The 72,089-nt window shown below is 45.3% G+C and overlaps 1 long non-coding RNA gene across 2 annotated transcripts; it reads right to left on the bottom strand.

Moving 5' to 3' along the window:
• Window positions 1-2,253: 2,253 nt before the first annotated feature.
• On the bottom strand, window positions 2,254-41,081 carry LOC134351289 (uncharacterized). Of its 2 annotated transcripts, none has more exons than XR_010019121.1 (4): window positions 40,965-41,081; window positions 40,189-40,277; window positions 31,815-32,007; window positions 2,254-2,307 (listed from the first exon to the last, which is right to left on the bottom strand). It is a non-coding gene; the product is annotated as an uncharacterized LOC134351289 (long non-coding RNA). The 2 variants fall into 2 exon arrangements; XR_010019120.1 differs by lacking the exon at window positions 2,254-2,307 and adding an exon at window positions 8,346-8,941.
• Between the last annotated feature and the right edge of the window lie 31,008 nt (window positions 41,082-72,089).

Here is a 72,089-nt window from a genome sequence, read left to right on the forward strand (position 1 = left end):
TGAAGATTAAGGAGCGGGTGTGGTTGGAAAGATTACTGAGGAATGTATGAGCACATGAATTTAAAATCAATAGTGGGAATTTTAAAATGAGTTAGTTTTATGCAGTACACCATAGAGCCATAGAGTTATAGAGTACTACAGCACAGAAACAGGCCATTCAGCCCATCTAGCCCATGCAAAATGCTATTCTGCTTAGTCCCATCTGCACCTGGAACAAAGCCGCTCATACTTCTCACATTCATTTACTTATCCCAACTTCTCTTCAATGATGAAATCGAACCCGCATCCACCACTTCAGCTGGCAGTTTGTTCCACACTCTCACCACCCTCTGACTAAAGAAGTTCTTCCTCAGGTTCCCTTTAAATATTTCTCCTTTCACCCTTAATTCATGACCTCTAGTTCTAGTCTCATCCAACCTCAGTGGAAATAACCTGCTTCTATTGACCCATATACACACCCCTCATAATCTTCTATACCTCTGTCAAATCTCCCCTTATTCTCCTTCTCTTCAGTGAATAAAGTCTTAACCTATTTAACCTTTCACTATAAATCAGATCCTCAGGTTCGGTAACATCTCTGTAAATTTTCTCTGAACTCTCATTCTTATCAATATGCTTCCTGTATGTAGGTGACCAGAACTGCACACAATACTCCATATTAGGCCTCATCGATGTCATATAAACTTCAACATATCATCCCAAATGCTGCACTCAAAACTTTGATTTATGTGCCAAAAGCTCTCTCTATGCGCTACCTGTGACGTCTATTTCAAGGAATTATGTATCTGTATTCCATGGTCCCTCCATACTCTACACTTGTAAGTACCAAAGGTCCAAAGATGTCAACAGTCAAATATAGAATAATTAATGTGGGTCAACACAGATGCCATCTCACTGTCCCCACAACCTAATAGAAACTCACAGACAGAGATAATTCTGAGTAAAGGTATTCACGAGGCAATTCAGAAAGGGAAACCTGCTGTTGGTTTATGAAGTCCAATGTGACCAAAGCTCTTTACCACCCTATATACCTGTGAAACCAGTACAGGTCAAGGGTCACAGGAATAAGGAGTGACTGATTTGGTACTCACTGTGATGTACAGCCCAGTCATATTTGCGATCTTTAGTTACTAATGAGGCAGGTGAAACACTCAGACAGTCCATTCCAATTTTTCTCTTTCTTCTTTGCTAGCAGAGCAGTTCCCTTCCATGAGAGTGGTGCAGATCTTAATAATGCAAGGTGGTTTCATAGATTTATTGCCATTGAAAGTGACTTCGATCACTAGAAGTGGAATGTATCGTAAAGAATTCCTTCAGATAAAGTTCAAGTTTATTGTCATTCAACAATACACAAGTGTACAACCAAACAAAACATTGTTCCTTTTGAGCTAAGGTGCAAAACACAGTACGTATAGTCACACACAGTAAATATACAGTAGTTATGATCCAGCGCATACAGTCACAGAATAATATTAGCACAAGTCTCTGAGTGACATGGCCTGAAGATTGACAGGTTGACAGAAAGTGTGACATGCAAGTGTAATGCCCTGGTTAAGATTTTTACTGCTATGCTGTGGGTATTTCATTTTAGTAGTTCTGTAAGAGCAGTCTGTTCTGTTTTCAGATTGTTTGGATTTGAGCTGAGGTAAGAGGCTTGTTGTTCAACTTAGGAATGTGGTGTCAGTCAACCAGGATGGTGGAACTGGGAGAAAGTTCTAGAGAAACCTGGGTGGAGAGGTTTTTGTAGGCGGGAGCTGGGAGAAGACAGGAGGGAAGATGGTGAAGGATGCCATCCCTGTTGCACAAGGTGCTTTGTAAAGATGAATGGCTTTGAGGAGGAAGGACCAATAATTCTGTGGGAAAGCCCATTTGTTCAAGATGGATTTTAAGCGACCTTCGGAAGGTGGTGTGTGCTTTCATGTAAATACTTTCATTTACAGACAAGTGCAAGATTTGAGTTCCACCATGCACATGTGACTGTTTACCTATAGAGGACCCTTTTTGTTCTTTTTTCTTACTTTCATTAATAACTGTCTGTTTAAGTTAACATTCTTAAATATACTTCTGATTAACTGTATGCAGTGTATGATCTGTTATTTCTTGCTGACGGGCGATTGCTGGGAGCAGTAAATCACACAGCATTCACACAAACCTGGGTTTGATGGGCGAGACATCCCAACTTCACAGATTTGGTGGGACCAAAGTAGTATACACCCCAGACATATGAAGCCGGTGAAAGGTGGGTTTCTCGCTGCAGGATCCAGTGGCTGTTAGCGAGGGCATAATGAGCTACATTTCCAGAGATGCCTGGTAAAAGGAAGTTTCACATGTTTATGTGAGACAATATAATGCTTGTGAGACTATTATAGTAAAACAAGCAGTCATTTAAGTATGCGAAACAGCAGCAATCAAAGATGAAATGTGCAGTGCAGTATGAGAGTGTGTTGGTGAGTTGGGAAGGTGTGCGGAGTGGCGAGGGGCTGCGGCAGGGTGTTCAGACAGAGTATACACATGTGCTAGTTGGCAGCAGGGTGTTAAGAAGTCCAGCAGCCTGGTGGCAGAAGCTGTTACCCAGCCTAACCGTTCTGGTTCTTCTGCTGTGGAACCTTCTGCCATCAGGCAGGAGGTCAAAGAGATGGTAGGAAGGATGGAAAGGGTCCTTGACAAGTCTGGAGGCACCGTGTATTCAGGGCTTCTGATATATGTCCTGAATTGCAGGGGGAGGGGGAGATACCCCAACGATGTTTTCTTCAGTCAAAAAGGATCTAGTGTTTTCCCGGTGTATATGATGAATAAACTCTTCTTGGACTTCCAGCCAGATACAGATATTGACTATAACTGATGTTTCGATGACACCCTTCGAGTTTGTCATCAAGTAGTTGGCTATAATCAATAGCTATACCTGGCTGGAGACCCAAGGAGAATTTATTCATTTTCAGCAGTCCTCGCTATCTGTTGTATTGTTTGCAATCTGATGCATTGCATTTCCTGTACCAAATGGTGTTGCAGCTGGAGATGCCATCATTTTCTTTTGCTCAAGCTTGAGATCAACACTTAAATCTAATTAGTTGCAGTTCAGACATTCACAAGTTTTAAAGCTTGCCTACCAGGATTTGAATTTGCTGAGGAGAGAATGAAGGACTTTCAAGCAGATTTCTTGCTAAATGTCTTTATTGATCACATTACAGATTGATCGCTCTAAGAAATAGGCTATCTTATGTGGAGAGACCGAGGTTACGTCCACACTAGACCAGATAATTTTGAAAACGCCGGTTTCGAATAAAAACGACAGGTGTCCACACTAGGTGTTTTTCAAAATATCTCTGTCCACATTAAAACAGGTGTTTCGGAGAATCTACTCCTACTGGGCATGCGCAGACACATCTACAGAAAACAAGCGAAGAGGAAACGGTATAATATTTACGTTTCTGCGGCGGCATTGTGCTATATCTATTGGTCAAAAACGAGAGTACCAACAACAACAGCGAAAGAAAGTTTTCAACAATATCTTCGAGGAATACAAAGAAAACCTCTGCTGGAAAAAGCAGACTGGACTTCTTCGTTTAGGCAGACAATGAAGTCGAGCTGTTTCTGCCAGTTACAAACAACTACAAAGTCAGCAAAGCAGTGGAGAACGTGGAGATGTTTAACTCCAAACAAGCTATTAACGTAGACAATAAAGTAAACAACACATGCATAAAGCCGTCTTCTACCCAAGATCAACAAGAGAGTGGAATCTTCTGCCGCCAAACCTGCGCAGTATTTCTGACATTAATATTTTTAAAGATAGACTCAATCAAATCAATTTAGGGGACCTAGTCAAAAAAGCTCACTTTGCAACTTAACTCTCACGCCGTTCACACCGACTGCGTGTTGTAACAGCTGTACGGGAGTGCTTGCACAGTACCAAGCAGAAGCAGAAAAAGCATTGTTGTTGTGGTGTTGTCATGACAGCATTTTTAAATATCTCCGTTTACCCCGTCCACACCACAACGTGCAACAGTTGTTTTCAAATTTACACACTCTGGAGAGTGTTTTAGAAAAGCTCCATTTTCAGGGGATGAAAATGCCGTTTCAATGTGGACGAAGGGGCAAAAGAAAGACAAAAAAATTTGTTTTCAAAATTATCCAGCGTAGTGTGGACGTAACCTGAGTAAAGTTGATGTATACTGTAGAAGTAGCTGTAGGAAGACTAACTAATAGTGCCTGACTATAACAGGATTGGATGGCTGGACCAATCCATAAATACTGGCATTGACCAAAAATGTAGTACCTAAGCATGCCCTGAGGGTGTCCAAAATATATAAAATGTGAGAGAGAATGAGAGAGAGAGAGAGAGAGAGAGAGATATGTGGGATGATAGATAAATAGAGAAAGAGAGAGAGATAAAGGTGGGTAGATAGATAAATAGACAGCAAGAGGGAGAAGGGGAGATGGAGAAAGAACAGAAGGGTTTCAGGAAAAGTGTCGTAAAGAAAGGGAGAAGGAGTGAAAGGAATGTGGGAAAATAGAGAGAGAGAGATAATATTAACAAGTTTTACCATGCCTTTTCTTCTTTGACAATATGTAAGTCATGACATTCAAAGTTCAAAGTCAACTCTATTATCAGAGTACAGACATGTCACCAGCTACAACCCTGAGATTCTTTTTCTGTGGGCATACAAATCTATAGAACGGTAACTAACAGGACTAATGGACAACAAACTGCAAATGCAAATATAAATAAATAGCAATAAATAATGAGAGTATGAAATAACAAAAATAACAGTCCTTTACAGAAATAGAACGAGTGTTCTTATCACCTTTTGTTCAAGAACCTAATGGTTGAGGGGTAGTTACTGTTCTTGAACCTAGTGGTGCAAGTCCTGAGGCTCCTGTACCTTCTACCTGAAGGCAGTAGTGAGAAAAGAACATGGCCTGGGTGGTGTACTTAGCCACACAGTCATAGGTGTAAAACAAGTAAAGCAGGTGGTTAATCACACATTCCTGGTGCTCCTGTGCTAATAAAGATTATGGAGGAGATGTTTTTGCCAATCTGAGCTGACTGGGATCTACAAGTGAGGAAATCCAGGATCCAATTGCACTCTGGAGTATTGAAGCTCAGCACTTGGAGTTTATTGATTATTTTTGAGAGAATGATGATATTAAATGCTGAGTAGTCATCGATAAAAAGCATCCAGTTGTATGCATCTTTGCCGTGTGAAGATGCCAATGAGATGGCTTCTGCTGTAGACCTGTTGCTTCAGTAGGCGAAATGGAGTGGATCATAGTCGCCACTCGGACTGGATACCAACCTCTCAGAACATTTCATCAATGTGGATGTAAGTGCACTGGGTGATAGTCATTGAGACAGGTTACCATGCTCTTCTTGGGCACCGGTATGATTGAAGCCACACACTGTGGGAGCTAGAGGTTGAAGATATCCCTGAATACGCCATTTATAGAGCTACAATGTTTAAATTACCATCATAAAACAAGCTCCAAGCAGTTGAAAACTATTCACTCAATGAATGCAGAAAATGTCACCTGAAAGAGCACATTCAGACATCAAGGCTATATGTATGCAGGGGCTGGTAAATTATTAAGAATTTTGTTCCACCATCTCACCCACTGATAATGTATAATTCAATTGAGATAGATTCTCTCACTAATATCTGCACTGATGTAAGAAAATGTAACCTTTTTGTAACCATTTGGAGTTTTGTTTGATGAAATGGAATGTAATTCAGAAATTGCAACCTTGCAAACAAAAGTGATATCAAACAACTCACACAGATACCAGCAAGGAAAGAAATAAACAAAATGTTCATTTGCTTATGGTAGCAGGGAAGTTCCACTGCAAAATTTTGTCTCAGATCAAATTATAATTATTTAGGCAGCAAGTTTTTATCCTAAAAATAAGAACTTCCTGATTGTGCTGCTGTTGTAGTGAGGTCAGTTAACATGATTTGTGCTTCAGTGGATCACTGATGGACTGAATCCTGGGATAATTATATGAATACACTGGACAATAATTCTTTTTGAAAGAGTTGATTCCTCAGATTGTTTTTTTATTATGATAGACCACTTGAAGCTGAACACAAATATAATTTCAGACTACTTGTATCACACGGGAATTTGGAGAAAATAGAAATTTAACTTTAATTGAATGTAATGCATTTAATTGCATAACAACGTTGATACTTTGCAATAGCTCAACTAAGTGTAAAATGTTTTGTTGATGATTTTCATTTGTACTCAGTTTATGAGGATTCTCCAGCAATAATCAGTCAGCAGTGATGGATACCAGTTGCCCTGATACCGTTACTCCATGACCGCAATGATCTGGTGAAACCTTTCACCATGCTTATCACTGACAGTGCCAAGATTTGCAGGAAAGAAGTCTAAATGGGAATGCAGAAAATGAATCTTTAGTGACATGTTGCACCTCATAGTTTTGCATGTTTGAAGCATGTTGTCAACCAGCTGCACGTAGTTTGGTGCTCTGTAGTTGCCAAGAAAATTTTCAACAACTTTCCTAAATGCCTTCCATGTGATTTTCTCTGGTCCCATTAGAAGTTCTTTGAATTGCCTGTTATTGATGACCTGTTTGATTTGTGAATCAGCAAAAATGCCTCCTTAATCTTGGCGTCAGTTATCCTGAGTTGAATTATGAAGGTGATTTCCAAAGAAATGGTATGTGATGGGGAAATTTCATGGCGATTTTCAAGATCAGCAGTCCAAAATCCATAAGATACACTTAAAGGTATTCAGGATGCAAAATATTTATCTAGTGATATAGGCAAGGTCACCTTCATGGTACAGACGGAGAGAAAGAAAAGGCTACCCTTGTGTCAGCTGTTAAATTTCAATTAGCACAATTATGATCCTTTATGAAATCTCCTGAGTCAGGAGGACAACATTACTCACCGTAAATTATTGGCTCACTGTAAATGTAGGTAGGCAGGTCAATATACTTTCTGTTTATTGACCTTTCTCACTGACTGGATGCTCAGGTTTTGAATTTAATCATTTGAAGATTAAAAAGAATAACAATAGCAGCTGGGAATGATGTTCTTTAAGTCTCCTCTGTCGCCATGAGGTGTTTGACAGCTATATGTAATTTAAAGGAAGCATTGTAAGTATAGAATTGTCCTGCTGTTACCTTTGATCTTTAGCATATAAAATGTCATGTAATATTGGGTTGAGCAGGCCTCTTCCTCCAAGATCAATGTATCTATCTAAGAGTCTCCTAAAAGACCCTATTTTATCTGCCTCCACCACCATCCCTGGCAGTGCATTCCATGCACCCACCACTCATGAATATTGTGTGCAGTTTTGGTCCCCTAATCTGAGGAAAGACATTCTTGCCATAGAGGGAGTATAAAGGAGGTTCACCAGATTGATTCCTGGGATGGCAGGACTTTCATATGATGAAAGACTGGATCGACTAGGCTTATACTCTCTGGAATTTAAAAGATTGAGGGGAGATCTTATTGAAACGTATAAAATTCTAAAGGGATTGGACAGACTAGATGCAGGAAGATTGTTCCCGATGTTGGGGAAGTCCAGAACGAGGGGTCACAGTATTGAGGATAAAGGGGAAGCCTTTTAGGACCGAGATGAGGAAAAACTTCTTCACACAGAGAGTGGTGAATCTGTGGAATTCTCTGCCACAAGAAACAGTTGAGGCCAGTTCATTGGCTATATTTAAGAGGGAGTTAGATATGGCTCTTGTGGCTAAAGGGACCAGGGGGTATGGAGAGAAGGCAGGTACAGGGTTCTGAGTTGGATGATCAGCCATGATCATACTGAATGGTGGTGCAGGTTCGAAGGACCGGATGGCCTACTCCTGCACCTATTTTCTATGTTTCTATGTATCTCTGTGTGAAAAACTTATCCCGACATTCCCTTTGTACCTACTTCCAAGCACCTTAAAACCACGTACCCTCATGTTAGCCATTTCAGCCCTTGGAAAAATCCTCTGGCTATCCACATAATCAGTGGCTCTCATCATCATATATACCTCTGTTGCACCAAGGAGAAATGGCCAAATTTACTCAAACTATTCTCATAAGTCACGCTCTCCAATCCAGGCAAACATCCTTATAAATCCCCTCTGCACTCTCTGTATTGTATTTACATCCTTCCTGCAGTGAGGTGACCAGAACTGAACACAGTCCTCCAAGTGGGGTCTGACCAAAGTCTTACTTAGTCATTGTCAATCCAATTCCTTTTGGAGGAGTTATTTCATTCGAGTGCTATCAATCATATAGATAATGAATTCTAATGCTGGATCACAGTTACTTTAAAATAAATACGAAGTAGCTTTATTAGCAAAGTACAGATATGTCACCATATGCAACCCTGAGTTTTGCTTTCTTGCAGGCATTCAGAACAAAACAAAGAAATAAAATAGAATTATTGAAAAACTACACACGAACGAAAACTAACAAGCAACAATGTGCAAAAGAAGACAAACTGTGTGAATATAAAACAAAGATGATATTAATAATAATAATATCTTGGTCCAAAACTGATCTGGAAAACTTACAAAGAAAAATAAGAACTCGAAGGACAGATTTTAGAAAACTCTGCGTACACTCGAACACATTCAGACTGAGACTACCTTGGACAAAAGGAGGAAGAGAAATAACAGACATAAAAAATTACACAAAAGTCAGATAAAACTTCTAAGAATACATTTTCATCAATGAAAACATGAATCAGCACTCCATGCGAGCATATGAAATTCTAATAGGAAATATATGCCACTAAATTTAAGTGACAGCACAATCCCAAAAAATGAAGTAATTATCACTACAGCAGAAAAGGTTAACCGATGGAAGAGCATAACCCTCTATGGAAGACATCCCCATGATCTGAGCAGACTAGATGTCAACAAGGAAGCATCGAACGCCTGGATCTGATAGGAGTCTTCTTCCCAGAAACAGAGGGGTTCCTTATTGTAATACAGAACCAGATGGTTAACACAAAAATAATCAAAAATACATAATAAAACACCAACAAATTCAAGATGATAAGTATAGAAAATGCTGCAAAAAAAACAGAAACAGTCATTTTGGTAGGTCAACTATGATGGCAGAATATAGCATTAATGGTAAGACTCCTGGCAGTGTGGAGAATCAGAGGGATCTTGGGGTCCGAGTCCACAGGACACTCAAAGCTGCTGCGCAGGTTGACTCTGTGGTTAAGAAGGCGTACGGTGTATTGGCCTTCATCAATCGTGGAATTGAATTTAGGAGCCGAGAGGTAATGTTGCAGCTATATAGGACCCTGGCCAGACCCCACTTGGAGTACTGTGCCCAGTTCTAGTCGCCTTAGTACAGGAAGGATGTGGAAGCCATAGAAAGAGTGCAGAGGAGGTTTACAAGGATGTTGCCTGGATTAGGGAGCATGCCTTATGAGAATAGGTTGAGTGAACTTGGCCTTTTCTCCTTGGAGTGAAGGAGGATGAGAGGTGACCTGATAGAGGTGTATAAGATGATGAGAGGCATTGATTGTGTGGATAGTCGGAGGCTTTTTCCCAGGGCTGAAATGGATGCCACAAGAGGGCACAGGTTTAAAGTGCTGGGGAGTAGGTACAGAGATGTTAGGAGTAATTTTTTCACTCAGAGAGTGGTGGGTGCATGCAACAGGCTGCTGGCAACGGTGGTGGAGGTGGATATGATAGGGTCGTTTAAGAGATTTTTGGATAGGTACATGGAACTTAGAAAAATAGAGGGCTATAGGTATGCCTAGTCATTTCTAAGGTAGGGACATGTTCGGCGCAACTTTGTGGGCCGCAGGGCCTGTATTGTGCTGTAGGTTTTCTATGTTTCTAATCCAACACTTTACAGGATCCTGCAGCAGTTTAACAATCAAGTGGTAAACAAAATTCACCAAAACCTTGATTTACAATACAAACTCAAAAAAGCACACCTTACTATAAATACAGTCCTGATCCAGTTTTAGAGTCAGAGTCCCACAAATTATATTAAGACCGATCCACAATTACATATAGGACAATCCGTAATAACTGTCTGGATATAATAATACAGGATTAACAAGCAACAGCAACTTACTTAATAGATATAGCTATTCCAAACACATATAATATACATAAATCAATAAGTCAATAAGCTGTATTAAAAGAGGAAATTGAAAGGGTATATATGAACAAGGTATACATTGTCCCAATAGTAATATCTGTAACAACTGATATCACCCCAAAGTTACTACACAATAGCAAAAAGCAATTAGGCCTACACAGCAATATCTATGTAAATCTCCAGAAAGCCACAATAAAAGATTTTTATGCAAGGAATGGTAAATGTCTGAAGCAAGCTGCAAGGGATAGTGGTGTTCATGAGGCTTTGGAATAGACATGAATGTGCAGAGAATGGAAGGATATGGATTATTTACAGGCAGAAGAGATGGAGTTTAATTTGACACCGTGTTCAGCACACAGTGTGGGCCAAAGGCCCTGATCCTGTACTCTACTGTTTAATGTTCTATGTTATCTGGTCAATCAGTGGGTGGGAACTGTTGAACACAACACCCAATCCAGCATAGCCGATCCCCAAGTGGGCTCAACAATAAGCTGTTCTAGAAAGTCTGGACTGATGAAAGCCAGTGTGCTAAATGCACTTTTCATCACCCTGTCTACCTACAATACTGCTTGTAATGTACTTTGCTCTAAAACGCCTAAATCCCTCTGTTCCATTACACTCCCTAGTGCCCTATCATTCTACGTTTAAGTTCTATAGTAGTCTGACCATCCAAAGTGTGTTCTCAGAGGCAGTTTGGTAGGAGATGGTGAAGATGAATTGCTTGAAGAAGGGTGTTTAGTGAGCCTGATGATAATTGAGTTGGTGGGCCACTTGAATGGATATGAAGATCTGGTGGTCAGTCCAGATCAGGAAGGGCTCGGTTTTCCCCATCAGTTGATGTCTCCATTCCTCCATGGCCCATTTAATGGTGAATAGCTCCCTGTCTCCTACTCCATAACAGCGCTATGTAGAATTGAACTTGCACCATAAGAGGGCACAAAGATACATTTTCCCATCCAGTTCTTGCTGGGAGAGCATGGCCCCAGAGTTCACATCAGATGCGTCCACAGAGAATGGGGGCGATGGTTAAGCATATTTTGAGTTCCTTGAAAGTGTGGTCCATAGCAGCAGACTAGGTTATCTGTGAGGTAGGTGACTTGGTAAGAGAATCTGGGGAGTGGAATTTTGGCTGTAGTTCCTGAGGAGCTGGCAGTAAAAGTTGGAAAAGCCCAAGAAGTGCTGTAGCTGTTTGAGGGAGTTCAGTTGGGGCCATTCAAAGATATCGCTCACTTACTCTGGGTCCATGGTTTTGCCTTGGGATGAAAAGACATAACCCAGGAAGGTAATGACTGACTCAGGTATGGAACTACAATTTCTCTAACTTGCAGCATGGTTGGTTTTCAAGGAGACACTGAAGGACTGAATAGAAGTGACAACCATGACCTTGTGGTCTGTGCAGCGGCAGGAAACTGACTTCATTTTTACTGAAGGTGATGTCTAAGTTGTGGTATTCTTGTGGGAGCTTGGTGAAGTTGAAGGTTTCCTCTGTCTCTGCGGATTTATGGGGTAAAGTCAGCTGAGGTTGCAGACAGATAGTCCGGCAGGTCGGTTCTTAGTTCATTAGTGTCCAGGCGAAGTGAAGGTTGTGAGTGGAGAGCCAGGTGTAATCTAAGATGAGAGAAGTGTTGGGTTAGTCAATAAGGAGGTATTGAATGGATTCATGGTGGTCTCTGATGCTCATGTGCATAGGACGTGTGCGCACTCTGAACATACCAGATCTCAAGGGAAGTCCATGAATGGTCATGGTGCAGAAAGAGTGTGAGATAGGATCAGCAGGGAGTCCAAGCTGCAGACTCAGAATCTGATCCAGAAAGTTGCCTGCTGCACCAAGGTCTACCCAGAGCTCCCTTGCTCATAGGGCTCTCGGGGTGTGGAGGAGGACAGAAAGAATGAGATGGGCTAAGGGGCTGGAATAAGGAACCACAGGGAGCTTAACAGATAGAAGGTCACTTGTCTCTGGTGGTGCTGTTTTCCTGGAAGCAATGGATATTTGATACATGGGTGATCAGATTCTCCACATTAAGTGCACAAGTTGTTTCCTTATCAAAATACATGCATTGCTCGAACTTCATGGGCTATGGAGGCATTGCTGATTCAGGTCCTGCAGCCTGAAATGGTTCTGGCTGAATTGGGGTTTTAGTTGCTGATCTGGAGAGTCTCTCCACAAAATGCTTGTCAACATGGAGGACCAGGATGATGAAGCTTTCAAGTTCATTGGGCAGATCTCAGTTAGAAAGCTCATCTTTTAAGTGCACCAAGAGGCCATGATGTTAATGGGCAAGCAGCACTTCTGAATTCCAGCCCAACTATGTTGCAAATGTCCTGAATTTAGGGTGTAATCCAGCACCAAGTACAAGCACTGACGCAGGTGATGTATCCAATCCGCTGCCCCGCTTCCACCTCCTGAATGGTCAAAACCCAGCACAACTCAGCAGTGAACCCCTCATATTTATGGCAAATGGCAATTTTGTTGCCCAGTTAGCAGCGGCAGCCCAGGTATGTGCTCAGCCAGTTAAGAGAGAGGTGAGAAAAGCACACTTGGCTTGGTCTGCAGAATACAGAGGTGGATGCAGCTCCAAGTGCAAGATGCAGTGGGACAGGAAGTTGTGGTACTGGGTTGGGGATCTGTCAAAGAATTTGGGCACCAGAGGAAAGGTGCTCGACAAAGCGATCCCTCAGCCTATATTGGATCTGAACGATGTAGAGATAGCCACATCAGGAGCACTGCATGCAGCAGACGATCCTGCATCACCATCATAAAGGCACTGCATTCTGTGGGGTTCACAAGGACTGCAGTTTCTTGCCTTGGCTACTCCAATGTCACCTACCGAACTCACTAGCGCTGCCACCTTGAATAACCAGGACATACACAGATTTCTCTCCAAGTCAGACACCATTGAGTTGTGAAGGATCAGCTGATAGCTGGTATGGAGTAAGGTATGGAGCAGTGTCCAGAGGTTTCTAGAATGGCACGCAAACTGTTAACCAGATGGTCTTACAAGGAATGGCATGGTCACCTATCGGTTAGTGCAATCACTTTACAGTGCCAGTGATCACTCTTTGGGGTACGATTTCCACTGTGGCCTCCAGGAAATTTGTATATTCTCTCAGTGACCACGTGGAAAGTACAATTTCCTCTGAGTGCTCCAGTTTCCTCGCACATTCCGAAGACATACAGGTTGAATTAGTAAATTATGGACATGCTATATGATGTCAGAAGCATGGCAACACTAGCGGGCTGCAGCCAGCATAACCGTAGACTGTGTTAGTTGTTGACTTAAAATGACACATTTTACTATATGCTTCGATATACATGTGACCAGCATCTGCAAGTAGAGATGCTGGACACCATTCAGAACTTTTCGCTGCCACATTTGTGAAGGCATCACTAAAGAACTTCACAGCAAACTATCTTCAACTTATTAACGTAAAATCCTTTTCCTGAAGACCTCAGGAAAAGAGTAGGCCAAGCAAACTTAAGAAAAAACTCATACAAATACACCATCCCTCAGAAAATGGATTGCTTTCAACCGGGTTTTCTTTCGAAGCATGCACATATGACTTACTTGCAGGCAATCACACTGGAGGTAATCTCCCGCTGAAAATGTGACAGCCACAAATTAGACCAAGCACTCATGGCCACCAATCCTGTTAGCAGACTAGATGCTTCCTCAGCATCAGCCATGCACTGGATAACATCCATAATATTCATACATAAAGAGGGTCCAGAGAAGGTTCAGAAGAATGATTCTGGGAATGAAATGGTTAACGTATAAGGAGCATTTGATGGCTCTGGGCATGTACTCGCTAGAATTTAGAAGAATGAGGAGTATCTCATTGAAACCTATCTAATATTAAAAATCTAGACAAAATAGACGTGGCGAGGATGTTTTCTATAGTCGGGGAGTCTAGGACCAGAGGGCATAGCCTCAGAATAGAGGGACATCCCTTTAGAACAGAGATGAGGAGGAATTATTTTAGTTAGATGATGGTGAATCTTTGAAATTCATTGCCATATATGGCTCTGGAGGCCAAGTCATTGGATATAGTTAAAGCACAGTTTGATAAGTTCTACATTAATATGTCCATCAAAGGTTATGGGGAGAAGGCAGGAGAATAGGGTTGAGAGGGACTACTAAGTCATCCAAGATGGAATAGTGGAGAAGACTCACTGGACTGACTGGCCTAAGTTTGCTCCTAGATCTTATAGTCTTATATAAAGCTAAACTGCCATTAGAAGATGAAACCTATCATCGGTGTGGTACAGTGCTATGAAGAGCACATTCCACATATTCGGTAACTGAAGAGAAAACGTGAGGCCTAGGGGATAGACTCAGATCTCACTGCAGACTATTCAGCCATCTTCTGAATCTGCTGGGGTAGTCATTCCTTATACCGCTGAAATCCTTTCAGTGCTTTTGGTGCGTTGATAATCACTGTGGTGCAGATAGGATGTGATGTCTCTGCAGTGTGTCCCCATTCTTGCAGCTGAATGGTGGAATGTGGAGTGAATAACCTGGAAATAGTATAGAAAAAGTGTAAGTGTGTGCTCACTGTTCAGAATGATTGAAGTGTTTGATGGCATAGTCTGTGACTCCATGACTCGACTAACGGATTTACTGTGTTCATCGAGGTCCATTCAGTTTGAGCTGGGAACTCAGAGGAGGAGGCAAGATCATGTTGAGCCGTGAAGACCCTACTAAGAGAGTTTGCTGACACACCACTTTGTACTTAAACCTTTCTGATGAAAAATGATCCACAGGCTATTTCAAAACTGTCTTCACGGAATCACAATAGAACATAGAACATAGAACATAGAACGGTACAGCACAGTAGAGGCCCTTTGGCCCACAATGTTATGCTGCCCCTTAAACCCTGCCTCCCATTTAACCCCCCACCTTAAATTCCTCCATATGCCTGTCTAGTAGTGTCTTAAATTCCACTAGTGTATCTGCCTCCACCATCTGACTCAGGCAGTGCATTCCACGCACCAACCACTCTCTGAGTAAAAAACCTTCCTCTAATATCCCCCTTGAACTTCCCACCCCTCACCTTAAAGCCATCTCCTCTTGCATTGAGCAGTGGTGCCCTGAGGAAGAGGTGTTGGCTGTCCACTCTATCTATTCCTCTTCATATCTTTTATACCTCTATCATGTCAATAGACAATAGACAATAGACAATAGGCGCAGGAGCACCGCCATTCACTGTGATCATGGCTGATCATCCACAATCAGTATCCAGTTCCTGCCTTATCCCCATAACTGATTCCGCTATCTTTAAGAACTCTATCTATCTCTTTCTTGAAAACATCCAGAGACTTGGCCTCCACTGCCTTCTGGGGCAGAGCATTCCACATATCCACCACCCTCTGGGTGAAAAAGTTTTTCCTCAACTCTGTTCTAAATGGTCTACCCCTTATTCTTAAACTGTGGCCTTTGGTTCTGGACTCATCCATCAGTGGAAACATGCTTCCTGCCTCCAGCGTGTCCAATCCCTAAATAATCTTATATGTTTCAATCAGATCCCCTCTCATCCTTCTAAATTCCAGTGTATGCAAGCCCAGTCACTCCAATCTTTCAACATATGACAGGCCCGCCATCCCGGGAATTAACCCTGTGAACCTCGGCTGCACTCCCTCAATAGCAAGAATGTCCTTCCTCAAATTTGGAGACTAAAACTGCACACAATACTCCAGGTGTGGTCTCACCAGGACCCTGTACAGCTGCAGAAGTACCTGTTTGCTCTTATACTCAATTCCCCTTGTTATGAAGGCCAACATGCCATTAGCTTTCTTCACTGCCTGCTGTACCTGAATGCTTGCTTTCAGTGACTGATGTACAAGAACACCTAAATCTCATTGTACTTTCCCCTTTTCCTAACTTGACTCTATTTAGATAATAATCTGCCTTCCTGTTCTTACCACCAAAGTGGATAACCTCTCATTTATCCACATTAAACTGCATCTTCCATGTATCCGCCCACTCACCCAGCCTGTCCAAGTCACCCTGCATTCTCATAACATCCTCCTCACATTTCACACTGCCACACAGCTTTGTGTCATCTGCACATTTGCTAATGTTACTTTTAATCTTTTCATCTAAATCATTAACGTATATTGTAAACAGCTGCGGTCCCAGCACTGAACTCTGCGATACCCCACTGGTCACCGCCTGCCATTCCGAAAGGGACCCGTTAATTGCTACTCTTTGTTTCCTGTCAGCCAGCCAATTTTCAGTCCATGTCAGTACTCTGCCCCCAATACCATGTGCCCTAATTTTGCCCACTAATCTCCTATGTGGGATTTTATCAAAGGCTTTCTGAAAGTCCAGCTACACTACATCCACTGGCTCTCCCTTGTTCATTTTCATTGTTACATCCTCAAAAAATTTCAGAAAATTAGTCAAGCACGATTTCCCCCTCGTAAATTCATGTTGACTCGGACCAATCCTGTTACTGCCATCCAAATGTGTCACAATTTCATCTTTTATAATTGACTCCAGCATCTTCCCACCACTGACGTCAGGCTAACCGGTCTATAATTCCCTGTTTTCTCTCTCACTCCTTTCTTGAAAAGTGGTACATTAGCCACCCTCCAATCCACAGGAACGGATCCTGAATCTATAGAACATTGGAAAATGATTACCAATGCATCCACAATTTCTAAAGCCACCTCCTTAAGTACCCTGGGATGCAGACCATCAGGTATCAGGGACTTATCAGCCTTCAGACCCAACAGTTTATCCAACACTATTTCCTGCCTAATATAAATTTCTTTCAGTTCATCCATTACCCTAGGTCCTTTGGCCACTATTCTATCTGGGAGATTATTTGCATCTTCCCTAGTGAAGACAGATCCAAAGTACCTGTTCAACTCCTCTGCCATTTCCTTGTTCCCCAGAATAAATTCACCCTTTTCTGTCTTCAAGGGCCCAATTTTGGTCTTAACTATTTTTTCCCTTTCACATACCTAAAGAAGCTTTTATTATCCTCCTTTATATTCTTGGCTAGTTTACCTTCGTACCTCATTTTATCTTCGCATATTACCTTTTTAGTTATCTTCTGCTGCTTTTTAAAAGTTTTGCAATCCTCTGGCTTCCCACTCATCTTTGCTATGTTATACTTCTACACAAGGAATTTTGCAGATGCTGGAAATTCAAGCAACACACATCAAAGTTGCTGGTGAATGCAGCAGGCCAGGCAGCATCTCTAGGAAGAGGTACAGTCGACGTTTCGGGCCGAGACCTTTCGTCAGGACTAACTGAAGGAAGAGCTAGTAAGAGATTTGAAAGTGGGAGCGGGAGGGGGAGATCCAAAATGATAGGAGAAGACAGGAGAGGGAGGGATGGAGCCAAGAGCTGGACAGGTGATTCGCAAAGGGGATATGAGAGGATCATGGGACAGGAAGCCCAGGGAGAAGGAAAAGGGGGAGGGGGAAAATACTGGTCTTAAGGTGTTATACTTAAATGCACGCAGCATAAGGAATAAGGTGGATGATCTTGTCATACAGCCACAGATTGGCAGGTATGATCTTGTGGCCATCACTGAGACGTGGCTAAAGGATGCATGTCTCTGGAAGCTGAACGTCCAAGGATACATGGTGTATTGGAAGGATAGGAAGGTAGGCAGAGGGGGAGGTGTGGCTTTATTAGTAAGAAATGATATTAAATCATTAGAAAGAGGTGAAATAGGATCGGAAGGTGTAGAATCTTTATGGGTTGAGCTAAGAAATCGCAGGGGTAAAAGGACCCTGATGGCAGTTATTTATAGGCCTCCAAACAGCTCCAGTGATGTGGACTATAAATTACAACAGGAAATAGAAAAGGCTTGTCAGAAGGGCAGTGTTATGATAATTGTGGGGGATTTTAACATGCGAGTGGATTGGGAAAATCAGGTCGGCACTGGATCTCAAGAGAGAGAATTTGTAGAATATCTGCGAGATGGCTTTTTAGAACAGCTTGTTGTTGAGCCCACTAGGGGATCGGCTGTACTGGATTGGGTATTGTGTAATGAACCAGAGGTGATTAGAGAGATTGAGGTGAAGGAACCCTTAGAGGGCAGTGATCATAACATGATTGAGTTCACTGTGAAATTTGAAAAAGAGAAGCTGAAATCTGATGTGTCGGTATTTCAGTGGAGTAAAGGAAATTACAGTGGCATGAGAGAGGAACTGGCCAAAGTTGACTGGAAAGGGACACTGGCGGGAAAGATGGCAGAGCAGCAGTGGCTGGAGTTTATGTGAGAAGTGAGGAAGGTGCAAGACAGGTACATTCCAAAAAAGAAGAAATTTTCGAATGGAAAAAAGATGTAACCGTGGTTGACAAGAGAAGTCAAAGCCAAAGTTAAAACAAAGGAGAGGGCAGACGAGCAAGCAAAAATTAGTGGGAAGACAGAGGATTGGGAAGTTTTTAAAAGCTTACAAAAGGAAACTAAGAAGGGCATTAAGAGGGAAAAGATTAACTATGAAAGGAAGCTAGCAAATAATATCAAAGAGGATACTAAAAACTTTTTCAAGAATATAAAGAGTAAAAGACAGGTGAGAGTAGATATAGTACCGGTAGAAAATGATGCTGGAGAAACTGTAATGGGAGATAAGGAGATGGTGGAGGAATTGAACGAGTATTTTGCACCAGTCTTCACTGAGGAATTCATCAGCAGTATACCGGACACTCAAGAGTGGCAGGGAAGAGAAGTGTGCACAGTCACAATTACGACAGAGAAAGTACTCAGGAAGCTGAATAGTCTAAAGGTAGATAAATCTCCCAGACCAGATGGAATGCACCCTCGTGTTCTGAATTAAGTAGCTGTGTAGATTGCGGAGGCATTAGCGATGATCTTTCAAAAGTCGATAGGTTCTGGCATGGTTCCGGAAGACTGGAAGAATGCAAATGTCTCTCCACTATTTAAGAAGGGGGCAAGGAAGCAAAAAGGAAATTATAGACCTGTTAGCTTGACATCGGTGGTTGGGAAGTTGTTGGAGTCAATTGTCAAAGATGGGGTTACAGAGTACCTAAAGGCATATGACAAGATAGGCAGAATTCAGCATGGATTCCTTAAAGGAAAATCCTGCCTGACAAATCTATTACAATTTTTTTGAGGAAATTACAACTAGGCTAGACAAGGGAGATGCAGTGGACGTTGTATATTTGGATTTTCTGAAGGCCTTTGACAAGGTGCCGCACATGAGGCTACTTAACAAGATTAAGAGCCCATGGAATTACAGGAAAGTTACATACGTGGATAGAGTGTTGGCTGATTGGCAGGAAACAGACAGTGGGAATAAAGGGATCCTATTCTGGTTGGCTGCCGGTTACCAGTGCTGTTCCACAGGCGTCCGTGTTGGGGCCGCTTCTTTTTACATTGTATATCAACGATTTGGATTATGGAATAGATGGCTTTGTGGCTAAGTTTGCTGATGATACAAAGATAAGTGGAGGGGCCGGTAGTGCTGAGGAAACGGAGAGTCTGCAGAGAGACTTGGATAGATTGGAAGAATGGGCAAATAAGTGGCAAATGAAATACAATGTTAGAAAGTGTACGGTTATGCACTTGGCAGAAGAAATAAGCAGGCCGACTATTATTTAAATGGGGAAAGAATTCAAAGTTCTGAGATGCAATGGGACTTGGGAGTCCTTGTACAGGATACCCTTAAGGTTAACCTCCAGGTTGAGTCGGTGCTGAAGGAGGTGAATGCAATGTTGGCATTCATTTCTAGAGGAATAGAGTATAGGAGCAGGGATGTGATGTTGAGGCTCTATAAGGCACTGGTGAGATCTCACTTGGAGTACTGTGGGCAGTTTTGGTCTCCTTATTTAAGAAAGGATGTGTGACGTTGGAGAGGGTACAGAGAAGATTCACTAGAATGATTCCGGGAATGAGAGGGTTAACATATGAGGAATGTTTGTCCGCTCTTGGACTGTGTTCCTTGGAGTTTAGAAGAATCGGGGGGGGGGGGGGGACCTCATGGAAACATTTCAAATGTTGAAAGGCATGGACAGAGTGGATGTGGCAAAGTTATTTCCCATGATGGGGGAGTCTAGTACAAGAGAGCATGACTTAAGGATTGAAGGGCGCCCATTCAGAACAGAAATACGAAGAAATTTTTTTAGCCAGAGGGTGGTGAATCTATGGAATTTGTTGCCACGGGCAGCAGTGGAGACCAAGTCATTGGGTGTATTTAAGGCAGAGATTGATAGGTATCTGAGTAGCCAGGGCATCAAAGGTTATGGTGAGAAGGCGGGGGAGTGGGACTAAATGGGAGAATGGATCAGCTCATGATAAAATGGCGGAGCAGACTCGATGGGCCGTATGGCCGAATTCTGCTCCTTTGTCTTATGGTCTTATGGTCTAAATACCTGCCATTGTTGTTCCACTGTCATCGCTGCTAGGGTATTGTTCTATTGAACTTTGGCCAGCTCCTCCCTCAGAGCTCCATAGTTCCCTTTGTTCAACTGTAATACTGATACTTCCGATTTTCCCTTCTCCCTCTCAATTTGTAGATTAAAACTTATCATATTATGGTCACTACCTCCTAATGGCTCCTTTACCTCGAAGTCCTTGATCAAATCCAGTTCATTGCATAACACTAAATCTAGAATTGCGTTCTCTCTGGTAGGCTCCAGTAAAAGCTGTTCAAGAATCCATCTCAGAGGCACACACAAACTCTCTTTCCTGGGGTCCAGTACCAACCTGATTCTTCCAGTCTACCTGCATGTTGAAATTCCCCATAACAACCGTTGCATTACCTTTGCTACATGCCAATTTTAACTCTTGATTCAACTTACACCCTACATCCAGACTACTGTTTGGGGGCCTGTAGATAACTCCCATTAGGGTTTTTCTACCCTTAGAATTTCTCAGTTCTATCCATACTGATTCTACGTCTCCTGATTCCATGTCCACCCTCGCAAGGGACTGAATATCATTCCTCACCAACAGAGCCAGCCCACCCCCTCTGCCCATCAGTCTGTCCTTTCAATATGACGTATACCTTTGAATATTCATTTTCCAGGCCCTGTCCACTTGAAGCCATGTCTCTGTTATTCCCACAACATCATACTTACCAATTTCCAACTGAGCCTCAAGCTCATCCACTTTATTTCTTATACTTCGTGCATTCATATATAATACTTTTAATTCATTACTCCCCTCACCTCCCATATCAATTCCTATTTCACTTGGCCATACTGTACGATCCCTTCTTGTCTCCTCTCATCCTCCTCCTCTCCAGAGAGTAAAACCCTAGCTCCCTTAATCTCTGATCATAATGCATACTCTCTAAACCAGCAGCATCCTGGTAAATCTCCTCTGTACCCTTTCCAATGCTTCCACATCCTTCCTATAGTGAGGTGACCAGAACTGGACACAGTACTCCAAGTATGGCCTAACCAAAGTTTTATAGAGCTGCATCATTACCTCGCGACTCTTAAACTCTGTCCCTCGACTTATGAAACCCATAAGCTTTCTTAACTACCCTATCTACCTGTGAGGCAACTTTCAGGGATCTGTGGACATGTACCCACAGATCATCAGGTTGATCAGCTTAATCAGGTTAATTATCAGTGACAGATATCATGAAGTTAGTTGTTTTGTGCAGCATTACAGCACAAAGACATAAAAAAATGACTAGAAGTGGCAATAAGAAATACTGTATATAAAAACATAAATTAGAGCAAAAAGAGAGCAAGATAGTGGGGCAAAGGTCATGGGTCATTGTCCATTCACAAATTGTATGTGTGGGGTAAAAGTTGTTCCAAAAATGTTGAGTGTGCATCTCGTCCCTGATGATAGTAATGAGAAGCAGGCATGTCCTGTGTACTGATGGTCCTTAATGATGGATGCCACCTTCTTGAGACATCACTTGTTGAAAATGTCCTCAATGCTAATTCCCATGATGGAGTTAGTTGAGTTTACAGTCTTCTGCATCTTTTTTCAATCATGTGCAGTGAAAGAGTTGATATGTCTTTGTGAGATCATACAATTCCTTTCCACTGTACTCCATTGTCTTAGAGTCTCAGCTCTGGTTACCTCCTGTCTGGGTTTTCCTAGAGTTGTCCTCTTTTGTCTCCTAAGCCCTCTTTCAGAGCACATTACCTTTCTTCGAGCGTGTATCTCTTTGATCAGGACTTGTATGTCCATTTGAGCGAATGTAAGAGTGACTCACTCTTCCCAGTGAACTCCAGTAGTGCGATCACTCAAGTTGAATATGATGTTCTCCTAAGGGGTTGTGTGTTGGTGGGTCTTCAGGTGCATGCAGAGGTTGATCTGGAATTCACCTAACACTGGGAGGTTACTGTGGATTCCCTTAATGGAGAACGCCTGCATGTGATTTTGTTTAATGTGAGCAGGCTGATGCATGGGCAGCTGTCACACTCTCCTTGACAGATCAGTGTCAGTGTCCAGTTACATGGAATGTAAGACAATTCAGGACCCTTCATTGATGAAGCTTTCCTCTGCCTTCACTGCCATTGTGACGTCGAATCATCTTCCGCTAGCTTTATCGTTGAGATTTTGGTTGGAGTGTTCTTTGTCTGGAAGCTCCCTCCTGATCATACAACCATGGGTGATGTTTAGGCTTTTATTTGGTAATTAATAGCCCTGCAGACATTGATTTTCAAATTCTGTTGGACCACAATAGGAAGGGGGCCATTTTTGTTTTTAGTTGAGTATTTTAGTCAGGCTGAAGTACGTGTACACAATCTTGTGTTGTTTCTCTTTTGTTTGTGCCATCAAAATCATCATCTGTAAGTGTTGTTTTAGTTCATAAGGGAGAAATCTGAGCAATAATTTGTAGAAGTTTATTCCTGATTATCAGTATAGTGCCTGACCAGCCTTGGTAACTTAAGGAATGCTTACATCTGTCACAATGGTGGGGCACTGGGAGCAAGGGTGGACGCAAATGCAAGACACATCTTGTGAGGTTACTTAGATTTAGTTTATTGTTTGATACCAGGAGAGCAAGGCAGGAGCAGGAGTAGCGACTGGACAAGGACTCAGGACTACGACTAGGCTGGGACCAAGGGTCTGGGCTAGGACTCGGAATCGGATCCCAAAACTAGAGGCGACATGAAGAGGCTACGGTATGGACTCCGAGCCATGGACTGTGCAAGGACCCAGTACCTGAGTCTTGCCCCGGGCTCGGACCCCAAAACCAGGCAAGAACATGACATGGGCTAGGGAGAGGAGGTGCATGGAAAAACAGAGCCTCGGTCTTGGGAGAGCAGGTACCTGAAACCATGGACATATACACAGAACATAGAGTCAGGACCCCTCCTTGGGTACAGGACATAGGGCCAGGACACACACACAGAACAGAGAGCCGGGACCCCTCCTTTGGTACAGGACATAGGGCCAGGACACACACACAGAACAGAGAGCCGGGACCCCTCCTTGGGTACAGGACATAGGGCTGAGACTCACACGCAGAACAGAGAGCTGGGACCCCTCCTTGGGTACAGGACATAGGGCTGAGACTCACACGCAGAACAGAGAGCTGGGACCCCTCCTTGGGTACAGGACATAGGGCCGGGACCCATGACCCCCTGCGGGGCAATGGCAAGATGGCCTGACTTACCCCACAGAGGCGAGGACAAGACAAGACACGACATGACCCCTCGCGGGGCAACGGCAAGACGGTCTGACTTACCCCATGGCGGGGAGGACAAGACAAGACATGACATGACCCCCCCGCGGGGCAACGGCAAGATGGCCTGACTTACCCCACGGAGGCAAGGACAGGACAAGACAAGACAAGACATGACACCCCGCGGGGCAACGGCAAGACGGCCTGACTTACCCCACAGAGGCGAGGACAAGACAAGACAAGACATGACCCCCCGCGGGGCAACGGCAAGACAGCCAGACCTACCCCACAGAGGTGAGGACAAGAAAAGATACGACATGACCCCCCGGTGGGGCAACGACAAGACAGCCAGACTTACCCCACGGAGGTGAGGACAAGACAAGACCAACACGAAAGAACACAGACAGTACCTATCTAGCTCCGGCGAAAGAACTAGACCGAGGTGCAGGCGAGGGCTGCAGACGAGGGCTAGAGGCGAGAGGGGCAGAGAAGGGATTCAGACAGGGGGGTAGGAGAGGAATTACAGACTACCAGGGCCAGGACTTGACTCAGAACTTGGATGCTGCCAGGGCCGGGACTTGGCTCGGAACTTGGATACCGTCTGGGCCGGGACTTGGCTCGGAACTTGGATGCCGTCTGGGCTGGGACTTGACTCAGTACTTGGATGCCGCCAGGGACAGGACTTGACTCGGAACTTGGATGCCCCAGAAGCCAGGACTTGACTTGGAGCCTCCGGGTAGTGGCGAGCTCTCGACTTGGCCCGGGAACAGTAGATAGCGGTTCTTGATTTCCTCCAGCGGGTTAACTGACGAACCCGCCTGGGTGAGGAAACTTTGCAGGCTCGCTTTGGTGGGGTAACTTGACAGGGTTGCTCCGGTGAGGAAAGGTGAATTACTGGCACTCACTTCGGGCGGAGACTAGGCTTGCTCCGGCCAGATGACATTGGCACGCTGTACCTTGGTGACTTTGCAAACGCTTTCGTGCCAGACAGCTGAAAGCCGGAGACTATAATCTATTGGTTCAGCCGAGAGTAAATTGCCTCTAATCACCAAGGCCGAGGGACACGGGAAAACAAGGAACCAAAGGGAAACGGGGAGTCAACGGTCCGGATCGTAACATAAACAAAGTAAATTTAAAGAGACCCCGATCCGGACCATGACAACATCATATTAATTTTCTTATATACTTTGAAACTTAGTTTACTCATGTTGTGTATAATTTTGAATAGTTTACATGTAAGTTTAGCTTCACATATTCCTTTTTATGAATGTGACAATTAAGTCATAAGTTTGTTGTATTAAGTACTTATGGCATTTTTCTATTTCTCCCTCAGATTGACTCTTATTCAATTGTAAAACCCTCACTAATTTTTATAGATGCACCGTAGAGGGTGCATCTATATATCTTCTAGGGTGCATCACAACCTGGTATGGAAGTTGTCCTGTCCAAGACTGGAAGAAGCTGCAGAAGATCGTGAACACAGCGCAGCACATCACACAAACCAATCTTCCGTCCTTGGACTCACTTTACACCGCACGCTGTCGGAGCAGTGCTGCCAGGATAATCAAGGGCATGATCCACCCAGCCAACACACTTTTCGTCCCTCTTCCCTCTGGGAGAAGGCTCAGGAGCTTGAAGACTCGCACAGCCAGATTTGGGAACAGCTTCTTTCCAACTGTGATAACACTGCTGAACGGATCCTGACCCGAATCTGGGCTGTACCCTCCAAATATCTGGACCTGCCTCTCGGTTTTTTTGCACTACCTTACTTTCCTTTTTCTATTTTCTATTTATGATTTATAATTTAAATTTTTATTATATTTATTATCAATTTGTACTCCAGGGAGTGCGAAGTGCAGAATCAAATATCACTGTGATGATTGTACGCTCTAGCATCAATTGTTTGGTGACAATAAAATAATAAAGTAAAGTAAAGTAAAGTAAATATGCCAGTGTTCCCTACTAAAGCATCCGGAGCTTGGACAAACAATTGACTCCCATGTTCAGCTGACTGGAGTCTAGCTTACTGCTGAATTGTGTACTTTCTACTTCGCACACAAGGAGAGCAGTGTGGGTGACCATACTTGGAGCAGATTGCCAGATGGATGTGCAGATAGTAAGTCAGAGAATGGGGTTGAGAGAGATAATAAATCAGCCATGATGGAATGGCAGCGCAAACTCGATGGGCCGAATAGACTATTTCTGTTCCTCTGTCTTATGGTCTTATGGCAAAACAGCAGATGACATTGCTCTTGGGATCAAAAGATCTCACAAGCTTCTCCACCATAACGCGATGATGAGTCTTGTGAGCTCCTGAGATCCCGAGGCCCGTGAGCTTCAGGTCCTTCCTGGCAGCCACAGAATGTGCTGTGTGGTTGAGGATGGGTCTGAGCTTTTCATGTGACTCTGCAGCAAATGATTCAGTCTGCATTAAACCATGTGAGGACCAACTATAAATTGTCCAGATCCCATTTCAGCACTTATTTCTGGGATAAGTGAACTAATGAGGTAACATTCCAAACCAGATTTTGGCAAAACTTGCAATTTTTTTCTGTTACACACAAAAATTACTGGAGGAACTCAGCAGGTCAGGCAGCATCTCTGGAGAGGAATAAAGGGTTAAATGTTTTGGGCTGAGACACTTCAATGGGACTAACCTCTTTTTTCAAAGGTTCCAAAGGTATCAAAGGTACATTTAATGTCAGAGAAATGTATACAATATACATCTTGAAATACATTTTCTTCGCAAACATCCATGAAAACAGAGGAGTGCCCAAAAGAATGAACGACGGTAAAATGTTATGACCCAAAAGGAAAGCAGCCAGTGAGTGAGTGGGCCAGTGAAGGAGTTGAGCTTGGAGGCTTTGACTCGAGGGGCTTCGACGCGAAGAGGCAGAGGACAAGCTTGCTCACAGTTAGTTTTTACAATGTCTCCTGAGACGGTGATGTGCCTTTCATGTGAGATGTGGCAGTCTTGGGGGAACTCCCCTCTCCTGCAGAGTCACATATGGAAGTGCATACGGCTGGGCGATCTGGAAGACCATGTAAGGAATCTGGAGCAGCAGCTGGATGAGCTTTGACTCATAAGGGAGAATGAGGCAGTTGTAGATGAGAGTTACAGAGATGTAGTCACACCTAGGCTGTTGGAAGCAGGTCGTTGGGTGACAGTCAGAGGAGGGAAAGCGAAGGTGAGCAGACAGGTAGTGCAGAGCACCCCTGTAGCCATTCCCCTGAATAATAAGTTTACCGTCCTGGATACTGTTGGTGGGGACGACCGAACAGGTGTGAGCCAAGGTGGCAGGGCCTCCGGCACTGAGTCTGACCCGGTGGTGCAGAAGAGTGGAACGGAGAAGAGGAGAGCTGTCGTCATTGGAGACTCTATAGTCAGGGTAGCAGACAGGAGATTTTGTGGATGTGAGAAGGACACCCACATGGTTTGTTGCTTCCTGGGTGCCAGGGATGTCTCTGACCAGGTGCACGACATCCTGGTAGGAGAGGGAAAGCAACCAGAAGTCGTGATACATGTTGCTACCAACGACATAGGCAGGAAGAGGGATAAGGACCTGAAGTGTGAGTTTCGGGAACTAGGCAGAAGGTTGAAGAACAAGACCTCAAGGGTGGCATTCTCAGGATTGCTGCCAGTGCTACGTGATAGTGATGGTAAGAATTGGAGGAGATGGCAGTTGAATCGTGGCTGAGGAGTTGGTGCAGGGAGCAGGGTTTTAGATTTTTGGATCATTGGGATCTCTTCTGGGGAAGGTGGGACCTGTACAGATTGGATGGCTTGCACCTGAACTTGAGGGGGAGCAATATCCTTGCAGGTAGGTTTGCTAGCATAGTTCGGGAGGGTTTAAACTAATTTACAGGGGGAATGGGATCCAGAGCGATAGAGCAGTGAAAGAAGTGCATGGAGTAAAGCCAGATCTAACATACAGAGAGGCTTTGAGGAAAAAGAAGCAGAATAAACGGTGTAAAGGTAGTAAGGTAGAAGGGCTGAAGTGTGTGTATCTCAATGCAAGAAGCATCAGGAACAAAGGTGATGAACTGAGAGCTTGGATACATACATGGAATTATGATGTAGTGGTCATTACAGAGACTTGGCTGGCACCAGGGCAGGAATGGATTCTCAATATTCCTGGATTTCAGTGCTTTAAAAGGGATAGAGAGGGCGGAAAAAGGGGAGGAAGGGTGGCATTACTGGTCAAGGATACTATTACAGCTACAGAAAGGGTGGGTAATGTAGCAGGATCCTCTTTTGAGTCAGAATGGGTAGAAGTCAGGAACAGGAAGGGAGCAGTTACTCTACTGGGGGTATTCTACAGGCCCCCTGGTAGCAGCAGAGATACAGAGGAGCAGATTGGGAGGCAGATTTTGGAAAGGTGCAAAAATAACAGGGTTGTTATCATGGGTGACTTTAACTTCCCTAATATTGATTGGCACCTGATTAGTTCCAAGGGTTTAGATGGGGCAGAGTTTGTAAAGTGTGTCCAGGACGGATTCCTGTCACAGTATGTGGACAGGCTAACTAGGGGGAATGTCATACTAGATCTAGTACTAGGTAATGAACTGGGTCAGGTCACAGATCTCTCAGTGGGTGAGCATCTGGGGGACAGTGACCACTGCTCCCTGACCTTTAGCATTATCATGGAAAATGAGAATCAGAGAGGACAAGAAAATTTTTAATTGGGGAAGGGCAAATTATGAGGCTATAAGGCTAGAACTTGCGGGTGTGAACTGGGATGATGTTTTTGCAGGGAAATGTACTATGGATATGTGGTCGATGTTTAGAGATCTCTTGCAGGATGTTAGGGATAAATTTGTCCCGGTGAGGAAGATAAAGAGTGGTAGGGTGAAGGAACCATGGGTGACATGTGAGGTGGAAAATCTAGTCAGGTGGAAGAAGGCAGCATACATGAGGTTTAGGAAGAAAGGATCAGATGGGTCTATTGAGGAATATAGGGAAGCAAGAAAGGAGCTTAAGAAGGGGCTGAGAAGAGCAAGAAGGGGGCATGAGAAGGCTTTGGTGAGTAGGGTAAAGGAAAACCCCAAGGCATTCTTCAATTATGTGAAGAAAAAAAAGATGACAGGAGTGAAGGTAAGACCAATTAGAGATAAAGGTGGGAAGATGTGCCTGGAGGCTGTGGAAGTCCTCAATAAATACTTCTCTTCGGTATTCACCAATGAGAAGGAACTTGATGATGGTGAGGACAATATGAGTGAGGTTGATGTTCTAAAGCATGTTGACATTAAGGGAGAGGAGGTGTTGGAGTTGTTAAAATACATTAGGACGGGTAAGTCCCCGGGGCCTAACGGAATATTCTCCAGGCTGCTCTGCAAGGCGAGGGAAGAGATTGCTGAGCCTTTGGCTAGGATCTCTATGTCCTTGTTGTCCAGGGGAATGGTACCAGAGGATTGGAGGGAAGCGAATGTTGTCCCCTTGTTCGAAAAAGGTAGTAGGGATAGTCCGGGTAATTATAGACCAGTGAGCCTTACATCTGTGGTGGGAAAGCTGTTGGAATAGCTTCTTAGAGAGAGGATGTATGGGCACTTAGAGAATCATGGTCTGATCAGGGACACTCAGCATGGCTTTGTGAAGGGCAGATCATGTCTAACAAGCCTGATAGAGTTCCTTGAGGAGGTGACCAGGCATATAGATGAGGGTAGTGCAGTGGATGTGATCTACATGGATTTTAGTAAATCATTTGACAAGGTTCCACACAGTAGGCTTATTCAGAAAGTCAGAAGGCATGGGATCCATGGAAGTTTGGCCAGGTGGATTCAGAATTGGCTTGCCTGCAGAAGGCAGAGGGTGGTGGTGGAGGGAGTACATTCAGATTGGAGGATTGTGACTTGTGGTGTCCCACAAGGATCTGTTCTGGGCCCTCTACTTTTTGTGAAGTTTATTAACGACTTGGATGTTGGGGTAGAAGGGTGGTTTGGCAAGTTTGCAGATGACACAAAGGTTGCTGGTGTTTTAGATAGTGTAGAGGATTGTCGAAGATTGCAGAGAGATATTGATAGGATACAGAAGTGGGCTGAGAAGTGGCAGATGGAGTTCAATCCGGAGAAGTGTGAGGAAGGATAAACTTTGGAAGGATAAACTCCAAGGCAGAGTACAAAGTAAATGGCAGGATACTTGGTAGTTTGGAGGAGCAGAGGGATCTGGGGGTACATGTCCACAGATCCCTGAAAGTTGCTTCACAGGTGAATAGGGTAGTTAAGAAAGCACAAGGGGTGTTAGCTTTCATAAGTCGAGGGATAGAGTTTAAGAGTTGTGATGTAATGATGCAGCTCTATAAAACTCTGGTTAGACCACACTTGGAGTACTGTGTCCATTTCTGGTCGCCTCACTATAGGAAGGTTGTGGAAGCATTGGAAAGGGACAGAGGAGATTTACCAGGATGCTGCCTGGTTTAGAGAGGATGCATTATGAACAGCGATTAAGGGAGCTAGGGCTTTACTCTTTGGAGAGAAGGAGGATGAGAGGAGACATGATAGAGGTGTCCAAGATAATAAGAGGAATAGATAGAGTGGATAGCCAGCACCCCTTCCCCAGGGCACCACAAGAGGACTTGGCTTTAAGGTAAGGGGTGGGAAGTTCAAGGGGGATATTTGAGGAATGTTTTTTACTCAGAGAGTGGTTGGTGCATGGAATGCACTGCCTGAGTCAGTGGTGGAGGCAAATACACTAGTGGAATTTAAGAGACTACTAGACAGGTATATGGAGGAATTTCATGTGGAGGCTTATATGGGAGGCAGGGTTTGAGGGTCGGCATAACATTGTGGGCCAAAGGGCATGTACTATTCTATGTTCTATGTTCAGGAGCTGTGTCTTTCTCCAGACCTGGCACTCGTCCAAAGAAGTTTTACTTCATTAATCCCTAGTTGCCAGGGATCCCTCACTCGCCTCGCTTCCTAGTCTTCCCAGGCGAACCCCAATGCTAGGAGATCATCCAAATACGCCAAAACTCCAAACAAGTCCACATCCTCCATGGTCTTCCCCATGCCCTGCGGGAAGGTTGCAAGGGCTCCGGATATGCCTTGTCGCAACTTTTCGGATCAGAAGAATCCTGGGGGACCTATAACGGCCATCTTCTCCTTGTCAGCCTCACTCATCGGGATCTGGCAACATCCACTCTTCAGATCCAGCACAGTAAACCACGTCACACTACATAAGCAGACCATCGCGTCTTCGGCCCTCAGGACCGTATTCTGGTCAATGACAGTGCGCCTGTTCAGAGTCCTATAATCCACACACACACTGCCTACGTCTTTCACGGCTGCAGGGGCCAGTCACCGCGACCTCTCTCTCACCGAGTCGTCTTCAGTGGTCAATTCCCCTCCGTCGTGGTATTTCGGAGCGTCTACTAAGAGGGTCTCACCCAGCTCCCCTCCCTCCCAGGCGTAAGCAGCAGTAAGCAACAATCCTCCCTCCTCCACTGGCAAAAAAAGCATCAGCACTCGCCACTGAGCACTCAAGCGTGAGCAAAGCAACAGCAAGGACACAGACTTGCAGTACTCCAAAGACCACATTGTTCACCCGGTATTTGACATACCATAGGCTCTCTCTCTCCCTAATAAGGGAGAAAGAGGTGTCTCCATTTTTACAGCGAGCGGGGAGCCTTAACAAACAACTTGCTTGTTTGCAATGTTAAAAGTCCGTTATGTCTCCTTTTTCAAGCTCTGTGCCCAAAGATCTGGGCACACAGCCATAGATATTCTGACCTCCCCGATGACCACAAGTCTCCTGTTGTGACACCAACCCTCAATCCGCCTGTCTCCAGAGCCCAGAAACTTTAGGCTTCCAAATCCAAGCCGGACACTTCGGCCAAGCCCTTGGCATGCCGAACAACAGCCAGTTATGGAACCCTGAGAGTGGGTCCCATTCCCACAAAGAACTGTAGTCAGCATTTAACTCCAGGTCAGGGTCTTCAAAAGAGCCCTGAAACGGAAAAATGAAGATATTGAAGATGAAAATAGAGCTGTTTCCAAAAATGCAAGCAAAGGAGTCATCATTTAATGCCATCATCACTCCATTCCACCTACATATTGAGCACTAATCCGAAATGTCAGCATACATTTGTGTGCTGGAGATGCTGAGATACATTCTAGGATGTGCTGGGACATGTCACCAGTGATGTTACCTGGGGGTCATTGGGTGGTTTAGGTCTTTCAACTTCAGACACTCTTGCCCAGGCGACCCAGCCAGGGTTGATCAGGTCCCGGCTTGTGTCCCAGAGGCATTGGTCCATGGGTCACACCTCTTGATCCATAGACATCTGGAGGCTTGCTCAGCAGCCTCTGCGATGGTCCTGATGGCTTGTTTCTTTGCAGCCCCTGTAATGTAAAAAGAGAAAGTAGGTTCTGCAGAATGAGTGGCCAGCAAAACCTCTACACCCCACCTGTATAGGCTCACATTATACCCTCCAACCCTGTCTCTGGCATTGCCCTACCGCTCCAGATATTTGGCTTTCAAATTTTTCTGTGCATAGACACAGATGAGTGATGCTTTTGTGTACCAAAAGGAGATACAATCCAACTTTGAAGCACTATAGTTTATACTGTTTATTTCACAACCATTCAAAATGATCCTTGTCAACATACTGGGAAGCGCTCTGGGCTGTAATTTAAATTACACACATTGAGGTCCTCGACAGCCTGGAAAAGATGGGGAATACGTTAATTTCATGTGCTGCATTTTAGGAGGGTGATCTACCGTGAGATACTTATACACTAAGATGTAATGGAAACTTGGCCAGCAAGTGTGGGAAGTAAATAGAATTGGGTATGTAGTAAATGTGGGATGAATTATCAAGCAGCATTTGAATGCCTGCTTGATTCATGGTGGTGTTGCATACTGTCAAGCTGCCAGCTTTTTCGCAAGATTTCCAAGAACTGCAGAAAATGCAAATACTACTGAGTTTGAGTGGTGTTGTGTTCTGCTTTAGGTAGGCCCCATTAAATATATAACGGATCAAGCCTCAGCTTTTAGGAACTGGAAGCCATCAAAGTGTGTCTTGATGCTCTCACTCTGTATCACTGCACACAGAGAAATATATAGTCTTTTCACATGGAGGGTTAAATTCCATCATGACCAATACACCACAGGCACATCCCTCTCCCAGCCACCTACAGCAGGTGCTGCCTCAGGTGTCCATTATCTGGGACATGCCATCTTCTCACAGCTACCATCAGGCAGCAGGTATAGAAGCCGGTGTCCCACACCACCAGGTTCAAGCACAGCTACTTCCCTTCAACTATTCTGTTCTTAAATGATCCTGCACAGCCCACAATATAGTAACACTTTGACCACTTGGCACGACAATGGTCTTTGTTTTTTCTTGTTATAATTGTGTCATGTCATGTAAATTTTTGCTATTATGCTTAATTTACACTTTTCTTGTGATTGCAGCTCATTTGATGCTCTGCTGCTACGTGCCTGTGTTGTTGCTGGACAACGTCAAAGTACACTTATTATCAAAGAACATATATGTCACCATATGCTACAATCAGACTCATTTTCTGGCAGGCATAAACAGGGAAAAAAAGAAATACAATAGAAATTATGAAAACATATACATACATAAAGACTAACAAACAACTAAAGAAGACAGAACGTACAAATTTAAAAACAATACTGAGAACAGGAGTTGTAGAGTCATTGAAAGTGAGTCCAGAGGTTGTGGAACCAGTTCATTGTTGAGGTGAGTGAAGTTATCCACACTGGTTCAGGAGCCTGATGGTTGAATGGTAAAAATAGTTGCTGAACCTGACGATGTGGAATATGAGGTTCCTGAAGTGCTGGTAGTGAAAAGAAAACATGGCCTCTCTTTCATTGCACCTGTGCACATATGTACTTGTGCATACGACAATGAAGTCAACTTTGACTTTAAATTTAAATTCATTCCATCTCCCAGCTTGAACACAAAAGTTAATTTTAAGACGTACCTTAAAATTCAGCTGACCAGATGTTGCAAATGACTATTTGTTCAAGGTATTATATGTGAAAAGTGACCCACCACCCCCACAGACAAAGAAATTCTCCATCCAGGTCCTTCCACATTTGATAGGTCTCAATCAGATCCCCCCAACAACCCTTCAAACTCCAGTGAGCACAGGCCAAGTGTCACCACATGACCCAAAAGCCCACACCACCCTGCCTGACTCTCAGGATCACTCCCACAAACCGCCGCCAATGCCAGCACATCTCCCCGGACAAAGAGCCCAAAACGGCCTGTAACACTCAATATGGACTATGACCAATCCCCTAAACTACCTGAACTCCACATCTTTGATTCACATTACAGTCTTCTCGAAATGAATGGTACCACTGCAGCTGCTCTCCACACCAACCCAACCTACTGTCTCGGTTCCAGACGGAGGATTCAGGAAACCAATCTTCCGCCAGATGAAAGCTCTAATGTAGGTAGTAGAAACTAAAGTACAACTCTATCCATAATAGATCTGAATCTGTTGTGTCTGAGTATAATAGCGAGAAGGTGTCACAAAAAGAGTAAATATCAAGGGAATTTACATTCAAAGGCCACTTTATTAGTTGCACCTATACATCTGCTCATTAATGCAAATATCTGATCAGCCAATCATGTGGCAGCAGCTCAATACGTAAAAGCATACAGACATGGTCAAGAGACTCAATTGAAGTGGTATCCCATTACCTTCTTCTAAGCAGTGTCATTACAAGACAGATGACAGATGAATATCAACAACATTCAGAAATTAGTGGTCAGATAACCAGGACGTGATATGCACCAGCTGCTCATATGACCATCCACCACCTGCTCCCATGGCTTCACCTGACCCTGCTCAGTGGCTAAGCAGGTGCTGCACCTTGCCCACGGGTGACCTCCAGGGTGGCGGAGGGAAGAAGCGGCTTACACCTCCTTTGGTAGAGATATATCTTCATTCCATCACCTTGCTCGAGAATGTTGGGGAGGGTTTAAAATAATTTGGCAGGAGGGTGGAAACTGGAGTGATGGGACTCAGGATAGGATGGACAGTAAAAAAGTAAAGATAGCGTGCAGTCAGACTGTCAGGAAGGGCAGGCAGGTGATGGGACATAGCTGCAGCCAACAGGCTGAGTATCAAATCATTAGGGATGCAGAATCAGAAAGAATAGCAAATATGATACTCAAAGTGTTGTATCTCAATGCACGGAGTAAAAGAAATAAGGTGGATGATCTTGTTGCACTATTACAGATTGTCAGGTATGATGTTGTGGCCATCTCTAAATCATGGCTGAAGGATAGTTATAGTTGGGAGCTGAATGTCCAAGGTTACATGTTGTAACAGAAGGATATAGGAAGGAAGGGAGAGGGGGTGGTGTGACTCTACTGGTAAAAAATTAGCATCAAATCAGTAGAAAGATGTGATATTGGATCGGAAGATGTTGAATCCTTGTGGGTTGAGTTAAGAAACTACAAGGGTAAAAGGACATTGATGGTAGTTATATACAGGCCTCTCAACATTGGCTGGGAGGTGGACCACAAGTTACAACAGGAAATAGAAAAGGTGAGTCAAAAAGGGAAATGCTATGCTAGTTATGGGAGATATGAACATGCAGGTCAATTGGGAAGATTAGGTTGGTGATGGATCTCAAGAGGGTGTGTTTGTTGAATGCCGAAGGGATGCCTTTTTAGAGCAGTTTATTGTTGAGCCTACTAGGGATCAGCTGTACTGGATTGGGTGTTATGTGATGAACCAGAGGCGATTAGGGAGCTTAAGGTAAAAGAACCCTTAGGAACCAGTGATCACAATATGATGGTGTTCAGCTTGAAATTTGATAGGGAGAAAGTAAAGTCTGACGTAGCAGTATTTCAGAGGAATAAGGGAAATTACAGTGGTATGAGAGAGGAGTTGGCCAAAGTAAATTGGAAGGAACAGTTGGCAAGGATGTCAGCAGAGCAGCAATGACATACATTTCTGGGAAAAATGAGGAAGGGGCAGGACATGTGTATTCCAAAAATGAAGAAATACTCAAATAGCAAAATAGTAACATAGAAAATAGAAACATAGAAAATAGGTACAAGTGTAGGCCATTCGGCCCTTCGTGAATGCACCGTCAGCGGAATCATGGCTGACAAGGGAAGTCAAAGCTAATGTAAAAACAAAAGAGAGGGCATGCAACAAAGCAAAAATTAGTGGGAAGATAGAGAATTGGGAAGTTTTAAAAAAAAAACTACAGAAAGGAACTAAAAGAATCATTAGAAGGGAAAAGATGAAATATGAAAGCAAGCTAGTAAATAATATCAAAGTAGATAATAAAAGCTTTCTCAAGCATGTAAAAAATAAAAGAGAGATGAAAGTGGATATAGGAGCACTAGAAAATGAGGCTGAAGAAATAATAACGGGGCTAAGGAGATGGCAAATAAACTAAATGAGTATTTTGCATCAGTTTTCACTGTGGAAGACAATAGCAGTATGCCTGATGCTGTAGTATGTGAAGGAGGAGAAGTGGATGCAGTTACTATTACATGGGAGAAGTTGCTCAAAAAACTGAAAGACCTAAAGGTACATAAGTCACCCAGACCTGATGAACTGCACCCAATGGTTCAGAAAAAGGTAAGATTAAAGGTTGTGACAGCATTAGGAATGATCCTTCAAAAATCATTAGACTCCGGTTTGGTGCCAGAGGTCTGGAAAATTGCAAATGTCACCTCACTCTTTTTTTTCATATAATTTTATTGAGTTTTCAAGGTGATACATGAGAAAATAATATCTACCCTCCCCCCTCCCCTTAACCCTCCCCCACCCCAGTATATACTCCTACCTAAAGAGAAAAGAAAAAAAGAAAAAAAGAAAAAAAAAGAACCACCTGAATATTAGAAGGTTTGCACATGCTCCATGGGATAAAAATAAATTTTATATATATTTGTTACTTTCCCCCAATGAACCAAGATCTTCATCATCGGAGCTATAAATAAGGGCTCCAAATATTCAAAAATGTTACATGTTTATCTCTTAAAATCTAAGACATTACTTAGCTTCTCAATTCTCATAGTTCCCTGGGAAATCTCTTTGAACTTCACCATGTTGCTATGTGTTTCCCTCCCAATCATCCAGGCAAAAAGAAAAAAAAGATAGATAAATTACAAAAAAAGAGAAAACAAAATACCCCCCCACTAATGTTGTGAATGAAAAGATACACAACACTACCCCCCTCCATTGTGCAGGTCATGGCTATTGCCACGCTTGCACACATGAATAACGTAGCGATTGGTCAGTGTTTCTTCCAGCTCCCCCGTAACAAAAAATTGTATATATATATATATAAAAAAAATGTCATTATTCCCAGCTAATATTCCTCAAATTTTAACCTTTCTTCTCTTCCCTCATATAATTAATAATATATTTATGTATTCATCTGCCTAAAAATCCAACAGGCCTAATCCTTGATCCAGTCTTCATCTTCAATCCATCTCGCTCCCCTAGGTTTGTTCTTGTATCTGGTGAATATTCAAAGAATCTCGCACAAACTCCTCCACTTTCTGGTAATCATCAAAAAATCTTTTTTCTCCACCAGGCAAAAAAATCTTCAAGGTTGCAGGATAACGCAATATAAATTGATAACCGTGATCCCATAGGGCTTTTTTCACTGGAATAAACTTCTTCCTTCTTTTCAAAAGTTCATAACTTATGTCAGGGTAGAAAAAAATTTTCTTCCCTTCTATCATCAATGGCCCTTTTCCATTCTTGGCAGCTTGGGCAGCCGCCGGTAGAATCCTTTCTTTGTCTTGAAATCTTAAGAATTTTATTAAAATTGATCGTGGATATTGGTCATCTTGTGGTTTTGGTCTTAGAGCTCTATGTACCCGCTCAATTTCAATTGATCGGTCTTCCTCTTTCATTTGCAAGGTTTTCAGGATCCATCTTTGAAAAAATTCTATTGGATTATCCCCTCTATACCTTCTTTAAGACCAATAATTTTAATGTTATTACGTCTACTAAAATTTTCCAACACATCCACTTTCTCCAAGAGTCGATTTCTTCCCGTGTTCCAGACAAGTACATCATTTTCTGTTTTTTCCACTCTATCGTTAATATGCTGCATTGTTCTTTCCTTCTTCTGAAGTTTCTTATCCATTTTATCCTGTCTTTTCATAGCTTTATCATAGCACATCTTTACATCTCTAAGCTCTGTTCTTAATTTTCTTAGTTCAGCCGTTAATTGCAATAAAGCCTCTCTTATGTCTTCATCGTCTCCTTTACTTCCAGTCTCTTCCAGTTCTTCCTCCTCCTCTTCATCTGTATTCTCTGCGATATCCAATTCTGACTCTGAGTCACTTGCAGTTGCAGTGGTCGTCGGTTCTTGTAGTTTAAATTGTGTCGATTTGCGCATGCGTACTTCTTTGCGCAAGCGCAATTCCGGCATCAATTTCCGAGAGACCGCTACCGCCACCATTGCTCCTTGTTTTTCTATGCCAGAGATAAAATGCATCTCCTCCGAAGGAGCTCCAACCTGAATCCGAGGCTCCATCACTGCAGTAGGCCCTTTTTTCTTCCCATCTCGCGGCGACTTCACAACAACAAACTTCTTCTGTTGCGGTTTACGAGGCATATCGTAGAGTAGTCTTACGAAGTTTATAAGTAGTTTTCGGAGAGTATTTATTAACTTTACTTTGTTTAAACGGTACTTTGCTGATTTTTTACGGGAGAGCTGGATTCACACGTCTCAATCCCACGTCATCACGTGACGCCCCACCTCACTCTTTAAGAAAGGAGGAAGGCAGCAGAAAGGAAATTATAGACCAGTTACCCTGACCCCTCAGTGGCTGGGAAGATGTTAGAGTCAATTGTTAAGGACAAGGTCATGGAGTACTTAGTGACACAGGACAAGGTAGAATAAAGTCAGCATGGTTTCATTCAGGGAAAATCCTGCCTGATGAACCTGTTGGAATTCTTTGAGGAGATTATGAGTAGGATAGATAAAGGGGATGCAGTGGATGTTGTACAACGTTTGTATATTTGGACTTTCAGAAGGCCTTTGGTAAGGTGCCAAATATGAGGCTGCTTACCAAGTTAAGAGACAATGATATTACAGGAAAGTTACCAATATGGTTAGAACATTGGCTAATTGGAAGAAGGCAGTGAAAAAAAGGATCTTTTCTGGTTGGTTGCCAGTGACTAGTGGTTTTTGCACAAGGATTTGTGTTGGGACCACTTCTTTTTATGTTGTATATAAATGATGGAATAGATGGCTTTGATGCCAAGCTTGCAGATGTTACGAGAATGGGCAAAGAGAGTGGCAAATAAAATTCAACGTTGGAAAATGCATGGTCGTGCACTTTGGTAGTAGAAATAAATGTGCAGATTATTTTCTAAACAGGGAGAAAATCCAAAAATCTGAGGTGCCATGGGACTTGGGGGTCCTTGTGCAGAACACCCTAAGAGTTAACTTGCAGGTTGACTTGGTGGTGAGGAAGGCAAATGCAATGTTGGCATTCATTTCAGGAGGTCTAGAATACAAGAGCAAGGATGTGATGCTGAGGCTTTATAAAGCACTGGTGAAGCCTCACCTTGAGTATTGTGAACAGTTTTCAGTCCTGCAACTTAGAAAAGATGTGCTGGCATTGGAGATGTCTAGACGAGGTCCACAAGGATGATTCCAGGAATGAAAGGGTTTATCATACGAGGAATATTTGATGGCTCTGGATCTATACTTGTTGGAATTCAGAAGGATGAGGGGGGGGATCTCATTGAAACCTTTCAAATATTGAAAGGGCTAGACAGAGTAGATTTGGAAAAGATGTTTCCCATGGTGAAAAAGTCTAGGAAAAGTGGGCACAGCCTCAGGATAGAGGGGCAATCTTTCAAAATAGAGATGCAGAGACATTTCTTTAGCCAAAGGGTGGTGAATTTGTGGAATTTGTTGCCACATGCAGCTGTGGAGGCCAGGTCATTGGGTGTATTTAAGGCAGAGATTGATAGGTTCTTGATTGGACATAGCATCAAAGGTTACAGGAAGAAGGCCAGAAAATGGTGTTCAGAAGAAGGGAAAAAGGATCAGCTGTGGTTAAATGGCGGAGCAGACTCAATGGGCCAAATGACCTAGTTCTGCTCCTATGTCATATGGTCTTTTGATCTAAGAAGGTATCTGATAGGAGAGGTGAGTGGACCATGGGAGAAAGGGGAGAGGGAGGGGCACAGGGGGGAGGTGATAGACAGGTGAGGAGAAGAGGTAAGAGGCCAGAGTGGGAAATAGGAAAAAAAAACTTACTGTAAGAAAACATCGATGTTCATATCATCAGACTGGAAGCTACCTGGACAGAGCATAAGGTGTTGTTCCTCCATCTTGGACCGACATATCGGAATAGGAATGGGACTAGGAGTTAAAATGGTTGGCCACTGGGAAATTTTGTTTTTTGCAAATAGAACGAAGGTGCTCAACAAAGCAGTCCCCACAACTTATGTCACTTCTCACCAACATAGAGCAGGCTGCATCGGGAGCAATGGATACAATAGACAACCCCCAACAGCTTCACAGGTGGGGTGTTTCCTCACCTGTAAGGACTTTTTCGGGCCATTCTTCTTACAAAGCATTCTTCAGTACAGAGCATAAAGGGGAAGGAGTGATTGCAACTCTGGATCTGCTGCAGTATAAAAACATAATAAGCATAAAGAACTCAATAAAAAACTTTAAAAACAGCTATTATAAATATAAAAGCAATCCTATAAAGCATGAACTGTGACGCTGGTGGTATGTATGTCGTGGTGGCGGGGTGTGCTGGTGTGGGTGAATGGATAGAGGTGTTGATCAGCCTGGAAGCTTGGGGGAACTAACTGTTTCTGAGTCCTTTGGACACACACAATAAAGTTTACTTCAAGGTTGTGATCCCTTTAATGATTGTGCATGTGACTTAGTATGCTGCAGAAATTTCTGAAGAAATTATGTGTCAAGTCCTGAAATAAATTGCACATACTTTGTTTGAGCTCCCCGGTCATTGCATGTATAAGCCAGTATAATCTGCAAAGGAGTTGATTTGAAGTTTGGAACTCAACAGGAATTACTACATGCAGTTGCTGTATTAACGTAACTTGCTGTTACTTTAAAACAAATATTTTTGCACTGGGATATTGACATATAACTGACACAACTGAAAATAATATACCTAGATGTGATTATTCATTACCACAAAAATACCAGTTTTTTCAACAGCTTTGGGATCATGCACAAATATAATTTATACTAATGTATTAACCTTCAAGAAGCAAGTTTCCTGCCATTGTAACTAAAGCTTCACTTTTTAAATTTTTCGACTGAATTCTATTTGTCTTACCTTTCTAAGCTTATGCTCAGAATTAGTTCCCTATTCCTTTTCATGTCATTCTGCCTGCCCGGTTGCATTTTAATTCTCCGTCCACCTTCGTTCTTTCTCTGTGCGTCTTACTTCAACAGCATGGTAATTTACAAGGGGTTCAAGATACAATCTCAGAATGTACTTCATCAGGGCTAAATAATTCTCTAACAGCATGAGAAACCATTAATGATTCTCCAATTTGATATTTAACTCAGCGTGATTTCTCCCTTGCATTGCCAAAATTGAATGCACATTCTCTCTATTTACATAGACATGTCAATATGCACTCAGTGGCCACTTTATTAGGTACAGGAGGTACCTAATAAAGCGGCCATTGGGTGTACATTTCTGGTCTTCTGCTGCTGCAGTCCATCCACTTCAAGGTTTGACGTGTTGTGCATTCAGAGATGCGTTTCTGCACACTACCTTTGTAATGTGTGGTTAGTTGATTTATTGTCATTTTTCTGACAGCTTGAACCAGCCTGGCCATTCTCCTCTGACCACTCTCATTAACAAGGCATTTTTTCCACAGAATTGCTGCTCACTGGATGATTTTGTTTGTCGCACTATTCTCTGTAAACTCTAGAGCAAGGGGTTCCCAACCTGGAGTTAATGGACGCCTTGGTTAACGGTAGAGGTCCATGACATTGAAAAGCTTGGGAACCCCTGCTCTAGAGAATGTTGTGCATGAAGATTCCAGGAGATCAGTATTTTCTGAGACACTCAAACTAACCCATCTGGCACCAACAAACTGTCACGCAGGTGAGAAATTGCTAGATTTTTCAGCAGTCTAATGAACAAGGAGGCAATTAAAAGAGAGAGAGAGTACGGTGCGAGCTGAGACACGAGCTGGGAAGTCACTATGGTAACAGCTCAGAGCAGTTGAGCTAACGAACGCTGGAATTTTGGATGGATTATAAAAAGTTGATCCTTCGGCCTGATAGTGGAAGAGGAGACACAACACGAGAGATCTGCAAAAGCTACCTGAGAAACCACTGGTGGAGTTTAAGACCACCACGAGGGTGGAGGCGACGGACCGATTAATTTCGATCCGTGATTACCAGTGTGGGTAAGAGCTTGCCTGTGGGGGTCTGCTGTTGGTGAACCCGTGCCGTGGGTTAGTAGACCATCTGTGTCTGTGTGGGAGTCACACCAAGTGACTCTGAAGACTTCAGAAGCAAGAACAACTAAAGCTGCCAACCTGAACATCAACTCAATTAACTCTCTCTCTCCCCATCAATTCAACTCAACGTATCACAAAGTGAACTGAACTGCTTAAACTTACCTGACACCGTAAGACTGATATCTACCTCCTGGACTATTATTTTTGTATCCACACACACATTTACAGATATATACATTTATAACAGTTTATAACCTGTATTGTATTATTCGGTTTAATGATATTAATTCATTGTAGTAATAAATATAGTCTTAATTTATAGTAAACCAGACTCCATGTGTGTTCCATTTCTGCTGGTCCTTTTCAACCTGTCGCGGGGTTCGTGACAACATTGGGGCCTGCATCCGGGATCTGAACAAATTTGGTTGGAGCCAATTTTCGAAATTGTGTGGGGCCTTGTCTTGTTTGGGGAAATCCTTTGTAATTAATCTGTGTGTGGAAAACAGCAAAAATGGAGGCTAGTGAATTTATAGAGAACCCTACTCCTCTGTTTTTGAGGAGTGCCAGAAGGAGGTTCTGTGTGACATTGCTAAGAAATGGAAACTTTACCGAATACAGAAGAGTATGACGAAGGCAGGAATTTGGAGGAAAATAGCTGAATATTGTGTTGGGAAAGAGTTGTTTGAGGAGGAGTCGTTACAGGAGTTTCCGATAGGTGATGAGAAGACCCTCTTACGACTAGAACAATTAAGAATGGAGAGACTTAAGTTCGAGTCTGCAGAGGCAGAGAGACAGAGGGAGTTTGAGAGGGAGATGCGGCATCAAGAGGGTCAAGTGTCAGGCCATGGTGGCGAGAGGGGTGTATCAATTAATGTCAGTCAGGAAATTAAGTTGGTACCTCTGTTTGCTGAAGAAGACGTTGATAGGTACTTCCTACATTTTGAGAAAGTGGCTCAGAACAGGAAGTGGCCAAGGGAGGACTGGGCAGTATTGCTGCAAAGTGTGTTAAAAGGGAAGGCGCAACAAGCATATTCTGCCTTATCTGCAACCAAGTCGACTAATTATGGAAATGTGAAGGAGGCTGTGCTTAAGGTCTATGAAATGGTGCCAGAAGCGTACCGACAGACGTTTCGGGGTTTGAGGAAGTCTAAGAACCAGACATATATAGAGTGTGCCCGTGAAAAGGAGAGGTACGTTGATCGGTGGTGTGCCTCAAAAGAGGTAGATGAGGACTACCACAGAGTGAGATAGTTGATACTGATTGAGGAATTTAAAGAGTGTGTCCCTAGTGAGATACGGACATACATAGAAGAGAAAGAGGTTGAGACTCTTTCCACGGCCGCTAGGTTAGCGGCTGAGTTTGCCCTGACTCACAAGATTAAGTTTTTCCCCAGCAAGGGTTATCAGAAGAGTTACCGGGATAATCCGCCGAGTAAAACAGAGAACAAGGCAGGGGCTAGTGACAGAGGTAAAGAGGAGGGGAAACCGACCAAAAAATAAGTTTTCCAGTTTTACCTGTTACTACAGCAGGAAGCCTGGCCATGTGGCGTCTAACTGGCTTATTCGGAAGAAAGAAATGGGAAAGGAGAAGGGGAAAACCCCTGACGCGTGAGCACCGGCGGCTGAGACCACACGAAGGAAGGTGGGGTCTGGCCGAGTTCAGGAAGGGATTGAGTGGTTTATTATATCAAGGGTTTTGTGTCTGTGAAGGAGGGGTCACCCCTAGTTCCAGTGAGAATCTGGCGTGATACTGGAGCCTTTCAGTCACTGATATTAAGTGATGTCTTAGAATTTGGTGACGAGACAAAAACGGACCAAGTGAATATTCTGGAAGGTATTGTCAAGGTAACAGAGGTCGTGCCTTTGCACAAAATAATTTTGAAATGTGACTTAGTGTCTGGACCAGTTGAGATAGGGATACGACCTAAATTACCGATAGCTAATGCAGACGTCTTGTTGGGAAACGACCTGGCAGGAAAAGATGTATACTCAGGGTTACAGCTAACAAGCCAGCCTGTTGTTAGTGAGACAAGCACAGACAGTGAACTTTATCCCGCATGAGTGGTCACAAGAAGTATGACAAGGAAGACTGCAGAAGTGAAGCGATCTAGACAGAAGGGGTCAGGTGCCCGCAATAGCAAAGACAGGGGTATGGATCCTACTGACTGATCTGAAACTTTTCTACCGTCTGTGTTTGACCAAGACCCAGGTAGTGAGGTGGATAAGAGGGGTTTGTCATTGTCCAGGCGGAAGCTTGTGGAAGAGCAGGATAAGGATTCTGAGATTGCAGTTTTAAAAGAGACAGCTCCTTCGGAGGATGAAATTCAGAGGGAGTCAATGGGGTACTATCTGAAGGATGGGGTATTAGTGAGGAAGTGGAGGCCACCGACAGTACTTGCCGATGAGGATTAGGCCGTGGTGCACCTGGTGGTGGTTCCGAAGGGTTACCGTACAGAAATTTTAAAAATGGCTCATACAATGCCTTTAGGGGGACATCTTGGAGTCAGAAAGACAGGGCACAAGGTTATGAAAGAATTTCATTGGCCGGGTGTAAGAAAGGATGTGGCAGTTTTTTGTAAAACTTGTCGCACATGTCAAGTGGTAGGGAAACCGAATCAGACTACCCCACAAGAGCCACTTCGCCCCATACCAGCTTTTGGTGGACCATTCTCCAGGGTCATTGTGGATTGTGTTGGCCCACTGCCAAAGACTGCAGGTGGCCACCAATACTTTTTAACCATGATGTGCGCTGCCTCTAGGTTCCCAGAAGCAATACCCCTTAGGAACCTAAAGGCTATAACAGTGGTGAAGGCACTTATTAAGTTCTTTATGTTAGTGGGTCTGCCCAAGGAGATACAATCAGATCAGGGCAGTAATTTCTCATTGGGTGTATTCCAACAGATAGTTACTGGGAACTAATAGGAACTGGGAGCAGAACAAATTTTGTCCACGGCACATCATCCCCAATCCCAGGGAGCGATAGAGAGGTTTCACTCTACCCTCAAAACCATGATTAAAATGTGCTGTATGGAAAACGAAAAACATTGGGATGAGAGTATCCTTTACTCCTATTTGCAATAAGAGATTTGATCCAGGAATCGTTGGGGTTCAGTCTGTTTGAGTTTGTTTTCGGTCATAGGCCTGGAGGACCTTTGACTTTACTGAGAGAGTAATGGTCTGATAAGGAAGTGCGAATTGGTGTATTGGATTATGTCTTAGAGTTTCGAGACAGGCTGAGCAGGGCTTGTGACCTTGCGAAACACAATCTCCAAGACTCCCAGGCTGATATGAAGCACGGGTATGACAGACAGGCAAGGGAGCGAAGCTATGAGGTTGGAGATAAGGACTTGGTTTTGTTTCCCTTGGAGAATAACCCTATCCAGGATCAATTTAGTGGACCCTACGAAATAATGAGGAAAATTGATGAGCTGGGCTATGTTATCAGGACACCTGGTAGAAGGAAGACCACTCAATTAGTGCATGTGAACCTAATCAAACCTTATTTTGATTCTAAATCCGTATCAGTTGGAGTCACGACCAAACAAGACCCAGCTGCAAAGACTAGCCCAGAGATAACAGGGGAGTGTAATGAGCAGTGTCTGGTTTCAGCTCGACTCAAGAATGCTAGTGTTTTGGAAAACATAGACAGTAAAATTAATCACCTGGAACCGAAACAACAGCAACAGATAAAGGAGCTAATTGGCAGACATTCTGATCTATTCCCCGATACACTGAGGCAGTGCAGTATAGCTACCCATGATGACATTGTGGGGCAGGCTGATCCAGTGAAACAGCACACATATAGGATGAATTTAGAACGTAGTAAAGTAGTGGAACAGGAAATCGAATATATGTTGGCCAATGGTATAATCAGGCCATCCACCTCTGCGTGGGCTTCCCCGTGCATGATAGTTCCCAAGCCCGATGGTACAATGAGATTTTGCACAGATTATAGAAAGGTCAACACAATAACTAAAACAGATGCTTACCTTATTCCCAGAATAGATGACTGCAACGATAGGGTGGGAAAGGCTAAGTACCTAACAAAAATTGACCTGCTAATAAGGTACTGGTGTGTTCCCTTAATCGATAGGGCTCGAGAGATATCGGCATTCATCACTCCCTCGGGGTTGTACGAGTATAATGTGATGCCTTTCGGGATGAAGAATGCCCCTGCGACATTCCAACATATGATAAACTCTGTGATTCAAGGCTTGAAGAATACTGGGGCATACATTAACAACTTATTAGTATGGAACGACACGTGGGAGGAACACATTGTAACAGTAGAGAAATTATTTGATTGGCTCTCTAAAGCTAATCTGACAGTGAACCTTGCCAAGAGTGAGTTTGGTTGCGCCAGGGTCACATATCTTGGTTACGTAGTGGACCGGGGTCAACTGGCTCCTGTGAAAGGGAAAGTTCAGGCTATCACTGATGTACCCATTCCAACGGGTAAGAGAGCATGAGAAGGTTTTTAGGTATGGTGGGGTATTATCAAAAATTTTGCAAGAACTTTGCGGATATTGCCCCTCCACTGACAAGACTGTGAGAAAGAGTGAACAATTTGTGTGGGATGAGCATTGCCAAGAGGCGTTCGAACAGTTAAAGGGTATTCTGTGTCACCATCCAGTGCTAAAGGCACCGGACTTCACTAAGCCGTTCTCCCTAGCGACGGACGCTAGTGATGAAGTTGCAGGGGCGGTGCTATTACAGAGAGGAGATGATGGTATTGAACATCCCGTGGCATACTTTTCCAAAAAGTTTAATGTACACCAGAAAAATTACTCAACAATAGAAAAGGAATTGAGGTTTACGTTAGTCCCGCACAAAAGCCGTTAGTGGTGTACACTGACCACAACCCTTTGGTGTTTTTATATAAGATTAAAGATCGAAATCAGCGTTTATTAAACTGGAGCCTGTGTTTACAGCAGTTTGATATTGACATAAGACACTTAAGGGGTACGGACAACGTCATTGCGGATTGTCTATCCCACTGTTAAAAATGCTGACGAACTGTGTAAATGGTTAATGCATACTCTGTGAAGTAGAGTGTAGTGCTTGGTGTGTAGAATCTGTGAGTGAGCAAAATTCTGCTCAAAGATCAAAATTTTCTCAAAAGGGGGAAGGTGTCACGCGGGTGAGAAACTGCTAGAAAGTTCAGCAGTCTAATGAACAAGGAGGCGATTAAAAGAAAGAGAGAGTATGGCGCGAGCTGAGACATGAGCTGAGAAGTCACCATGGTAACAGCTCAGAGCAGTTGAGCAAACGGATGCTGGAATTTTGGGTGGATTATAAAAAGTCGATCCTTCGGTCTGATAATGGCAGAGGAGACACGACATGAAAGAACTGTGGAAGCTACCCAAGAAACCACTGGTGGAGTTTAAGACCACCACAAAGGTGGAGGCGACAGACCGATTAATTTCAACCCGTGTTTACCAGTGTGGGTAAGAGCTTGCCTGTGGGGGTCTGCTGTTGGTGAATCCGTGTCGTGGGTTAGTAGACCATTCCCTAGAAGGGGCTCAGTCCATCTGTGTCTGTGTGGGGGTCACACGAAGTGACTCTGAAGACTTCGGAAGCAAGAACAACTAAAGCTGCCAACTTGAACATCAACTCAATTAACTCTCTCTCTCCATCAATTCAACTCGACACAACACAAAGTGAACTGAACTGAACTGGTCCTTTTCAACCCATCATGGGGTTCGTGACAAAACATTCATAGAAACATGAAAATCTACAGAACATTACAGGCCCTTTGACCCACAATATGGTGCTGGCCATGTAACCTACTCTAGAACCTGCCTATAATTTCTCTACCACTAAGCACTCTATTTTTCTAAGCTCCATGTACCTATCTAAGAGTCTCTTAAAAGACCCTATTAAATCTGCCTCTACCACTGTCGCTGGCAGTGCATTCCACACATCCATCACTTTCCATATGAAAAATTTACCTCTGACATCCCCGTTGTACCTATTTCCAAGCACCTTAAAATTATGCCCCCTCATATTAGCCATTACAGCCCTAGGAAAAGGCCTCTGCCTGTGCACACAATCGCTCCTGCAGTGAGGTAACCAGAACTGAATACAGTACTCCAAGTTGGATCTAACCAAGGTCTTATATAGCTGTAACATTACCTCATGGCTCTTGAGCTCAATCCCATGGTTGATGAAGGCCATCACAATATGCCTTGTTAAAAACACTGTCAACTTGCGCAGCAGCTTTGAGTGTTCTATGGATATGGACCCCAAGAGCTCTCTGATCCTCCACACTGCCAAGAGTCTTGCCATTAATATTATATTCTGCCTTCAAATTTGACATCTGGAAATGAACCAGATACACTTATCTGGGTTAAACTCCATCTGCCACTTCTCAGCTCAGTTCTGCATCCTATCAATGTCACGCTGTAACCTCTGACAAGCCTTCAGACTATCCACAACACCCCCAAACTTTGTGTCAACAGAAAACTTACTAACCTACCCTTCTACTTCCTCATCCAGGTCATTTATAAAAATCATCATAAAGAGAAGGGGTCCCAGAACAGATCCTTGTGGAACACCACTGGTCACCATCCTCCATGCAGAATATGAACCAATTAAAACCACCCTTTGCCTTCCGTGGGCAAGCCAATTCTGGATCCACAAAGCAAGGTAGCCTTGGATCCCATGATCTCCTACTTTCTGAATGAGCCTTGCATGGGGAATCTTATCAAATGCCTTGCTGAAATCTATATACACTACATCCACTGCTCTACCTTCATCAATATGTTTTGTTACCTCTTCAAAGAATTTAATCAGGCTCGTGAGGCCAACCTGCCCTTGACAAAGCTATGCTGACTATGCTTAATCAGATTATGTCTCTCCAAATGCTCATAAATCCTGCCTCTCAGGATCTTCTCCAACAACTTTACCATCACTGAAGTAAGTCTCACTGGTCTATAATTTCCTGGTTTTTCTCTACTCCCTTTCTTGAACAAGGGAGCAACATTAGCAACCTTCCAGTCCTCTGGTACTTCTCCCTTCCCTAACGATGATATAAAGATTATTGCCAGAGGCTCAGCAAAACCCTCCCTTGCTTCTTGCTTCCACGGTAGCCTGGGGTATATCTCGTCTGGTCCTGGCGACTTAACTAACTTAATACCTTTCAACAACTTGTCTATACACTCAAGCGTTTCAATCCGCTGTAAGTCATCCCAACAATTGCCAAGATCCTTTTCACTGGTGAATACTGAAGCAAAGTATTCATTAAGTTCCACTGTTACCTCCTCCAGTGTCCTGCATGTTTCCACTATTGCAACTGATTGGTCCTATTCCTATTCCTAAAAAACTCTTTTAAGGGTCTTTTAAGAGACTTTTGGATAGGTACATGGAGCTTAGAAAAATAGAGGGCTATGGGTAACCCTAGTAATTTCTAAGGTAGGGACATGTTTGACACAACTTTGTGGGCTGAAGGGCCTGTATTGTTCTGTAAGTTTTCTATGTTTTCTATGTTTTCTAAATTCTACCCCATCTAATCCTCTTGCCCAAAGGAGATGCCAGTCAATATTAGGAATGTTAAAATCACCTATCACAACAACCCTATTATTGCACCATTCCAGAATCTGCTTCCCTATCTGACCCTCGACGTCTCTGTTACTATTGGGGGGGATCTATAAAACATCCAGTAGAGTTATTGCCCCCTTCCTGTTTCTGACTTCCACCCACAATGACTCAGTAGACAATCCCTCCATGTCTTTCTCCTTTTCTGCAGCCATGATACTTTCCCTAATTAGCAGTGCCACTCCCCACCTCTTTTGCCTCCCTCCCCATCCTTTTTGAAACATCTAAAGCCTAGCATTTTTAGCAGCCATTCTTGCTCCTGACACATCCAAATAATGACTACAAGTGACTTCCATGGTCAAAGTCACTTAGGTCACATTTCTTCCCCATTCTGATGTCTGGTCTGAACATCAACTGAACCTCTGGTCTATTTCTGCATGTTTTTATGCATTGATTTACTGCTACACGAATGGCTGACTGGAACATTAATGAGCAGGTGTACAGGTGTACCTAATAAAGTGGCCACTAAGTTAAAGGTTGTGCACCTTCACTCTGTCCTGAACAGGATTCATTTACTGGTGGCCAACCCTATTAATTTCACTCCCCATTCCCGATCCAACATATTTTGACCATGGCCTCCTCTACTCAGATTGGAGGAGCAACACCTCATATTCTGTCTGGGTAGCATCCAAGCTGGTGGCATGAACATATATTTTGCTAACTTCCAGAAATTTCTCCCCTCCTCTCTTTTCTCATTCCTCATTCTGCCCCCCCCTCCCCCGTTGCCCCTTCTCTTCTCCTCACAAATCTATCTCCTCCCTCTGGTGCCCCTCCTCCTTCCTTTTTTCCCATGATCCACTCTCCTCTCGTAACAGATTCCTTCTTCTTCAGCCCTTTACCTCTTCCACCTATCACCTTCCAGCTTCTTAATTTATCCCACCTCCTCCATCCACCTACCTTCCCTCTCCCCTCACCTGGTTTCACCTATCACCTGACAGCTTGTGCTCCTTCCCTTCCCCCCATCTTCTTATTCTGGCTTCTGCCCCTTCTTTTCCAGTCTTGATGAAGTCTCAGCCTCAAATATCAACTATTTATTCCCCTCCATAGAAGCTGTTTGATTGGCTGAGTTGCTCCAGCGTTTTGTGTGTGTTTCTCAATAGAGAAGGGTTTCTTCACTGGACAGCATTGTAGAAAACACAACAGATTTTGATAAACCCCGGAATGTTTATTGACCAACCAACATCCAAGGTTCCACTTAAATACTTATTCTTTCACAGGATACTGATATTGTAAGCCTGGCCAGATTTTAATGTCCATCATAAATTGCTGTTTTATGGTTTATGATTTGTGTGGGCATGTGGCCAAGTGGTTAAGGCATTGGACTAGCATCCCGAAGGTCGTGAGTTCGAGCCCCAGCCGAGGCAACGTGTTGTGTCCTTGAGCAAGGCACTTAATCACACATTGCTTTGCGATGACACTGGTGCCAAGCTGTATGGGTCCTAATGCCCTTCCCTCGGACAACATTGGTGTTGTGGAGGGGGGAGACTTGCAGCATGGGCAACTGCTGGTCTTCCATACAACCTTGACCAGGCCTGCGCCCTGGAGAGTGAAGACTTTGCAGGCACAAGTCCATGGTCTCGCAAGACTAACGGATGCCTTTTTTTAAATATTTTATGATTTATAGTCATTTTGGTTCTATTTGGAACTGAATTGTTCTCTGGGCCATATCAAAGAGCAATTGGACAGCTGGTGGCCACATAGATCTGGTAAAACATAGACTCAATTTTCCTCCTCTTACGAATATTGGCAAAAAGGTTTTTAAGACAATCCAGCAAAATTGTACAAGGCATTGGTGAAGCCAAATTTGGAGTATTGTGTACAGTTCTGGTCACCGAATCATAGCAAAGATGTCAACAAAATAGAGAGAGTACAGAGGAGATTTACTAGGATGTTACCTGGGTTTCAGCACCTAAGTTACAGAGAAATGTTGAACAAGTTGGGTCTTTATTTTTTGGAGTGTAGAAAGTTGAGGAGGGACTTGATAGAGGTATTTAAAATCATGAGGGGGATAGATAGAGTTGATATAGATAGGCTTTTTCCATTGAACTTCTTTACTCAGAGAGTGGTAGCTGTGTGGAACGAGCTTCTGGTAGAAGTGGTAGAGGCAGGTTTGATTTTGTCATTTTAAAAAAATTGGATAGGTATATGGACAGGAAAGGAATGGATAGTTATGGATTGAGTGCAGGTAGATGGGACTAGGTGAGAGTAAGCGTTCGGCATGGACTAGAAGGGTTGAGATGGCCTGTTTCCATGCTGTAATTGTCATATGGTTATATGGTTATAAAAGTCTGTGGCTCTGAATGGCAATATGTTAGAACATTTTATTGTATTCAAGTGTTTGAGTGTTACAGAAAAAAAAATTCAATCAGGGACTTAGAAACTAGAATAATTTAATAGTGCATCATATCTCTACTAAAACTGACATCAAGCCTATAAAATGACTCACTTTATAGAAATGCAAGAGATTCTGCAAATGTGGAAATTCTAGAGCAACATACACTCAGAATACTGGAGGATCTTAGCAAGTGAGGCAATATCTATAAAATGGAATTAACAGTCAACATTTCGAGCCAAGGTCAGCCTGAAACGGCAACTGTTTATTCCCCTCCATAAATGCTACCTTACTCGCTGAGATCCTCCAGCATTTTGTGTGTTGATTTACAGAATCTTTCTTCTGAATGCTTTGCCAGTCTTTAATTCATAAATTTGTCATGTTTTATTACAGCAGTATTCCAGGGGTTGGTATCAATAGCAAATTGTATTTACCAGTGTATTGAGATGTATCTTAGATTAAGATGAGTAAGACTATCAGAAGGAGATGGAGAGCCTAGTGTCAAGGCAACACCTTTCCCTCAATGTCAGGAGAATCAAAAAGCTGGTCGTGACTCAGAATGGGGGGACAGGATATGCTGACATTGTAGAGGGTTCAAAGGAGGTTCACGAAAATGATTCCAGGATTGAAAGTCTTGTCATATGAGGAGCATTTGATTGCTTTGGGCCCTTACTCACTTGATTTCAGAAGAGTGAATGTTGAAAAGCCTCAATTAGAGTGGACATGGAGAGGATTTTTCCTGTGGCAGGGGAATCTAAGACCAGAGGACACAGCCTCAAAGTAGAGGGGTGCCCCTTTAGGATGCAGATGAGGAGGAATTTCGTTAGTCAGAGAGTGGTGAATCTGTGGAATTTGTTGCTACAGGCAGCTGTAGAGGCCAAGTCTTTATGTATATTTAAGGCAGAGGTTGATAGATTCTTGTTTAGTCAGAACTTGAAATGATAGCAGGAGATTGAAGAACTTGAAGAGAAGGCAGGAGATTATGGCTGAGAGAAAAATTGGTTCAGCCATAATGAAATGGCAGAGCAAATTCAGTGGGCCAAATGGCCTAATTCTGTTCCTATGTCACATACTCAGTGATCAGGACCAGCTTCTTCCCCTTTGCCATCCGATTACTAAATCGACATTGAACCTGTGAACACTACCTCACTTTTTTTATATATATAATTTCTGTTCTTTTGCATGATTTTTTATTTATTTAATATACATTAACTATAATTAATTAACTTTATTATTATTATTATTATTTTATTTTTTCCTCTTATTGCATGAACTGCTACTGGCTAAGTTAACAAATTTCACGACACATGCAGGTGATAATAAACCTGATTCTGATTATAGTCTTATGGACCTTCACCATTTTTTATTGATGCACCATAAAAGTATCCTATCAGGATGCATAATGACTTGGTATGACAATTGCTCTGCCCATGACTGCAGGAAACAGCTTGGCACAACATGGAAACCATCCTCCCCTCCATGGGCTCTATCTGCACGTCTCCAATCCGCAATAAAGCAGCCAGCATGGTCAAAGGCCCCACCAACCCCAGACATTCTCTCTTCTTCCCTCTACCACTGGCTGAAAGATAGAAAAGCCTGAAGTTACATATCACCAGGCTCAATGAAACTCGTATTCTGCCTATTCAGTGATTCGCAGTATGATTCTTGATCTCAATATCCACTTCCTTATGATCTTGTACCTTAATGTCTACCTGCGCTGCATTTTCTCTGCAACTATAAAACTTTATTTTGCATTCTGTGATTGTTTTACCTTGTGCTACCTGAATGCCTAGTAATAATGGTTTGATCTGTATGGACAGTAGCAATACCAGTGGGGTGACACAGTAGCATTGCATTTAGCACAATTCTCTTCCATTGTCAGTAATCATCAATCGGGGTTCATGTCCCATTACTGTTTGTAAGGAGATTGTACACTCTTCCCATGACTGCACAGGTTTCCAAAAATGTACGGATTAGAGTTAGTAAGCTTTGGGCACATTATAGCACAGGAAGAGTGGCAATACTTGTGGGCTGCCCCAGCACAATCCTTGCTGATTTGATTTGATTCAAATAACACATTTCACTGTATGTTTCGATGTACATGTAACAAATTAAGCTAATCTAAATGTCTCTATAGGGTTTTCACTGTACTTTGCTACATTATATAACAATAAACCATAATTTATCAGTCTACAAATTTATTTTCTTCCTCTACAATATGAGGGCATGAAAATTCCCTGTAGCCAAACATTTTAAGTACGATTCCCATTCCCATTCCAACATGTCTGTCTATGGCCTCTTTTTGTGTCAAGATGAGGCCACCCTCAGGATGAGGAGAAATACTTGGTAGCCTCCAACCTGATGGCATGAATATCGATTTCTCCTCCTGGTAAAACAAATCTTCCCTCTTACTCCACTCTTCTTCCCCTCTTCTTCTATTCCCCACTCTGACCATTTACCTCTTCTCACCTGCCTATCATCTCCCACTGCATCCCCTCTTCCTTCCCTTTCTCTTATGGTCCACCCTCCTCTCCTATCAGATTCCGGCCCGAAACGTCGACCGATCTTTTCCACGGATGCTGCCCGACCTGTTGAGTTCCTCCACTGTGTTGTGAGTGTTGCTTTGGCCCCAGCATCTGCAGATTATTTTGTGTTTAAGATTCCTTTCCCTCCAGCCCTTTACCTTTCCCACCTACCTGTCACCTTCTAGCTATCCTCCTTTCCCTCCCCCTACCTTTTCATTCTGGCATCTTCCCCCTTCCTTTTAAGTCCTGATGAAGAGTCTTAGTCCGAAATGTCGATTGTCTATACATCTCCATAGGATACTGCCTGGCCTGATGAGTTCCTCCAGCACTTTGTGTGTGTTGCTCTGGATTTAGTCATAGTCCTACTTTATTGATCCCAGGGGAAATTGTTTTTTATTACAGTTGCACCATAAATAATTAAATAGTAATAAAATCGTAAATAATTAAATAGTAATATGTAAATTACATCAGGAAATAAGACCAGCCAGGTCCAGCCTATTGGCTCAGGGTGTCTGACCCTCCAAGGGAGGAGTTGTAAAGTTTCATGGCCACAGGCAGGAATGACTTCCTATGACGCTCTGTGTTGCATCTCGGTGGAATGAGTCTCTGGCTGAATGTACTCCTGTGCCCAACCAGTACATTATGTAGTGGATGGGAGACATTGTCCAAGATGGCATGCAATTTGGACAGCATCCTCTTTTCAGACACCACCGTCAGAGAGTCCAGTTCCATCCCCACAACATCACTGGCCTTACGAATGAGTTTGTTGATTCTGTTGGTGTCTGCTACCTTCAGCCTGCTGCCCCAGCACACAACAGCAAACATGATTGCACTGGCCACCACAGACTCGTAGAACATCCTCAGCATCGTCCGACAGATGTTAAAGGACCTCAGTCTCCTCAGGAAATAGAGATGGCTCTGACCCTTCTTGTAGACAGCCTCAGTGTTCTTTGACCAGTCCAGTTTATTGTCAATTCGTATCCCCAGGTATTTGTAATCCTCCACCGTGTCCACACTGACCCCCTGGATGGAAACAGGGGTCACCGGTGCCTTAGCTCTCCTCAGGTCTACCACCAGCTCCTTAGTCTTTTTCACATTAAGCTGCTGATAATTCTGCTCACACCATGTGACAGAGTTTCCTACCGTAGCCCTGTACTCAGCCTCATCTCCCTTGCTGATGCATCCAACTATGGCACAGTCATCCGAAAACTTCTGAAGATGACAAGGCTCTGTGCAGTAGTTGAAGTCCGAGGTGTAAATGGTGAAGAGAAAGGGAGACAAGACTGTGGAGCCCCAGTGTTGCTGATCACTCTGTCAGACACACAGTGTTGCATTAAAAATTGCAGTGTAAGAATGAAAGATTTTAGAATATAAAGGTTATACTGTTAAATAATTAAACAGTGAGTGAGACACAAGATATGAACTGTATTTCTGTTCCTGTGAAGTTCCAATAACTTGGGCTTTAAGGATTTCATATCTACGTTAAAATGAAAACATTGTTCATATGGCTGCCCAAAATTAGCATTCCCTGCTTCTTACCTAGAGTCTTTGGCAAGTTACCAAATTAACAAAGAGGATCTGATACTGTCATAAGGGGGAAGTTGGGAGGTGGACCCAAATGCAAGACACAGACATTGACATACGAAGAACAGGACTAGGACTAGAGTTAAGCAAGCAAGGGAAGTGGGGAAGAAAGGACGCTGGACATGACACAGGCCCTGGACGAGACAAGGATACAGGGCCTGGGCTTAGGACTTGACTACGATAGCGGAACCAGGACTAGGAACTGGGAACTAGGAGCCTGGACTTGGACTCCGAGCCAGAAACTGGACAAGGACCCAGAACCTGGGTCTTGACTCGGGCTCAGACCCCGGACCTAGGCAAGGACATGACATGGCTACAGGAATGGATGTGGCTAGGGTTCTTCGAGGCTTGGATATGGACTCCGAGCCAGAGACTGGGCAAGGACCCAGGAACTGGGTCTTGACTCAGGCTCGGACTCCAGCACTAGAAGAGGACAAGATGTGGCTACAGGATGAGGAGAGGCAACAGGACTGGACGTGAGACTCCTGGACAGGACTAGGGAACCCCAGCACAGGACAAGGGAACTCCAGCACCGGGCTGGGCAAGGTACTCCTGCGCTGGGCAAGACACATGGACAAGACGAGAACACAAAGCCGTGGCTTGGACGGGACAAGGTTCTTGGATCATGGCTAGGACTGGACGAGACCCTGAAACCTTGACTTTGTCGAGGGAGAGACAGGAACACAGAGCCCCGGTTGAGGGAGGGACAGGAACGCAAAGCCCCGGTTGAGGGAGGGACAGGAATGCAGAGCCTTGGTCGAGGGAGAGACAGGAACATGGAACACAGAGCCAGGACCCCTCCTTGGGTACAGGACGTAGGGCCAGGACTCATTACACAGAATGCAGAATACGACAAGACAGTTCGCAACACAAGGTAGCAGCAGACAGCCGGATCTACCTAGCGAAGGCATGGATACAGACAGTTCCCAACACTAGGTAGCGGCAAACGGCCGGATCTACTTAGCAAAGGCGTGGATACTGACAGTTTCCAACACTAGGTAGTGGCAAATGGCCGGACCTACCTAGTGAAGATGTGGACACAGAGACAGTTCAAAACAATGATAGACAGTTCTTTATCTTGCTGCGGCGATTGAACTAGACAGTAGTGCAGGCGAGGTAATGCTTCAGATAAGGCAAGGCTTCAGGAGGAAGGGGCAGAGAAGGGATTCAAATCGGGAGTGAGAAGAGGACAATCCAGTAACCAGAGGCTCAGTCCTGAAGCTATTTATGAAGCCAGCACAAACGAGAATCAGCTGCCTCAACAGAAACTGTGGAAAACCGGAAAACCTGGAATAAGGAACATGGACCGGACCGTGAACCTGAATGCGGATTTCACAGACCGGACCATGACAGATACAGTCCTGTATAACTGCATACTGTAACTAGTAAAAGGTCTCAGAGACTTCTGTGTAACTACATACTGTAACTGGCAAACTCATTGGATGATTTAGAACGTGCTGGGATTTACTGGATAATGACTTCTTGAATTCCACCTATTAGACCTGCCGACACAACTGTGGCCCCATTCTTCTGAATAGCTATTTCCATCCTGTTGGTAAGACCAGCAAGAATGGATGTTGCATTTCTTAGAATTACATTTTTAATTTTTGAGGCATCTTTAGTTGATTCCATTTTTTAAATTTCTGAAGCAATATAGCAGTTTTTAAAGTTCTTGGATGTCCTGCTGAAGAGTTTCAGCCCAAAGTGTCAACTGGTTATTCCTTTTCATGGATGCTGCCTGACCTGCTGAGTTCCTCCAACATTTTGTGTGTTACTTCCAATTTCTGGCATCAGCATAACTTTATGTTGATTTATTTTCTTTATATTTCAAATTTAAGTGGTGACACAGGGACCCTATGCCTTACTGCCTTACGCCCATGGGACCAAGTTCAATATTGACTTAAGATGCTGTTTGGTGGACGTTGCATGCTCTCCTCATAACCACGTTGGATGCCACTCCCCATGGGTGCTCCAGTTTTGTCACATCCTAAAGATGTGCTGGCAGTTTAATGACACTTCTGCTGTGTGTGTTGGGGTGGGGTGGGGTGCTGAATTGGTATGAGAATCAGGGTGGAGTTGATTGGTATGACAATAAACTGCAGTAGAATACAAGGGGATGGGTGGGATAGATCTGAAAGTCCAGAAGTCAAGGCCCAATGTGCAGAACAGAGTATGCGTATCTGAGTCTGCTGGCAAGGTTGAGGCCCAGTGTCTACAAGCCCGAGTCTGCGTCTGCTGGAGGCTGTCCTGGAATTAAAGGATTTTGAACGTCTGTGGGTAAGAAGGAAGAATGAAACTTGATTTTGCCATGTTTGTTTGTTGCTTGTTGTGTTTTGTGTTGTTAAGACAAGCATGGTAGCCATGCCATATTGATGCCACACTGTGTGGCAACACGTGTAGGCTGCTCCCAGCACACTCTCAGGTGTGGTTGTCATTTACACAACAACACATTTCACCCAACACACATCAAAGTTGCTGGTGAACGCAGCCTGCTGCGTTCACCAGCAACTTTGATGTGTGTTGCTTGAATTTCCAGCATCTGCAGAATTCCTGTTGTTAACACATTTCACCCTATGTTTTGATGCACACATGAAAAATAATCTTAAATCTTGAATCTTGAGTCAGCATGATCTCAATGGACCAAATGGCCTCCTTCTCTGGAATTCTAGCCTACCCACTTCACTTGATAACATCAGCCGATGTCTTGGGGCTGTTTGGAGCTTTATTGTCCAGAGACACAGACCTGCAGTTCCTGAGAAGCTATGGAGTCATAGTGTTATAGGAAAGTACAGCACAGAAACAGGCCCTTTGGTCCATCCAGTCTATACCAAAACCATTTAAACTGCCTAGTTCCATTGAGCTGCACCTCCATACCACTACCATCCATGTAGCTATCCAAACACCACTTACACATTGAAATCAAGCTCACATGTACCACTTGTGCTGGCAGCTCATTCCACACCCTCATGACCCTCTGAGTGAAGAAGTTTCCCCTCATGTTCCCTTTAAACTTTCACCTTTCACACTTAACCCATGACCTCTGGTTGAAGTTCCACCCAACCTCAATGGAAAAAGCCTGCTTGCATTTACCCTATCCAGGCCCTCATAATTTTGAATACTTCTATCAAAACTTCTCTCAATCTTCTACACTCTAAGGAATAAAGTCCAAACCTATTCAATCTTTCCTTATAAATCAGATCCTCCAGACCCAGCACACCTCCGTGTAAATTTTCTTTCATGTAGGTAGGTGACCAAAACTGCACACAATACTCCAAATTAGGCCTTGCCTAGGTCTTATAACATTCCATCTCCTGTACTCAGTACTTTGATTTATGAAGCCCAAAGCTTTCCTGACAAGCCTGTTTACCTGTGATGCCTCTTTCAATGAATTATGGTCCTTTTATCCTAAATCCCTTTGTTCTACAACATTCCCTAGTGCCCTACAATTTGCTGTGCAAGTCCGACCCTGGTTGGTCCTACCTAAGTGCAACACATCACACTTGATGAACGTGGACACCCTTGCTGAAATCTGGAGGAAAACACACAGGTGATGCAGAAGTGGATCACAAATTCGAGGAAAGAGGACAGGGTTGAGACAAAAGAGACTTATGGAGAAGAGGAGTTTGGTGGATAATAAAATGGACGAGTTCACGGCACTAGCCAGGTGTCAGAGAACATTTCAGGAGTGCAGTGTTATGTGTTTCACTGGAATGGGGCTGCACAAGGACATACCCAATCAAAACTTATCCATGGACGGCTTCCAGATCGTTCCGGCTGACCGGAAGTGTACTGAGAGCGGTAAGCATAAAGGAGTGTGGTGCTTACTGTTCTGATTAACAACAGATGGTGCAATCCGGGTCATAATACGATCGAGGAATCTCCACTAAGATACAACACTGGAGGTCGTTCCTGCCTGTGGCCATCGAACTTGCAGCTGCTCCTGTGGAGAGTCAGACATCCTGAGCCAATAGACTGGTCCTGAACTTTTTTCCATCTGGCATAGTTTGCATTTTGTTGTTTGATTGTTAGTGGTTTTTGCACTGCTATATCTATGCTCTATTCTTCGTTGGCGCGGCTGTAACGAAACCCTATTTCCCTCGGGATCAATAAAGCATATCTATCTATCTATCTATCGTCTGTATTAAATACCATCTTCCATTTCTCAGCCTATTTTTCCAGATGACACAGATCCCGCTGCAAGCCATCCCTTCCTCACTGTCCACTACACTGACCCAGATCCCTCTGCAAACCATTCCTTCCCCACTATCCAGTACACTGACCCAGATCCCTGTGCAAGCCATCCCTTCCTCACTGACCCCAGATCCGTCTGCAAGCCATCCCTTCCTCACAGTCCACTACACTGACCCAGATCGCTCTGCAAGCCATCCCATCCCCACTGTCCAGTACACTGACCCAGATCCCTCTGCAAGCCATCCCTTCCTCACTGTCCACTACACTGACCCAGATTCCTCTGCAAGCCATCAATTCCTAACTGTCCAGTACACTGACCCAGATCCCACTGCAAGCCATCCCTTCCTCACTATTCAGTACACTGAACCAGATCCCTCTGCAAGCCATCCCTTCCTCACTGTCAGCCACGCTGACCCAGAACCCTCTGAAAGCCATCCCTTGCTCACAGTCCGCCACACTGACCCAGATCCCTCTGCAAGCCATCTCTTCCTCTCTGTCCACTACACTGACCCAGATCCCTCTGCAAGCCATCTCTTCTTCACTGACCACTACACTGACCCAGATCCCTCTGCAAGTCATCCCTACCTCACTGTCCGCCACACTGACCCAGATCCCTCTGCAAGCCATTTCTTCCTCACTGTCCACCACACTGACCCAGATTCCTCTGCTTGTCATCTCTTCCTCACTGTCCATTACACTGACACAGATCCCTCTGCAAGCCATCCGTTCCTCACTGTCCGCCACACTGACCCAGATCCCTCTGCAAGCCATCCCTTTCTTACTGTCCAGTACACTGACCCAGATCGCTCTGCAAGCCATCCTTTCCTCACTGTCCACTGCACTGACCCAGATCCCTCTGCAAGCCATCCCTTCCTCACTGTCCACTACACTGACCCAGAACCCTCTGCAAGCCATCCCTTTCTCACTGTCCAGTACATTGACCCAGATCCCTCTGCAAGCCATCCCTTCCTCACTGTCCGCCACACTGACCCAGATTCCTCTGCTAGCCATCCCTTCCACACTGTCCGCCACGCTGACCCAGATCCCTTTGCAAGCCATCCCTTTCTCACTGTCCATTATACTGACCCAGATCTCTCTGCTAGCCATCCCTTCCTCACTATCCACTACACTGACCCAGATCCCTCTTCAAGCCATCCCTTTCTCACTGTCCAGTACACTGACCCAGATCACTCTGCAAGCTATCCTTCCCTCACTGTCCACTACACTGACCCAGATTCCTCTGCAAACCATCCCTTCCTCACTGTCCGCCACACTGACCCAGATCCCTCTGCAAGCCATCCCTTCCTCACTGTCCACTACAACTGACCAAGATCCCTTTGCAAGCCATCTCTTCTTCACTGTCCACTACACTGACCCAGATCCCTCTGCAATCTATCCCTTCCTCATTGTCCGCCACACTGACCCAGATCCCTCTGCAAGCCATTTCTTCCTCACTGTCCACTACACTGACCCAGATTCCTCTGCTAGCCATCTCTTCCTCACTGTCCACTACACTGACCCAGATCCCTCTGCAAGCCATCCCTTCCTCACTGTCCGCCACACTGACGCAGATCCCTCTGCTAGCCATACCTTCCCCACTATCCAGTACACTGACCGTGTTTCCACTGTAAGCCATCCCTTTCTCACTGTCCACTACACTGACCCAGATCCCTCTGCAAGCCATCCCTTCCTCACTGTCCGCCACACTGACCCACATCCCTCTGCAAGCCATCCCTTCCTCACTGTCCACTACACTGACCCAGATCCCTCTGCAAGCCATCCCTTCCTCACTGTCCAGTACACTGACACAGATCCCTCTGCTAGCCATCCCTTCCTAACTGTCTGCCACACTGACCCAGATCCCTCTGCTAGCCATCCCTTCCTCACTGTCCACCACGCTGACCCAGATCCCTCTGCAAGCCATCCCTTTCTCACAGTCTAGTATACTGACCCAGATCTCTCTGCTAGCAATCCCTTCTTCACTATCCACTACACTGACCCAGATCCCTCTTCAAGCCATTCCTTTCTCACTGTCCAGTACACTGACCCACATCCCTCTGGAAGCCATCCCTTTCTCAGTGTCCAATACACTGACCCAGATCCCTCTGCAAGCTATCCTTTCCTCACTGTCCACTACACTGACCCAGATTCCGCTGCAAGCTATCCCTTCCTCTCTGTCCACTACACTGACCCAGATCCCTCTGCAAGCCATCTCTTCTTCACTGTCCAGTACACTGACCCAGATCCCTCTGCAAGCCATCCCTTCCTCACTGTCTGCCACACTGACCCAGATCCCTCTGCAAGCCATCCCTTTCTCACTGTCCAGTGCACTGACACAGATCCCTCTGCAAGCCATCCTTTCCTCACTGTCCACTGCACTGAACCAGATCCCTCTGCAAGCCATCCCTTCCTCACTGTCCACTACACTGACCCAGAACCCTCTGCAAGCCATCCCTTTCTCACTGTCCAGTACACTGACCCAGATCCCTCTGCAACCCATCCCTTCCTCACTGTCCAGTACACTGACCCAGATGCCTCTTGAAGCCATCCCTTCCTCACTGTCCAGCACACTGACCCAGATCCCTCTGCAATCCATCCCTTCCTCACTGTCTACTACACTGACCCAGATCCCTCTGCAAGCCATCTCTTCCTCACTGTCCAGTAGACTGTCCCAGATCCCTCTGCAAGCCATCCCTTCCTCACTGTCCAGCCACACTGACCAAAATCCCTCTGCTAGCCATCCCATCCTCACTGTCCGCCACACTGACCCAGATTCCTCTGCTAGCCATCCCTTCCTCACTGTCCGCCACGCTGACAGAGAACCCTCTGCAAGCGATCCCTTTCTCACTGTCCATTATACTGACCCAGATCTCTCTGCTAGCCATCCCTTCCTCACTATCCACTACACTGACCCAGATCCCTCTTCAAGCCATCCCTTTCTCACTGTCCAGTACACTGACCCAGATCACTCTGCAAGCTATCCTTTCCTCACTGTCCACTACACTGACCCAGATTCCTCTGCAAGCCATCCCTTCCTCACTGTCCACTACACTGACCCAGATCCCTCTGCTAGCCATCCCTTCCCCACTATCAAGTACACTGACCCAGATCCTTCTGCAAGCCAGCCCTTTCTCACTGTCCAGTACACTGACCCAGATCTCTCTGCAAGCCATCCTTTCCTCACTGTCCACTACACTGACCCAGATCCCTCTGCAAGCCATCCCTTCCTCACTGTCCGCCACACTGACCCAGATCCCTCTGCAAGCCATCCCTTCCTCACTGTCCACTACACTGACCCAGATCCCTCTGCAAGCCATCCCTTCCTCACTGTCCAGTACACTGACACAGATCCCTCTGCTAGCCATCCCTTCCTCACTGTCTGCCACACTGACCCAGATCCCTCTGCTAGCCATCCCTTCCTCACTGTCCGCCACGCTGACCCAGATCCCTCTGCAAGCCATCCCTTTCTCACAGTCTAGTATACTGACAAAGATCTCTCTGCTAGCAATCCCTTCTTCACTATCCACTACACTGACCCAGATCCCTCTTCAAGCCATTCCTTTCTCACTGTCCAGTACACTGACCCACATCCCTCTGGAAGCCATCCCTTTCTCACTGTCCAATACACTGACCCAGATCCCTCTGCAAGCTATCCTTTCCTCACTGTCCACTACACTGACCCAGATTCCTCTGCAAGCTATCCCTTCCTCTCTGTCCACTACACTGACCCAGATCCCTCTGCAAGCCATCTCTTCTTCACTGTCCAGTACACTGACCCAGATCCCTCTGCAAGCCATCCCTTCCTCACTGTCTGCCACACTGACCCAGATCCCTCTGCAAGCCATCCCTTTCTCACTGTCCAGTGCACTGACACAGATCCCTCTGCAAGCCATCCTTTCCTCACTGTCCACTGCACTGAACCAGATCCCTCTGCAAGCCATCCCTTCCTCACTGTCCACTACACTGACCCAGAACCCTCTGCAAGCCATCCCTTTCTCACTGTCCAGTACACTGACCCAGATCCCTCTGCAACCCATCCCTTCCTCACTGTCCAGTACACTGACCCAGATGCCTCTTGAAGCCATCCCTTCCTCACTGTCCAGCACACTGACCCAGATCCCTCTGCAATCCATCCCTTCCTCACTGTCTACTACACTGACCCAGATCGCTCTGCAAGCCATCTCTTCCTCACTGTCCAGTAGACTGTCCCAGATCCCTCTGCAAGCCATCCCTTCCTCACTGTCCAGCCACACTGACCCAAATCCCTCTGCTAGACATCCCATCCTCACTGTCCGCCACACTGACCCAGATTCCTCTGCTAGCCATCCCTTCCTCACTGTCCGCCACGCTGACCCAGAACCCTCTGCAAGCGATCCCTTTCTCACTGTCCATTATACTGACCCAGATCTCTCTGCTAGCCATCCCTTCCTCACTATCCACTACACTGACCCAGATCCCTCTTCAAGCCATCCCTTTCTCACTGTCCAGTACACTGACCCAGATCACTCTGCAAGCTATCCTTTCCTCACTGTCCACTACACTGACCCAGATTCCTCTGCAAGCCATCCCTTCCTCACTGTCCACTACACTGACCCAGATCCCTCTGCAAGCCATCCCTTCCTCACTGTCCGCCACACTGACCCAGATCCCTCTGCTAGCCATCCCTTCCCCACTATCAAGTACACTGACCCAGATCCTTCTGCAAGCCATCCCTTTCTCACTGTCCAGTACACTGACCCAGATCTCTCTGCAAGCCATCCTTTCCTCACTGTCCACTACACTGACCCAGATCCCTCTGCAAGCCATCCCTTCCTCACTGTCCGCCACGCTGACCCAGATCCCTCTGCAAGCCATCCCTTCCTCACTGTCCACTACACTGACCCAGATCCCTCTGCAAGCCATCCCTTTCTCACTGTCCAGTACACTGACACAGATCCCTATGCTAGCCATCCCTTCCTCACGGTCTGCCACACTCACCCAGATCCCTCTGCTAGCCATCCCTTCCTCACTGACCGCCACGCTGACCCAGATCGCTTGCAAGCCATCCCTTTCTCACTGTCTAGTATACTGACCCAGATCTCTCTGCTAGCCATCCCTTCCTCACTATCCACTACACTGACCCTGATCCCTCTTCAAGCCATCCCTTTCTCACTGTCCAGTCCACTGACCCAGATCCCTCTTCAAGCCATCCCTTTCTCACTATCCAGTACACTGACCCAGATCCCTCTGCTCGCCATCCCTTCCTCACTGTCCGCCACACTGACCCAGATCCCTCTGCTAGCCATCCCTTCCTCACTGTCCGCCACGCTGATGAAGATCCCTCTGCAAGCCATCCCATTCTCACTGTCCAGTATACTGACCCAGATCTCTCTGCTAGCCATTCCTTACTCACTATCCACTACACTGACCCAGATACCTCTGCAAGCCATCCCTTCCTCACTGTCCACTACAACTGACCCAGATCCCTCTGCAAGCCATCTCTTCTTCACTGTCCACTACACTGACCCAGATCCCTCTGCAAGCTATCCCTTCCTCATTGTCCGCCACACTGACCCAGATCCCTCTGCAAGCCATTTCTTCCTCACTGTCTACTACACTGAACCAGATTCCTCAGATAGCCATCTCTTCCTCACTGTCCACTACACTGACCCAAATCCCTCTGCAAGCCATCCCTTCCTCACTGTCCGCCACACTGACGCAGATCCCTCTGCTAGCCATCCCTTCCCCACTATCCAGTACACAGACCGAGTTTCCACTGTAAGCCATCCCTTTCTCACTGTCCACTACACTGACCCAGATCCCTCTGCAAGCCATCCCTTCCTCACTGTCCGCCACACTGACCCAGATCCCTCTGCAAGCCATCCCTTCCTCACTGTCCACTACACTGACCCAGATCCCTCTGCAAGCCATCCCTTCCTCACTGTCCACTACACTGACCCAGATCCCTCTGCAAGCCATCCCTTCCTCACTGTCCACTACACTGACACAGATCCCTCTGCTAGCCATCCCTTCCTCACTGTCTGCCACACTGACCCAGATCCCTCTGCTAGCCATCCCTTCCTCACTGTCCGCCACGCTGACCCAGATCCCTCTGCAAGCCATCCCTTTCTCACAGTCTAGTATACTGACCCAGATCTCTCTGCTAGCAATCCCTTCCTCACTATCCACTACACTGACCCAGATCCCTCTTCAAGCCATTCCTTTCTCACTGTCCAGTACACTGACCCACATCCCTCTGGAAGCCATCCCTTTCTCACTGTCCAATACACTGACCCAGATCCCTCTGCAAGCTATCCTTTCCTCACTGTCCACTACACTGACCCAGATCCCACGGCAAGCCATCGTTTCCTCACTGTCCAGTACACTGACCCAGATTCCTCTGCAAGCTATCCCTTCCTCTCTGTCCACTACACTGACCCAGATCCCTCTGCAAGCCATCTCTTCTTCACTGTCCACTACACTGACCCAGATCCCTCTGCAAGCCATCCCTTCCTCACTTTCTGCCACACTGACCCAGATCCCTCTGCAAGCCATCCCTTTCTCACTGTCCAGTGCACTGACCCAGATCCCTCTGCAAGCCATCCTTTCCTCACTGTCCACTGCACTGAACCAGATCCCTCTGCAAGCCATCCCTTCCTCACTGTCCACTACACTGACCCAGAACACTCTGCAAGCCATCCCTTTCTCACTGTCCAGTACACTGACCCAGATCCCTCTGCAACCCATCCCTTCCTCACTGTCCAGTACACTAACCCAGATGCCTCTTGAAGCCATCCCTTCCTCACTGTCCAGCACACTGACCCAGATCCCTCTGCAATCCATCCCTTCCTCACTGTCTACTACACTGACCCAGATCCCTCTGCAAGCCATCTCTTCCTCACAGTCCACTACACTGACCCAGATCCCTCTGAAAGCCATCCCTTCCTCACTGTCCAGCCACACTGACCCAGATCCCTCTGCTAGCCATCCCTTCCCCACTATCAAGTACACTGACCCAGATTCCTCTGCAAACCATCCATTTCTCACTGTCCACAACACTGACCTAGATCCCTCTGCAAGCCATCTCTTCTTCACAGTCCACTACACTGACCCAGATCCCTCTGCAAGCTATCCCTTCCTCATTGTCCGCCACACTGACCCAGATCCCTCTGCAAGCCATTTCTTCCTCACTGTCCACTACACTGACCCAGATTCCTCTGATAGCCATCTCTTCCTCACTGTCCACTACACTGACCCAGATCCTTCTGCAAGCCATCCCTTTCTCACTGTCCAGTACACTGACCCAGATCTCTCTGCAAGCCATCCTTTCCTCACTGTCCACTACACTGACCCAGATCCCTCTGCAAGCCATCCCTTCCTCACTGTCCAGTACACTGACACAGATCCCTCTGCTAGCCATCCCTTCCTCACGGTCTGCCACACTCACCCAGATCCCTCTGCTAGCCATCCCTTCCTCACTGTCCACCACGCTGACCCAGATCCCTCTGCAAGCCATCCCTTTCTCACAGTCTAGTATACTGACCCAGATCTCTCTGCTAGCCATCCCTTCCTCACTATCCACTACACTGACCCTGATCCCTCTTCAAGCCATCCCTTTCTCACTGTCCAGTACACTGACCCAGATCCCTCTTCAAGCCATCCCTTTCTCACTATCCAGTACACTGACCCAGATCCCTCTGCTAGCCATCCCTTCCTCACTGTCCGCCACACTGACCCAGATCCCTCTGCTAGCCATCCCTTCCTCACTGTCCGCCACGCTGATGAAGATCCCTCTGCAAGCCATCCCATTCTCACTGTCCAGTATACTGACCCAGATCTCTCTGCTAGCCATTCCTTACTCACTATCCACTACAATGACCCAGATCCCTCTTCAAGCCATCCCATTCTCACTGTCCAGTATACTGACCCAGATCTATCTGCAAGCCATCTCTTCTTCACTGTCCACTACACTGACCCAGATTCCTCTGCAAGCCATCTCTTCCTCACAGTCCAGTACACTGACCCAGATCCCTCTGCAAGCCATCCTTTCCTCACTGTCCGCCACACTGACCCAGATCCCTCTGCATGTCATCCCTTTCTCACTGTCCAGTACACGGACCCAGATCCCTCTGCAAGCTATCCTTTCCTCACAGTCCACTACACTGACCCAGATTCCTCTGCAAGCCATCCCTTTCTCACTGTCCACTACACTGAGCCAGATCCCTCTGCAAGCCATCCCTTCCTCACGGTCCACTACACTGACCCAGATCCCTCTGCAAGCCATCTCTCCTTCACTGTCCACTACACTGACCCAGATCCGTCTGCAAGCTATCCCTTCCTCATTGTCCGCCACACTGACCCAGATCCCTCTGCAAGCCATTTCTTCCTCACTGTCCACTACACTGACCCAGATTCCTCTGCTAGCCATCTCTTCCTCACTGTCCAGTACACTGACCCAGATCCCTCTGCAAGCCATCCCTTCCTCACTGTCCGCCACACGGACGCAGATCCCTCTGCAAGCCATCCCTTTCTCACTGTCCAGTACACTGACCCAGATCCCTCTGCAAGCCATCCTTTCCTCACTGTCCACTGCACTGACCCAGATCCCTCTGCAAGCCATTCTTCCTCACGGTCCACTACACTGACCCAGAACCCTCTGCAAGCCATCCCTTTCTCACGGTCCAGTACACTGACCCAGATCCCTCTGCAAGCCATCCCTTCCTCACTGTCCAGTACACTGACCCAGATCCCTCTTGAAGCCATCCCTTCCTCACTGTCCAGAACACTGACCCAGATCCCTCTGCAATCCATCCATTCATCACTGTCTACTACACTGACCAGGATCCCTCTGCTCGCCATCCCTTCCTCACTGTCCACTACACTGACCCAGATCCCTCTGCAAGCCATCCCTTCCTCACTGTCCGCCACACTGACCCAGATCCCTCTGCTAGCCATCCCTTCCCCACTATCCAGTACACTGACCCAGATTCCTCTGCAAGCCATCCCTTTCTCACTGTCCACTACACTGACCCAGATCCCTCTGCAAGCCATCCCTTCCTCACTGTCCGCCACACTGACCCACATCCCTCTGCTAGCCATCCCTTCCCCACTATCCAGTACACTGACCCAGATTCCTCTGCAAGCCATCCCTTCCTCACTGTCCAGTACACTGACCCAGATCCCTCTGCAAGCCATCCCTTCCTCACTGTCCGCCACACTGACCCAGATCCCTCTGCAAGCCATCCCTTTCTCACTGTCCAGTACACTGACCCAGATCCCTCTGCAAGCCATCCTTTCCTCACTGTCCACTGCACTGACCCAGATCCCTCTGCAAGCCATCTCTTCCTCACGGTCCACTACACTGACCCAGAACCCTCTGCAAGCCATCCCTTTCTCACTGTCCAGTACACTGACCCAGATCCCTCTGCAAGCCATCCCTTCCTCACTGTCCAGTACACTGACCCAGATCCCTCTTGAAGCCATCCCTTCCTCACTGTCCAGTACACTGACCCAGATCCCTCTGCAATCCATCCATTCATCACTGTCTACTACACTGACCCAGATCCCTCTGCTAGCCATCCCTTCCTCACTGTCCACTACACTGACCCAGATTCCTCTGCAAGCCATCCCTTCCTCACTGTCCACTACACTGACCCAGATCCCTCTGCAAGCCATCCCTTCCTCACTGTCCACTACACTGACCCAGATCCCTCTGCAAGCCATCCCTTCCTCACTGTCTGCCACACTGACCCACATCCCTCTGCTAGCCATCCCTTCCTCAATGTCCGCGACGCTGACCCAGATCCCTCTGCAAGCCATCCCTTTCTCATTGTCCAGTATACTGACCCAGATCTCTCTGCTAGCCATCCCTTCCTCACTATCCACTACACTGACCCAGATCCCTCTTCAAGCCATCCCTTCCTCACTGTCCGCCACACTGACCCAGATCCCTCTGCTATCCATGCCTTCCCCACTATCAAGTACGCTGACCCAGATTCCTCTGAAGCCATCCCTTTCTCACTTTCCACTACAACTGACCCAGATCCCTCTGCAAGTCATCTCTTCTTCACTGTCCACTTCACTGACCCAGATCCCTCTGCAAGCTATCCCCTCCTCATTGTCCGCCACACAGACCCAGATCCCTCTGCAAGCCATCCCTTCCTCACTGTCCGCCACACTGACCCAGATCCTTCTGCAAGCCATCCCTTTCTCACTGTCCAGTACACTGACCCAAAACCCTCTGCAAGCCATCCCTTTCTCACTGTCCAGTACACTGACCCAGATCCCTCTGCAGGCCATCCCTTCCTCACTGTCCAGTACACTGACCCATATCTCTCTGCAAGCCATCCCTTCCTCACTGTCTGCTTCACTGACCCTGATCCCTCTGCGAGCCATGCCTTCCTCACTATCCAGTACACTGACGCAGATCCCTCTGCAAGCCATCCCTTTCTCACTGTCCCCCACACTGACCCAGATCCCTCTGCTAGCCATCCCTTCCTCACTGTCCGCCATGCTGACCCAGAACCCTCTGCAAGCCATCCCTTTCTCACTGTCCAGTATACTGACCCAGATCTCTCTGCTAGCCATCCATTCCTCACTATCCACTACACTGACCCAGATCCCTCTTCAAGCCATCCCTTTCTCACTTGCAGTACACTGACCCAGATCCCTCTGCAAGCTATCCTTTCCTCACTGTCCACTACACTGACGCAGATTCCACTGCAAGCCATCCCTTCCTCACTGTCCACTACACTGACCCAGATCTCTCAACAAGCCATCCCTTCCTCACTGTCCGCCACACTGACCCAGATCCCTCTGCTAGCCATCCCTTCCCCACTATCCAGTACACTGACAGAGTTTCCACTGTAAGCCATCCCTTTCTCACTGTCCACTACACTGACCCAGATCCCTCTGCAAGCCATCCCTTCCTCACTGTCCGCCACAATGACCCAGATCCCTCTGCAAGCCATCCCTTCCTCACTGTCCACTACACTGACCCAGATCCCTCTGCAAGCCATCCCTTCCTCACTGTCCAGTACACTGACACAGATCCCTCTGCTAGCCATCCCTTCCTCACTGTCTGCCACACTGACCCAGATCCCTCTGCTAGCCATCCCTTCCTCACTGTCCGCCACGCAGACCCAGATCCCTCTGGAAGCCATCCCTTTCTCACTGTCTAGTATACTGACCCAGATCTCTCTGCTAGCCATCCCTTCCTCACTATCCACTACACTGACCCAGATCCCTCTTCAAGCCATTCCTTTCTCACTGTCCAGTACACTGACCCACATCCCTCTGGAAGCCATCCCTTTCTCACTGTCCAATACACTGACCCAGATCCCACTGCAAGCCATCCTTTCCTCACTGTCCAGTACACTGACCCAGATTCCTCTGCAAGCTATCCCTTCCGCTCTGTCCACTACACTGACCCAGATCCCTCTGCAAGCCGTCTCTTCTTCACTGTCCACTACACTGACCCAGATCCCTCTGCAAGCCATCCCTTCCTCACTGTCTGCCACACTGACCCAGATCCCTCTGCAAGCCATCCCTTTCTCACTGTCCAGTGCACTGACCCAGATCCCGCTGCAAGCCATCCTTTCCACACTGTCCACTGCACTGAACCTTATCCCTCTGCAAGCCATCCCTTCCTCACTGTCCACTACACTGACCCAGAACCCTCTGCAAGCCATCCCTTTCTCACTGTCCAGTACACTGACCCAGATCCCTCTGCAACCCATCCCTTCCTCACTGTCCAGTACACTGACCCAGATGCC

The sequence above is a fragment of the Mobula hypostoma genome, chromosome 9, assembly GCF_963921235.1.
Source record: "Mobula hypostoma chromosome 9, sMobHyp1.1, whole genome shotgun sequence".
NCBI lineage: Eukaryota > Metazoa > Chordata > Chondrichthyes > Myliobatiformes > Myliobatidae > Mobula > Mobula hypostoma.